The sequence below is a fragment of the Cuculus canorus genome, chromosome 17 (assembly GCF_017976375.1).
Source record: "Cuculus canorus isolate bCucCan1 chromosome 17, bCucCan1.pri, whole genome shotgun sequence".
NCBI classification, from domain to species: Eukaryota; Metazoa; Chordata; class Aves; order Cuculiformes; family Cuculidae; genus Cuculus; species Cuculus canorus.
The window spans coordinates 2,929,579-3,001,667 of NC_071417.1; the positions used below are offsets into that span (position 1 = coordinate 2,929,579).

Genomic DNA, 72,089 nt, shown 5'->3' on the forward strand with positions numbered 1-72,089 from the left:
GCAAGCAGAAACTTCGCACAATCATTCCTCTAATACATCCCCAACCTCCATCTGTTCTCTACATAATAATTTGAGAAACTTAGGACACTGTAACCGAAATGTTATTGATTATAGATCACAATTTTTCAGGGGTTATTAAAAACCCTGAGCCCACTCTTTAAGGAATCGGATAACTGCCAGTAGAGGCACCTTTTGAATATACCAACTAATTACAAACCCCTAATAGCTAAAGCAGGCTTGGGGAAAAATTTACACATGCCTTTTAGTAGTCATTTAAAGAATAATTCAATTAAATAATAAACAAATGTGCAATTAATACTGAAGCCACAAGCTTTCTGAAAAGTAACTGGTATGTCAGAATAACCTAAGTTAGGGAGCATCTTTCTCAACTGTATGAAAGATGTTAAATCAGAAGAATGACGGGTTTCTGTGAAGTCTGTGTGTTGAACGTCCATAAAAATATATTCTCTTCTCTACAGCTAACTAGAGAGAACAAGGTGTGTTAAGCCAGGGGGGCTACTGACCCTTAGTTATTGACTTCAAAAGGTCAAGTCCTCAAATGGAGGTTCAGAGATCTTTCTAAATGACAGACAGAAAATCACGTCCGTTGTCCAAAACCTGTCTACTACTAACATGCAAGCAAAGAAGCATTCTTCTTAGATTTTATCTTCCTTCACGCAGAAAACAAAGTATTTCTCAGTTTTGGTCAGACAGGCTAGACAGCTGCTACTTTTAAGAGCAGAAAGTATTGCAGAAAGAGAAAATTCATTTGTAACAAAAGTCAACCACAAACAATTAAGGACTCCACAAAAACTCTAGCTAATGAAAGATGTTTCCTTCTTTATTATTGTGTAATACTTCTTTCACAGAAACAAGGTATTTACAAATATACATATATGGACTGCTGATCATAAAATGTTACTGAAGAATTAGTCAAAAAATCAATTTACAAAAACCAAAAACTTTCCAAAGATATTCTGGCTGAAAAAGTTTAATGAAAGTTCAAGGAGACACTTCTGTACAGAAAGATAGGTTTTAGCTCCTCGAGTTCTGGTAATATTAGACAAGTTGTGAACCAAGTGAGCTCAGCTGTACATTTGAGATGAGGCAGTTTTTTCATATTGTTCTTTTTCACACAATTTCTTGACGGTCAGTTCAACAGGTCTCAGGAGGCACTAGTTTGGATGTTTTTGGAAGCTGCAAGCATTGCTCTCACTTTGGCCATAAGATCCTGCAGGGAAAAAAAAAGGAAAACAATCAGACATCTGGGCTTTGAACAGAGCTAAAGCAAGCGATTGTGAAAACCTCCACTAAAGGGTTGGCTTCTGCTCCAGCTGCACAGACTACTAAGGCTCACAGTCACCAGATACCAAGAGCCCTTAGGCTACACGAGTGAGATAACTTGGGAGAAAGTTCCTGTAACAGCAACAGAAGGCAATTTTTACTACAATGCTACAAAGTGCTCTGCATAAATCTTTATAGCAATTCCTATACATCAAACCACAGAAATCATCTTAATTGAAATGGGAATAAACTATGACTGTACTTTCACAAAAAATGTAATTAACACACAGCGACTAACCACTGACGGGTTAAAAAAAATAAAGAAAAATGAAAAAAGAGAGAACTAGGAAGAAGAAAGTGCCAATATCTACTCTGTAACATAAAGCTTTTTTGTTTGCTCTGTACACCTGGACCAAAAATTTATAAAAGGAAATGAAATTGCATGCAAATGACTTTGGATAATAGAGGTGCAAAAAATGATCAAAAAATAAGAAGTATCAGTAATGAATTAAACTCACTTAAAACATTTCTTCACAAATGCAACATAAATGAATTAAAATCTTTAGTTCTTTTAAAGCATTTCTCATCTGAAGCTCAAAAAACACTTCAGAAAGGAATTCAGCATTGTTATTCCACTTTACAGAGGGAAGGATCAGAAAAAGAAAAGATATTCAATTGCTCAGGGTCAGCCAGCACATTGGTAGCAAAATCATCTTACTAATAATTAGGTAAATTACATTTCTTTGGGATCTTAAAGAAAAAAAGATGCTAAACTAATCTATGTTGGGAAATATCTTGCAGATTAACAGAAGTTTCATTACTCTTTTTCATGTTTTGGCAAAGAACTGTACTTCAACCTGAGTTGGAAGCCATTCATCAGAGGCCTTTTAAACCGTAATGGAAGTTGGTGGCGGGAGCTGGTAAACTCCTCTTACAGCTGCACTTCGAGCAAGCAGACTAACATTGAACTGGCAAATGCTATGCCACAAGCAATGCTGAACCCAAGGAATCTAGGAACAAACCACCTTTAAACCCCTGTACTTTTCAGACAAAGTGTGGGATGTTTACTCTGCTTTGAAGACCATGATGTAGTTAGTATCTCATTTCTCATGCCAGGTGTTTCCGTGTATTTGTTCGGTAGCCTAAGGAGTGCTATGGTGTTAACACTCCATTTTCTTTGTCTGGTGCTTATACTTGCTATTTCTTTTTCGGGTTTCTCATTGAAAGTGGATCAAAGAAGGTATGTAAGGTACTAGTCTACTAGTATTAATTCCTATCTATCGCTATTTCCCTAGTGGAACTAAACCTTGGAACAATATTCATTTATGGAAAGAATAATCTATCCATTGAAAAATGAGAATATAAAAAGCAACTCTGAATTTATATTGCAAATTTTCCAAAGTATACTTAAGAGCTTTTCTCCTCTAAACTTGGCATATTCAATTGAAAGAAAGTTAAATATGCATGAAGGCTCTAAGAGGATGTGTGAAATTAAAAATTTTGAAGAGTGGTATCATGCAGTAGCTTTTAAAAAAGAAGTGGAATTATTTTGACAGAGGCTGGGTATCTTAAATTGAAGCTGAATGCACTTAGAATATTGCACAGCATATAGAGGCACATACTTGATACGCCATGATTCTCAGTACACCTGAATATATCAATGAAATCGTAACACCAAGAGCTGAGAGACACAAAGAGCAACAAGAGTATGGTAAGCGAGTCAAGATACTGCTTAATGCAAACCCTACACTTACTTCACTTTTCAAGTGGACATTTTTGCTTTAGTGCCAACACTATGAACTCGGCCTTGCCAAGGTATTTCTCCTTCCTTCCTTCTTCCACAAAACTTGTTAAGAGCGCTACATGGTAAGATGGGGTCCCAGTAATACCCACTACTGGTAACAGCGGCATTATAGCATAACGTAGACTTCCACATCTTAACAGTGCATGCACTGCAGCGTAACGAATTGAGCTGGGGCTTTAGAGGCTTGATTAAACTTGAAAGGGGAGTAACTAGAGAAACAACAAAATTGTTTTTCTTGTAGCAAACAAACTAAGAATGACAATGAACAAATCTTTACATCACATGCAAAGCTCTAAATTGTACAAGGTAGTAACAGAAGACGACGGTTAAGATGGACACACTGTCCCTCCCTTAGCTTAATTAGGCGACATACTCTGAATTTCTTTATTTGTACCTGAGTGATTTTACTCTGCACTGAAGACACAATTGCTGAAGAGATTTGGCCATCTTTTTCCTGAGAAACTCCCCTAAAAAAGTAAAATTAGAATTAGAAAGTTATAGTAAACGCTTTAAAAATGCATTTCACCAACTGTGATGATTTGGGGGTTTATTGCACAAGTCTCTCATATGTTAGTAAACAGTTCTCTCATTCAACTAGAAGCCATGATAAGTCACAGTCAGAAGAGTCACTCGTACAACTGACAGAGAAATCTGAACAACAGCCAAGGAATATTTAACAGGACTCTCTTGTATTCTGTAGAAATAATTTAATTATGAATTGCGCACACACATTACAATTCAAACCCAGCACTCTACTAAAATTCTTCAGAGAATTATACTGTTTAGTAAGAGTTTCCACCTCCTAAATCAGAATTAGGCTGCAGAATTTTCTGCACCAATTTTACTGTAAGAGTATCTTGAGATGTTTACTCCAGCAGGCAACAGAGATTCAATGTCTTCAGACTGACACGCGTATTGCTGCCTTCCAAGTGCCTTCTGCTCTTAGTATGCACAACTTACACACAGACAGAGCATCTCACCATACAAGTTTGGTCAAAAGACACACTCGTAGTCCAGACACACCAGCACTGCAGTATTGCAGTAAAAGAGTGTATTACCTGGAGCGTTCCTGGCTGGATTCCCTACTCTCCACAGGAGAGACACTAGTTGAATGTACAGAATTTTTGTGTGTGGATGGTTTGCCTGGTGACGTGGATGGTGAAGGAGACCTGGCTCTGGACTTGGTACGTGATCTAGACCGCCTCTTCTTCTTCTTTTCATGGGGACTTCTGCAAGAAGGAAATATTTTATTGAAGAATATTTAAAGCAGTATTACACTAGATCAGTTGGAGTTACTTTTCACACTTCTAAAAGCTCTCTTCCACAGGATACTTCTCATACGCTCAGCAAGTATCAGAGTCTCACCTCAATACTGCACTCTATGGTTATGCAACATACTTTCTCAGAAACTCGTTTTAACATATTACATTAGGCAACTAATAGAACCTGAGATTCTTGCTTGGAATACCGCTCCATGGGTACACAGGAATTACTGGCCAGTATGAGACAGTCTGAAGGATGACAGTGAAAAGTCTTTCATTGGAGACGTGCAGAATAACTTTGCTAGAAGGAAGTTCCTTCCCAACAATACTGGATGCTTAGAATATGAGGACAAATATAAGTTCAGATCTCTTACAATTTTCCTAGCTCATAAATGAACAAGCCATGGAATCAAACTGATGCAAAAGACCTACAAAGCAAATCCATGATTTGGAAATTAGATACACAAATGTTTGTTTTGTCACTATGACAGCTGGAACAAAGGACTTAGGTGTACCTGATGTGTTCTGTATTGACAGGAAGAAAAAACAGGAGGGAGCCTCCTCATACACAGTATTAAGCTCAAAGAGAATTTGATTAGTAATAAACTAGAGAAGGAACTATCAAAATCTTTATACATGGTTAGGAATTCATGTCTGTATGATTTTTCATTCTGGTATTGGTATTACTGTAATTAAAATTACTAGAGTAATGCCTTAATTAGAGTCAGGCAACAGCACACTGCAGGCATCTCTCTAGCACGCCTTGCTAGAAGTCTATTCAGAAGAGTGGTGTTGAAGCTTCCAGAACATCAAGAAGTTGGTTCTTTATTTTGATTTTCATAGGAATTTGCTACTTTAAAAGAAGTTATACTATAGCATACTGAATTCCCGTATAAATATCACACACCTCTGATGCTTAGAAATTATCATACAGGTATCTGATTTTCATATAGAATTTGACATTTAAGACTTAAAGTTGAAAACCACTTTTCTTGCATAAATAAACATTCCGTGGCAGTACTGGCCTCTAATATTTTCATGACTATACAAAAACACATGTTAGAAAGTTGGCTATTCCTTGAACAGCTAATTATCTACCGTAATTGTGCAGTTTCTTAAAACATCATAATGTAATCAAGCTGTGAACACATTTCCTACTTAACTCTTGAAAGTCTCAGCAAACATTCGTCATGCAAGAGGAATATTCTACTGTAAGCTTTTGTGATGTTTTTCATCTCAGAGTATGAAGAACAAACATCAGAACACCTGAATGAATACACCTATCAATTTCCTGGTTTTAGAATAGTCCATTTGCCAAAAATAGGCTTATCTTAAAATATTTTTCTAGGTACACAAGATAGCATAAAAGAACTATGCTTATTCTCCATAGAAAGTTAATTCACTGCTGTCAGATTAGAACCCTAATTTACATTAGACTTCTTTTTAAAATTACTATGAAGGCAACAGAGGCACAGGATAAACAGAATTAAAAACAGCTGTTACATTTGTTCTGAAGTACACAGAACAAATCTACAAGCAGTGAGCCAGTAACTCCCAAACAAGACAAAGTAAAGCACAGTTCTTACATATTTTCTTCTGGAACTATGCCTAAAAATTTACAAGCAATGCTAGCTATTCAGCATTACAACTGACATCAGATTTATGCCACAATCAAGCTTAAACCATTGCACTAATTCTAATTTTCCATCCTCGGATAGTACTGGATTCTAAAGCTTGCCTACTTCTTAGAGTAACTATGATTAATGAAAACCACTCAGCTGACTGCTGCCATTTAAGACTGAAACCTACTCTCATCTATCTGGCAAAATATACATTACAAAATATACATTTTACATTAGAAAGCCAAAGTAAACTAAATAGCTTTTAACAGACCTTGAACCCGAATCTCGCTTCCCTTACACCACTGCAAAGAATCTACTCCATAACCGAAGAAGACAATTGGTCTATCACAACATCTACATTCTTACTTGAAAATTTAAAATGTCAGTCCTAACAGGGCTGAAACAGCAGGCTTTCTGCAATTAGAGCTGCAAATTATCCTCATCTATGTTTAACTACAACATTCTTTCTTCAGTCTATTTTTTTTGCGCTACAGCAGTCTTTTATTGCATACTGTTCCACTTTCCTGCTTGATGCCTAACCAAAGTTTACAATTTCCACCTATACAGACAATATCGCTTAAAGAAGAATCCAGTTCATTTCACAATTGTCATCATAATTTACCACTTGAAGTGGGATAACTCTAAAAATAATTTATAGCTTAAAGTGGTGAATGGTCAAGCAGCAGACAGATTAACAACCACTGCCTTAAAAATAGCACGGGGCCATCAAAAAATTCTTGTGGGTGTTTATAGGAAGAAAAAAATTATAAGCTTCAGTGTATTTTCTGCTTAACCAAATTTGCATGCTGTATTCCACAGAAGCCTCTATTATCTCGAGCTGATTAATGCGAAAAACTGAAGCAGCTGATGTATACTGATGAAGTTCTCAATTACACACACCACACATCAATTAATTAGAGGCTGTCAAGTGATGGAAAGTTATCTTAAGAAACAGTCGAAATTTTGTAATAATCATAAAGTTGAAAGTGATCTCTCTGCTTATTCCACGAAAGATATGGAGAAACAGTTTAAAGACAATCTTCACTGATGAGAAGAATTCTGCATGCTCAGTTTAGTAACTTCAGTGCGTTGGGTTTTGAGTACACTTTAAATGTACATATATCAGCACAAAAATTTTTACTTCCTTGCATGTTGAAGACACAACATGCCACAAAACATTAGAAACACAAAACATTTCAAAGGCACCTAGGCACACACCTTGCAGGTATTTTTCTTCTGCAACTGGTGAGCTGAAACAATGGTTGTTATGGCGCCATAACAGGTTCAAAGAGACTATATGCAAGATGCTCTCGGAAAATGCCCCCTCCTGATTCACATTTCACTCTGCCAGTAAAATAACTGCACAATGTAAAGTATATTGTCTGCTAAATTGGAGTTTCCCCTTATTTGTGCAGAGATGGTGATATGTCAAGCAATACCAGTAGGAATAACATAATACCAGTATATGGTCTTTGTGCAGAGGTCATACAGGTTGCACAAGCACAGCATGAGAAAATGACCCCAGAAGAAGGAAATACTGAAGTCCAAATAAAAACTCTTACAGCTAGGAGATGGGAGGCTATGAACTTTCACTGATTTGGTTGTATATTTTCTGTTCAAACATATCCAAAAAGAGACGCAAAGAGCAGCACTGCTATTATTTTTTTTCACGCTGCAGTAGTATTTGTCTATTAAAATGAAGCTTCAGAACATAAAATCCTGAAGTTCTACCTGGATAGTATACAACATATCAGACAACATTTAAAGCCTGCCAGGATATTATGATACCAGGACATAGCTTCCTCCAGGACCAGCTATACTTACTTGGAACGCGGGCGTTTCCTACTATTTCCAGGACTATTACTAATGCGATAAGCTGTCGGAACACTTCTTTCATCTCTCCGTCTTTCTGGTGTGTGAGCCCTTCTCCTCGGCGACCTTGATCGTGACCTGAACAGGAAAAAAACATCCAAAAGTTTGCTTCTTGCTACTTATTTCATTACTTTTAGTTCAGTGGAATTGTGCTGACACCAAATGCAAATACAACACCTTTCAAATGACTGTTTCATACCAACATGGGGTATTTAGTCTCCAAGACTTGTCAGCTCCATACAAATTTCTTACCCATCCAAGACATTTAGGATGCAGTTATCCACTGCTTTTCACTCCCAACGGGGAGGGGAGAAATGCAATTATTTTTTCACACTGTGTGATAATGTCAACTTCTATATTAGGAGCCAGCAAGGTTTTACTTTAGTCCAGTCACCTCTTGCGGCAACAGAGTTAACTAACATTGGTATGCAGAAGTCCAATTTGGCTCGAAGCCTGGGATTGTCAGGCCTGACCTTGTCTTCTCAAATTAGTGGTATGTTTTTAGAACTGCTGCATCACAAAGATAAGTGCAAATTTTTGTTTTCAGCGCATCTCCAACACTGACAAGTCCAGGAAATTTTGTCCCTGATGCTGCAGAATAATCCTAGCTCAGCCAATATTTTCACCTGTGCAAGTGACCAACAACCCACGATCGGCATTGTTTGGCACTAGCACTTCAACTTGAGATATTTTTCCTAGAAAAGTGAGAGAGAGAAAGAGACCAAGAGGGAAAAAAGAAAGCATGCCCAGTTAAGATCAGAGATCAACTTAAGAGCTTAAATCTTTTTCTCTATGATTTGAGATAACATGGATGTGCAAGTCAAACCTGAGTATTTCTTAAACAAAATAAACGGAATGAGAAAAGTCCCGAGAGATGGAAGGGAGGGGGAAGATGGAAAAGGGGGCAATTCAGGGGTCTAGCTTAGAAAAAGAAAAAACCAAACTTCCCAAATTTGCCCCAAATTCCTGATAGTAACAATTCAGTTTCTCAGTAAAATATGTAGTTCTAATAATTTTACTTCTATTTGCTTATTTATTTTAAAGCCTAGTTTATTTATTTACTAGAGGTATATCATTCCATGTATACCAAACGTTCATGTTCTTGAAAATACCCAATTTGCAGTGACTGAAAGACAAGTCTTTTGTGAAATCACTCATCTTCTGCAGACTCACACCATATATATAAAATATATACACATACACTCCTGAGCCATTTCTTCTACACCTCCAACAAAAGGGATCAACTGAAAATGAAAAAAAGTAATCACAACGGCAGTTAAGTGCTGCAAATTAACTGCTTTGTCAGTCAGAAATCTGATCTTTACCAGGCCATTCAGAAGGATTAAAAAAGGAAAAAAACCCAACAGATTAAAAAGTTTGAGGTCAGTCAGACACCTTGACGTTTTACCAGGATTTCCCTCAAAAGAGCTCCAGCAGTCAAATCTTTTCGTTGTCGAAGTTGCCTGATAATTTTCCCGCTCTGTTGCTGCTGCCATTGATGAGCTGCTCAGACTCCGCTCCATGCTCAGTGTCCCTGTGGATGCTGTGAGTCTGTGATACGGAGGCACACACTTCACATTCAGAATAAAATCTGCTAGTATTAACTAGAATCCTGAAAAGGCTCAGTCCCTTAACCAAAAGCTGAACTTTAGTCAAACATGCCTATATGGACCAGCCTAAAAAAGTCCAAACAATCAGAAAGAAAAAGGCATTAGCTTCATTTTCATGAACTGATGTTTGTGGTTCTACAACATTCTTCCAATCACCAAATGTTAAGCACTTTGGCCATTAGCTTCAAACTATTAAAAACAGCTTAACAGTTTTACTGCAATACATTAATTATTACTTTCATTAGACTGTCACTTCAAAACACGCTCTATTCCTTTAAAGTGAATACTAGCAGTGTTTGGTAGGGTCCCAGCAGTTCAAAGGGTTACGAAGCTTGGCATGCCTCCTTACTAAACCAGAATTAAAACTATGAGAATACAGACTGCCTCAGCAATAAGAATATCAGTTTGGAAGGAGAAAAAACCCAAAGCAACTTTTTTTTTTTTACAAAGAACAGCTACTTCCAAGTCTCTTTATATTTCTAACATTGAGGTAAAGAGTCTCACGCAAACACACACAGAGGTGTACTCTATCCAGGCTTGTGGATAATAAAAATATGCCACCACTAATTACTGTTAATAACTCATTAACTGGATAAATTATATGACTTAGTAGTACTCTATCACTAGACAGTATAAAGACAACCGATCAGCATCAAAGAGAAGTTGAGGCTTGCTGTCACCACCCTATTTCAAAATGAACATCCAGATTTCATCCACCCAAATCACCAAATATTTGGTACGCAAGTGCTTCTTCTTCCTCTCCTCTCCTCCAATACGCACACAAATCACACTTGCACGTACAAATGCTGCACTATCTTAGGCCATGTACTACAAAGATCGCTCGGTGGAAAACGGATTCAGATGAACATTGCCTTTACTTAGACCTCCTGCCCCCCAACCGCGACACCTAACGCTCGGCTGGAACTGCACAATGAGAACTCCAGTGACCGACAACCAACACCTCGTTAGGGAGCACCACTCGGGTACCTCTAACATCAGCCTTTTTAATGGAGCTTTGCACTGTTACAATAAAGACACTGATGAAGCATTTACTACAGATGACTGAAAGGTATGAAAGGCCGTTTGTTTTCCAAGACAAATTGAACAAACGTGTCCCATCTTTGACATTAGGTACTTACTTGTAATAACTAAATCACCCTTTGGGACCAACAGCTCCACAGCAAGCCATGCTGAAATACCTGACAGCACTTTTGGACGTGGTCTACTGTTTCCATCACTTTTGTTTAACTTTCATCTCTCACGTTGGTCTAGAATTAAAACTCTACGTTGCCAGGAGCTTTATGTGACTCATTTTGGTACAGAAATATTGGTCCAGAAAACAGCATGCTCTTTATACAGAGAACTGCTGTTAGCACACACCACGTGCCACAGTTAAGCCAATTATATCTGGGTTCCTTACACAGCTACAAGATTTAAACTAGTTCCTGGTTAAGCAAGGTTGGTTGTGCTACCCAGAAAAAAGAATATCCAAATCATGCTTTGAATCAACTTGATGTTATTTGAATAGCATTTTTCAATCTTAATATTGCTGAGGATGCATTAGAAAATATAAACAGAAAAGCAACAGTAGAAAAATTGTATCTTGCCACCAAAGACTATTTTTAAATAAAGCAGAGCCTCTAGATCTCTAACAACACAAAAATAAATCATAAACGAGTGACAGAAAATACTATACAGAGAGCTGTATGGTGAAGGTAATTTCTGGGATTTCTAAGCACAATATACATTTTGGGAAAAAAACCCAAACCCAAATAACAAGACACCAAAAACCAGGAGCTTGAAGAGTAGAATGAACAAACAGCAAAGAAAGTTACTGCCAATTCCTATGTTTATCTCCACTTCCCTCACCTTGTTACCTATTAACTTGTAAGTTATATCCTAACAGTGATTTTTTAACTTTACTTTTTGAAACAACTTAGACCATTAAATAGTAACTTCTTAAAGTGTTTTTAAACAGCAGTTCAACTAATGTCTATATGGAAACCTCACACAACCTAAGGTGTTAAGACTGTTCCCAAGTACAGGCCATGTGCTGAGTAGTCATTATTACCATGTAACAAATTGCAATTCACTATCACCTGAACGCAATATAGTCTAATGAAAAATTACAAAGTAAGTACAGCTCCTCTTCTGGCTATCACAAGTCAAACAGAATAGTTGAAATAGCTTCAAATCAAACATAATTATTTTCACTGTGCAGTTACTTCAAAGCTAATGAGCTACTCTCTAAGACAGTCAGGAATGTTTATTTATTAAGAAAAAATATTGTTTGTTATTCTAAAGTATTTGATTAACAGGAACTGGAGTGGTCATTACTACAGAAAAGGAAAATTCCAGCTTTTTTTCAGCGCATTCTTGAAGTAAAATAAAGCATCAATAATCACTATATAGTGAAATTTGTGGGTTAGAAAATACATCTTGATCAGAATGAAATAAAGCAACAAAATCTCAAACATATAACATTAGGCTGAGACATTCTAATAAAGCACAATTACTCAAAATAGAGAACTTCCAGTATAATTTAACATCGATTTCTGTACAACAAAGACTATGTCTAAGCACTATCCACTTAATACAAGATGAACACATTAACCTCTACAAAAAGGTCATGTTTTCCTGGGGGTATGACTCTCTATGTAACCATTCAGCAGTAAGCTGTAACATCCAATGTTTTGGGAATCTAGGGAAAAAATATTGTTCTAGGTAAAGGACTGGGAAAACTGAGGAGCAAAGCAATCTGATGTTTTGAATGGGACAATATAAAAATGGAAATAATTTTCACTGGATCAATGCTCAATAGAGAGATAAATAAATAAAAGAAAGCAAACCAGTCATATCTTCTATCTAGGTAACAACATTTGCCTTGTTTTGGGATTTGTTAAGACAAGACAATATTTTTACCTAAACATCTGAGAGACAAAACACATCGGTATCTGACTGGGTTGTGAATCAGCCTCCCACTCTTGATTTTCTGGTTTTGGGAACAAGAGCTTTAATTTTGGAAATACAGAGAGTATGTTAAGGTGTAGGAAACTTCTTCAATAAAGTAAATGTTTAATCATCACCATTTCTTCTACAGTGAGAGACCGCATGGTCCCTAATCAGAAAAGCAGGGCTAGAAAAGAGTTGAAGAAATAAGACTGTTTAATACTCTCCAAACTACAGTTCTTGAGACAGAAAATTTCCCACAATGGAGCATTCACAAGCTGTATTGACCACCTTTACCACTGAGACACTATGAAAAGCTTTCTAGTCTCTCCGTTATTAATTTAAATCCATTATTTATTGTCCAAACCCAAAGGACTGAAGAATGTTCTATTTCCTCTTTTTGGCATACACAAAGACTCATTTAACCTCCCGTCAGTCTTCCAGGCATTACAACTCATCCTTCTTTTTAAGTTTCTGACCATTTTTGATGATTTCCTCTAAACTTCCTCCCACTGGTCTAATTCTTCCTAAAAGATGCACAAAACCAGACAGCACTCTAGCTGAGGCCAAACACAACAACATCATCTTCCAGCTGAGGAAACACTTGATGCATCCCGCAGAAGACTTGCTTGTCTCTACTGATTACATTAAAGTAAACCTATATAGTCGCTATACTACGTATCAGATGCAGGAGTAAAGTAATCACCATGTTTAATTACACAAGGTCTTTGGAGAGAAGTTTAGATTTAGCCACATCCTTGTGAAATGCTATAGAGAGGAAGGCACATTCAGATTCCTTACAGGTGTCTCACCTGCTTTAGTAATACTACTAAAAGCATTTCATATTGCCTGCAAAAAGCTCAGAACAAATGGGCACCCACTCAGCACTGATGCTGCTGCCTTAAATTCCAAGAAGGATGTGTTTCTGAATGAGAGAGAGGTCCTACAGAGACCTTTGAACTGGCACTTGCAGGACAAAAAGAAGGCCGAATGGAAAGCCCTTTCCCATTCAGCTCTCGCTTCTGTCAAGGTTTATCACGAGCAGAATGATTTCAGTGCAAGAGGTGGTGCAGTTCTGAGGCAATTTTAAAATTCAGCTGGCGAGTATCAAGCTTACAGGACTTCTTGGGTTGTAGAATTTAACAGCTGATCTTGGAAATACGCAACCAGATTTAGTCAGGTGTTGTGTTCATTCAAGATGTTAAAGCTTTTACGTGATTCGTGCCACGAGGCACGCCCAAGACAGGCACAAAGATTAGCTCCAGCAGATCAACTACTCTGAGTGGCTTCTGTGTAATTTGTTTACCAGCTGAACCGTGGCCACCAAAATACCCCCCAACCCAAAGCATGAGACATCTACTATGTATAGGACAGATTTTTCACCAGTGGAAGCAAACATAGACCTGCTGGTGGAAGCCTCTATAAAGGACCAGGTATCTTATCCTCCCTGAAGCCACTGAAGATGTATCTCTGTATATATCAAACTGAACTTGAACATTACACCTTAACCTGGTTACTGCCCGATGTAAGCTCATGCAGCATGCAGGATTATCTTTACTGTATTGAGGAGCATACCCAAATACTGGTAAGGATCTTCTTAGAAGATTGTTTGTCCTTTTCAAGGTATCACAGAAGACAATTTAATTTTTTTTTAGCATTACTATGATGTTTCTCCTCGTTTTTACCATATATCACTAAGATCACAGATAACTATATGCAACATAGCTTGGATGAAATGACATTGGAGGTTGAAGTGAAGATATGGATTGGCAGGGAGTTGAAAGGAGGAGACTTGAGGACTTTTCCAAGATAGCCTCAACTCTCAAAAGACTTGCATTCACTTCTTAAGCAAGGAAAACTTCATTCAGCATCATTCCCTTTGCACTCTGGTAAACATGTAAAAGGAATGACACACAGTATTTTGGAATGTGCCATGTAACACACGAGTGCCTGCTGTCAAAGGCAGTCAAATAAGCAGCATGTCAGACTGATCATCTCAGGCCAACTTATATTCATTTAACTCCTTGCATCCCTGAATAGCAGAGATGGCTTTGGCAAAGTACTGTGTTTAAGGTTAGAGATCTAGTACAAGATATCAAGTTATAACATGTTAATGCTTACTCATATTAGTGTAGTTAGACATGGTTAAACAAAAAATGCACAAGGAAAATAAGATGAGAAGTTTTGTCACACCGCCATAGAGGGCTAGAAGCTGTTTTTCAGGAAGAAACATATGTCATAGGCATGGCCACACGGATGAAGGAATGTTTTTGCATGCATCCCATACATACGTAGCTGTGGTAGTATTTATATGACCGCTTCATACGAACTACAAGTGCCTTAAACAATGTTCTGCACCCAAAATTCTGGATCACTGTTCTGTGATCCAAAGAATGCAACCTCAAGAATAAGCCCTTCCTATTGACCACAATACATGCTATGCGGCAGAGCATTCTGATACGATAAACTTTACAGACAGGAAATGTTAAAGGTGCCTCATCCCAAATGTCTTCCACGTAATTAACAGTATTAATATAACACAATACATATCATCTTATAGTTGGATAATTGATACCGTGAATTTAATCTCAATAATGATTAAACATACCGGTAACTGTACTGGGCTACATTCTATGATCTCCCTTCCCCATAAACTCTGTTTTCATTCTTCTTGGATTCCTGCCACATCTTTTCTGCCATTCATCCGTATTTTTGCAACTGCTACTCAACTGCTTGCTTTCCTTCTGAGCTTTGCTGTTCAACCACAGTTGAGGGTGAGGGTGGGTAAATAGAGGTTCTCTACCCTCTATTTCCTATCTTAGTACTGTCTGGTTACTTTACTCCAGCAACAGCAACAGACTTATTAGCAAGTTCACTTCCTGCTGTAATCACATTTCTACATATTTTTGGCAGGTATTTCACAGACCTGAATGAAAAAGCATTTACTGGTACAAATTTTGCAGTATCTGGTTAGAAATTAATTAATCATGACTTCATTACAACTATTTTCAAAGACCTTCCACATTTGATGATATTTATTTACTGTTTTCAAGGTGACTACAGTCTCTGTAATGGGTACAAAGATGTTTATATACGGGAAGAATTGCATAAATGTTTTAAGTGTTAGCCCACACAGAACTCTAAAGAACATGTTTTGTTTCCAAACCCACCTTGAATGCCTGACAGTTCTATAGGCAGTGGGAAGTGAGTGCTTTGCTTTTGAATGTGATCTAGATCTGGACTTAGATGATGAATGATACTTGAATGGTGATCGAGATCTCGACCGAGATCTTTTCTTGTGTTTTTTTCTTTTCTTTTCCTTTTCTTCATCCCTAGGAGGATCTCTGCTTTTGCTTGAAGGTCTTTCTGCTTGTTTACCTTCTAAGACTGGTAAAGTTCTGACTGCAGTCACAGGACATGGTATACTACTGACACTCTGAAATCAAAAGTAAAGAAAGAACAGTGTTCAGTTTTCCATGTTACACGCAAATTTTTAATCTGAGAAAAACCTGTAAGTGTAAACAACGCATAAGCATCCCTAGTCCTTTATCCTAAACAGAAGGCTACATCTACTCCTGTGCATGCCACACACACGCATATTTTGGCAAGGAAACTTAAAACATCCTGCTTGATAGTCCTGCCAATACAAAATACAGTTGTTTTGTTTTCTCAGAAATGCTGGAAAAAGAATACAGCAACCAGGAAAATGGTAACTAACAATTACCTTACATTTTTTGACTCATGCAAGTGTGTGAGAACTACATCCATCTCAATAAAGTCATTGCTAAATCAATAACAATCTAACCTGCCACAAATGCTCTAAAACCTCACAGTGCTGCATCAGGATTATGTAAAGTGTGTGTAAGTAGGTCTGACATCTTCAAAAACACACATCTAGTAGTATTTAATGGAGGCTTATATGGTTCCTCAAAGACACATACACAAGTAGGGACACACATGCTAAGATTGTCAGCTTAACTAGGACATAGTTATGAAGTTTTCATCTTCAGTTTTTAGAAGAATGTGTTCTAAAAATGGATACAATCAGAAATCTTTTCATCTATTTATCCCTTTATTTAAAAAGGAATAAACCTGAAAATACAATCAGGAACTACTGACATTCAAAGTTTTAGCATCACTTTAATCCCTGAACTTGTACTTTTTAGATTACAACCGCCAGGAAAACAGCAAAAGTAATTATCACCAATATAAATTATTTCCGTACTTTGTGAAATAAATGTTTTGAATCTAAAGGGCTGGGAAGAACACAAGTTATTAATCTCAAAGATAAAGCAGGTCCATGCACAATTCATGCTCAGTGAGTAATTCTGACGGCAGTCAGTTAAGTAAAACACACCATACTCAAAAATTTTTTCAAATTATCAGCTGGTACCTGAGAGAATTCTGCTCAATTCCTTGTTTAGAAAAATTCAAGTCAGACACTACAGATATGCTCCTCATTTCAAAGCCTGTCATTTCCCCAGCTGCCATTTCAAGGCAACTGAAGAAATCAGTTTCCTTCTGTCATAATTTCTGATCCACCTGGCCTGACACTGTCACCGTTTGATACAAGGATGCTTACCATGATCGGAATAAAAAGTAATGCATTAAAACCTAAAATAACCAAATTAGAGGTGATCTTTGCCTTTTTTTACCCTTCTCCTACTGTGCATATGTCAAGGCAATAATTGACCCCATTTGAATAATTGGAAATTCAGTTTTGCTTCAAGTTTAGAGAGCCATGATACTTTTCTGAGCTTTAACTGATAACTGCCATCACAATAATTACAAATATAGCAATAGTGTAGTATGCAAATAGTTTGCTTCAAGGATTATAAACATTTTATAGCATGACTGTTTGAGTGACTGGTTTACCAGAGGTCCATTTCCAATGTCACTAAGATCACACTCCATGTGTAACTGTGGACAACTAATCCTTCAGATTCCTAAGAGATGATCGCAGCTGGCTCTTGTTCCTTGACAAGGTAATTCATCTCTTTATACAGTATCTTATTCTTTGCTTTGAACACTACTGAATATGTAATAGACCAGTTTGCCTTGAAGTGACACTTCTAATAGCCTCTACGGAATAGCTGTAGGCAAAGTAAAGGGGAAAACAGACGGAAAAAAAACCCAACGGTCTTCAGTGTCTAAGTTCATTAGGCCCCATAAACCACAAGCTATCATACCACTGCCAAAAAGGATGTTAATAAATGAAGGACACGTTTACATTTAGCTCACATGGAGAGGCAATCGGAATGAAGAACCCCACAATACCAGGCACCCCTATGTATCCACCAAAAGCACGGATGCTCAAACACTGGTCTCTCCTTGACTTTCAGGATGCTCACATTAAAGAGCACCAGCACCGCCCAGGTATCTCTTAACAAAGCACAGCTGCGGGCTGGCTGGCTGTGGATCCAGACACCACTGGCTCACCTTACCGATAAACCACGTTTGGGAAGCCATACAGGAGTAACTCTAGCTACCCGCCTTGTGAGTACGTAGGTTCTAGAGTGCAAGACAACAGCTAACACAGGCAGAAGTCACCTACCCATCCAAACCTACACAATGCACCGCTGTGACCAAGAGACGACACTTGTCAGCTCACAGCATCACGATCAACTGTGAACAAATGTGCTCATTCCCTCAATGGCAACTCTGGTTGCCTTCAAGAAAAGTCACCACCAGGGAAGAACACAGAGCTCAGTGAAAGAACTTAATACCAAGGCGCTGCAGGCCACAAAGAAAATTTCTAAATGTATAAATAAAGCAGCTGAATAAAAACATTTGGAAAAAAATAAACTTAGTGTCTGGCAAATGGAAGAAACTGTCAGTGGTTTGTGTTTTACTACTGAAAGCTGAACTGGGCAAAGTAAAGTAACAAGAACTTGGAAGCATGAATGCAGGGGGAGAAAAAAAATATCAAAGCAAGCACTGGGATGATACTGCGAGATTATTAAGCATTTAAAAAAGGCAGGAATACTATTTTACTGAGCAGGCTCTGCAAATCTGCAGGCTGGTATAACAGTTTTGGAAAGCATTGTGACAAACTGGTTACCTGATGCATTTTATTATGCATCTCAAGAGACGAGCGATTTAAATTTTTTGAGAGCTCTTGTAAGAAATTACACTGCAAACACCGAGATAGCATTCATTGAATCTGACTTCTTTGCCCATTTTGGGTAACAGCACATTTTTTTGGCCCTTATTAAATGCTACAGTGTCAGACAATTTCACTGGCAGAGTTGTTCTTCAGCATTTTATTCGCATGACTGAAGCAAATCCTACTACAATAACGGTTTCTACAGTAAACGCTTAGTATAAAAAAATGTTTCAGAGATACCTTTTTGGAAAACAAAGATGATTCAACAACTCGTTTAACAAGAAGAGTTTAGGAAAAAGCTCTGTATCAGTAAGAATTTATAGCTATATGAGAACAGAAACGAGCGCTGCAGTTCATTACAAGACATTTGCATATTTGCAGTATTCACAAGGCCAGAATGCTCATTAGTTATTCTGGGTTACGCTACTTAATCAATAAACAAAGCCAACATCAGAAATGAACCAAAGGGTGCTTACTGCAACAGAACAACACAGTAGCACTGATCCTGGTACAAATAAAATCAACTGGTAAAGAACGTTATCAATAATGTTACTAACGCTTTTACAACTAGTCAATATATCTTCTGAACAGCTGAATTTTGCAGTAATTTGAATGCTATGTTAGATCAAAATTGGAAAGAGTGAAGAAAGGTAAGGCTACGAAGAGTTCTGTGACCAATTCTTTTATTTCATTTCATTAAATTCTGAAAAAAAGCCAAAGGCCTTTCTATTACTGCACCTTTTTTACCGCAGGTTCCTCCAAAGCTTAAAGTGAAGTATTCCCTGACCCCAAATTACTGACCAACAGTCTACCAGCAATGGAAGTGTATGACTGCTCTGAACATGAAAGCGAGCAGTTACTGCTTTAAGGAGAGTTCGTCAGTGATAAAAACATTTTCTTTAGGAAAAAAATACGCAATGCTCAACATTCATCACGGTTTAGCTGCTGCACTGAAACACAGCTATTAACAGCACAGTAACCATGATAAATGCTTCAAAACCAGACGGAATTTTGCATTCTTAATGTTGAAGGGCCAATTGTAAAGAAATTTGTGGCCGTGAATCTCTTTGCTTTATGGATCAATATGCCTTTTTAGCTTGAGTACTTTGAAGACTAAAGATCAAGGCATAGAATATTCTTTGCTCCCTCACCTATCTTAATTAAGATGATAGTTCCTGATATTTACCTCCCGCATCATCTAAATATTAACTGAAGTATTATAGCATGAGGAATTACAACTCTCAAGGTTTTTGATAGCAGAGTTTTTGCAATTAAAAGGGTTCCAAATGCCAGCAAGCTATCCACCCCCAAAATGCCACATCAGTATGTGGCTTTTTTTTTTTTTTTTTAACACTTTTACCTGTCTTTGGAGAAGCAAGATGAGGAAAACTTATAGGCCCTGAAATAATCTAAAGTATTTTTTTCATTATATATGTACCAGATGGCTTTCATTACACAATTACAGTTTGCTCACAAATTAACATTAAGATAACATGCATACAGGCACACAGTAAGATCTACTAATATCTGCTGCATCCAAAGCAGCGTGGCCAGCAGGGCGAGGGAGGGGATTCTGGCCCTCTATTCCCCTCTTGTGAGGCCTCATCTGGAGTACTGTATCCAGTTCTGGAATCCTCAACATAAGAAGGATATAGAGCTGTTGGAACAGATCCAGAGGAGGCTACAAAGATGACGAGAGGGCTGGAGAACCTTTCCTACAAGGACAGGCTGAGAGAGTTGGGGTTGTTCAGCCTGGAGAAGAGAAGGCTCCAAGGAGACCTTCAGCGACTTTCCAGTACCTGAAGGGGCTACAGGAAAGCTGGAGAGGGGCTGTTCACAAAGGCTTGTGGGGACAGGACGAGGGGCAATGGGTATAAACTGGAGAGGAACAGATTTAGAATGGACACAGGGAGGAATTTCTTCCCTATGAGAGTGGTGAAACTTAAATAGGGTCTTATATTTAAACATGGCACACTTTATTTCACTTGTAAACAGACTACCTTTCACAGAAAAAATAATAGTTGTTACATACAGGACAAAAGTAAGGACAAGCCATCTAAAGAAACAAACGATAAAAGAAGGCTTCAAAATAGGGAAGATGAAAGAGCCAAAAGAAGTTAAATTTTGCTTTGTGCTATACAATCTTTATACTCAGAGGCATAACAGCAGATGATGTTTGGGACGAGTCATTAAAATAGAGTTACTTTCAAATCATGTGCTTGTCTGGTTTTGTGGCACTGTAACTGGATTTCTCTCCTTGTTTAGATTGGATGCTGTGGTTCACAGAGGTAACAGTTTGGGTATAACAGACTGTCTTTTACATGGATATTAAAGTACCATCATCCCCTAAGGCATATCTGACATATGATAAAATATGAGAGATTAGCAGAATAATCTGTATTACAAACCCTTCAGATACAGCATTAGTTAAATCATGTCCTGTAAATAAAAATCAGGCAGTACCACACCTGCAGAGCACTTGTCACTACATCAAGTGACTACTTGGAAGAAGTCAAACACATCATGCCTACTTGGTGTGAGCAGCCACCACTGCTGGCCCCTTTTTTTGTTGCCAGGTATCATCAGCACCAGTAGATTCTGGGAGACACGTTATCAATTAAATGATGATAATGAGATACCTTTCCTTATTTGATTTAAAATAAAAAGACACTTCCATGCAGCACTCCAGATAACCTGGCGTACTCCAACTAGATGCTGTTTGCTACTGTAGGCCAAAGAACCTACATTCGTTGAAGAACGGTTGCAACTTCTCTTAACTGAAATACCACCTGGCAGATGTGCCAGTTGGCTCATTTTCTTGTTACTAAGCTGCCTGCGTGAATTATATACGTTAGCACTAGCAGTGAGACGGCACCCAGTTACCGTTTACCCCTGTCCTTAAAAACAGCAAAGAGTTCACTAGGTCCAACAATCCTGGTAGCTGATCAGTTTTGGAAACAGCCAAGCTACATGTTTTCCAAGCACTGGCTGGAGGAAATAAGATGCATAACTGTACTGTTGTAATGTGTGCAAGAATGGTGAGGAGCCATTCGCAAAAAGCTGTGCTGCTTCATTGTTCAGGCCCATTTCTCAGACTTTTGTTCCTCTTGCTTGATTTAACTTGAGGGGAAAAAAAAGGGAACGATAGGAAAAAAAGAATAACTCGGCTATGGAAAGTGTACATCTGACTATTTTTAAGATTCAGCTGAAGCCAAAATAAGCTTAAAAAGCACTATGTTCTGTGGTAGCAACTGTCCTTTACAGGCAGTTAGTGGAATCAATTTTGTTCAAAGGTATATGTATTCAGTGCCAGCATCTCTTTCACAAAATACTAGATATCAGGAAAAGCTGACAGAGGTCAAAAAAGCTTTGCTCACTTAATGCATTTCTACACAGTCTGATAAGCAGGTTTTCAGCCAAATGTACACTGTACACACATAAATAGCATTGCTAGTTCTACACAGTTTTTAGGTGGAGGCATTCTCATGGGAATTATGCATGTCCCATGGACATTCTCAACTGCTTTTCATGCTTCATTATACATTATTCTGTATTTTTACTCACATTCGAAGCTACAAAAATAATTCCAATCAATATATTAACTTGTCTATCAACCTTTGTTTTCTGGATCCTTACTGGCTGCTCCTTCCCCCAAACAAGGGACAAAATACTTCAAGTGATGTTTTTGCTGGACTTCAGTTACTTTCTTCACTTTCTGAAATTTCACCAATTATTTCCATTGGCCAAACTACAAAACTAATTTTCTGTATCTCTTTTGACTTTTTTTATACACATTTTTGTTAAGTTACAGCCACTATAGTTACTACTTGTTTCTTCTGCAATCAGTGTTTTTAAATGCATTTTTTTTGTTTCTGAAACACAACTGAAAAACTCAAGAAAACCCCTTGTGCCATGTATTTATTTATATACTGATTTAGACATTATGATGCAGCTTACTGAATACTCAGAGGTTAGCAAATCCACAATATAATTTCACTTATCTCTTTCCAACAAAATATCTTGAATCAATGGGCTGTTATGAATAGGTAAACCAGGCAAGCAGAGCAAAAGGCAGATTACAGACTGGAACAAATGTAGATGGAAGCTTATTCAAATATAGCAAATAGAAAGACAACAGCTTGAAAAACTTCTGTGTTTCAAAATAAACTTTTATATGCAAAAATGTACATGCATATATTTACATAAACATATATAAGCATGTCAATAAGCAAACTTTAGTTAGGAGGAAAATTGCTTCCAGAGACATAATGCTATTTTAGACTATTTGTTACACAGTGCTAGCATTCCCAATACAAGAGTCAACCTTATTTTAAAAAGCAAGGTCACAATAGTAACATTTAAATCACAATCACAGAATCACCAGGCTGGAAAAGACCTCTTGGATCATAGAGTGCAACCATTCCTATCTGCCACTAAACCATGTCCCTGAGCAGAATGTAGTTTTGAAATTCTAAAACCCCTCTTTTTATGAACAAAAGACCTCCAAACCATTTCTATCGCTAAGAAGCAGTGAAACTGGTTCTTTAGAATCATTAAATACACTGGATTTTTTTGTACAAGAAAGACAGATACCTTCTCTGAAATTGCATATATAAGAAAAAAAAAAGTTTTTAGCAGATCAATTTACTGGATAGTGGGATCAGGGTGTGGTTTTTGTTGATAAGTTCACTTGTGTTTTATTAAGTTACTTCAGTACATTCAGATGTCAGTGATGACAGATCTGCTCTTCTGAAAGACTCAGCTGTTCCTCAAGTTACTGGTTATGTGTCTTAGAGGAAAATACCTGAAGAACCTTAGCTTATGTGCCTGACAAACTGCCTTAAGGAGACTAGAACTGCAAATTTAGGAAATTCTGCACTGTCATTGTCTCTTTGCGTTCACTGCTCAGTATACAACTGGAAAAAAGTACTGAACACTTGTGCCAGTCAGGGAAAATCTGTTAGTGGTAGCAGTGAGAATCCCAAATAGGATCTCTTTTGGGATGAGACCACACCCAATTCACACATCTGCTACTCTGTGCAGATACACATCACCTGAAATGCAGGTATGCACCTTTCAATTGTCTGATCTCTTGTGAACATTTTGAGGTGTAATTTTTCCAGATAAATCACGAATTAAGAACTGCACAATGATTTACTTGTTATACAATGAAATTCTTCCCATGGGAAAGCAAACAATGGAAAGCCATACCATTCGTTCTCATAACCAGCTTGTCACAGACAATATCTGAAATTTTCTATTAGCATCTGGAGATCAAGTTCTGCTTGATTAGCACAACCAAGAGCGAGTTATGGCTTCTGGAAGCAATATAATTCTAAAACCAGGAAACAGAGATTCTGCTTCCCAACAACATTTGTGTTTACAATGTGTACTGAAGGTCTGACTACAGCATCTGTAGACAAACACAGGCTTGTGTAAGACCCCACAACAACATCCTATGCTGCATAAATTTCTGACCCTATTCAGATTAAATTTTAGGAAGACAGTCTACACCAAATCCCATTCCTATATTTTCTCTACAGCTGTTTATAGCTATTGCAGTGAAGATACATTATAAGGTGACTTTGTTGAAAATGCATTTTGGCAGTTTTTCTTCCATTATGAAAAGTGATCGTCTGAACTTGTTGGAGGTGCTGGAAACAAACTCTTCTGTCTTTTAGCAAGCACGCATCAGATCACACTGGATTGGGATGTGCTCATGGTAAAATGATGCTTAGGCTGAATAAAAATGAGTGACATTCCCCGAAGTAAAATTATCAGTACTTAAGCTAGGGACAAGCACTGTACTGGCAAAAAGAGAGAATGGCTCAGTGAAATGTTTCCCCTAGAAGAAGAGGAAAACAAGAACGAAAGAACAGAAACAAAGCAGAAAAATAGCCTATTCTCCTCTGTGGATGAAGTTAAGCAATTAACAACTTAAATGGAAAATACACAATGTAAATGGGAAAATGACTCTTCGATAGAGATCATAGCTCTGCTGTCAAAACCTGCAGACTGAGAGAGAAGCTTCAGGACAGTGCTATGATGCACGAACAAATCAATACTTGAAGGATTTTCCTACCTAATTAATTCAAATCCCTCATTTAGGCTTTTAAAATTGTAGGTATTTTATTGAAATCAGAAAGGGTTTATGTGAAACACATTATTTCTTAGCTATTTTAAACAGCATTCTCTGTTTATTAGTAGTGAAAAAAAGCAAGCGCGTGACTGACCAATACAGGCTTTTACAGTTTAGTTTTGCATTTCATTACTGAAGTCTTTTGGCCCAAGATTCTTAACCTTGTCTATTCCAAAATTCTAAGTCTTACAAACCTGATTCCTACCATTTCTACCCAAAATGAGATCTTTATTATAACTACTCATCAACAGACTTGACTGGTTTTGTTTGCAACAGAAGATAACACCAACTAACTGATTAGCAATTACTTCCGCATGATAAATCCTCTTTTTCCTCTTTGTGAGAAATTCTAGTAATCCAACGTAAGGCTATGAGAAAACAGCTTTTCACTTCCTTTGGAAGCAACAGTCCAATCAGCCAAATCACAAGGCAACTTATTAGTAACTTTACTGTGTTCCTAAAATCTAATATTAAGTCATCATCAATATTCAGGTTACTCTTTGGCCTGGGAGTGAAGTATCATGATAACCTACCCTAAAGAGAGCTTCTGAAAGCCCTCAAACTGACACTATTTAAGTATTATCTATTGTGGCTGATGATCCAAACTACGAGAATAGGCACAAACGGACAAGAAAATTGCAAGGCAGAAGAAAGCAAGCAAGCAATCTGCCTCTGCCATATGACTATTTCCTAGTATTCTAGAGAGAAGCAGAGGGTTCGAATTTCTAACACAACTACTAAAAACTGTCCTTTCAAAGTGCAGGAACACCAACACTCAAATTACAGAAAGATATTTGCTTCTATTCTCCAAAATAAGAGATTTCACTGAACAAACCCAATGCATTATGTCATTTCCTATTCAAGGAGGCCCAGGCAGTTGCTGACTTCCAGTTCCCTCTTCAATTATTTCATACTGAGTTTTCTGTCATTGACTACATCCCATGAATAACACGCATGAGTACATTTGTTTTAATTTTGTATTACTATCTGTAAATGTAGATTTTCAAAATCATATCCTTATATGCAAACAAAAATCTTTGTAACTCCCATACTAAATTTGGGCCTAAAGAGAAAGAAAAACACCCTTAGAATCCTAAGCTTTTAAAAAGTTCACATTAAATACTCAACTAACATGAACATGATAAAAGGCAGTCAGTATATAGCCTAGACTTGTCCCTCATACGTATGTTTTCTCAGTCAAGGATATCCCAGCTAGAAATTTTAGATCACACAGATCAGTTCATTAACTAAATGCCTTGGTTTCATGCCAGTTAAACCAATAAAAATCAAACAAAACCCAGCAGAACAGGTACAAAATGAGTCTTAAAGTAAGCTCAGTTGCCTGTGAAACATTTCAGAACTTGAAGATGTTAACTCATATCAGTATATACATTCAATAAGTAAACATCACAACAGAAAACCAAATACACTTGAAAGGTAAACATTCTAATTCACTGACCTCTAGTAGAGTTAAAACTTGTAACATCATTTTCTTTTAAGTGGCTAACTGACCTCTGAATTATGCGTTGTATTACTCTACCAGCTCTTAAATGACAGATGAGAGACATACCTAAGATAACTGAAGAAGATTATCAGCGTTTAAAATTCAAATTTCGCTCCACTTAGAAAAGCTTCCATCTCTCCAGTCAACTTCATGACATATTTCATGACATACTGTCAGACTCGCACCCTATAGGCAAGTTTTCTGCTAGCTCTAAGGTAAAGAGAAATTTATTTCCTGCTTACCTCATTATTGAAGGAATTCTCTTCAATCTTCTCAGCTTCTGCCTCTGCCAGAGGGTTTTTCAGGGTCTGCAAGAACAGTGCAGCTTTCCTTTTGCGCTCTGCTTGTAGCTGCTTTTCTTTTGATTCTTTGGAGGCCTGTGCCAGCTTCTCTCTTGCCGCAGCTGCTAATCTATCCTCTAGTTTCTGCTTTGCTATGAAACACAATTAAGCATTACGTTTAGAATGAGTCATGCTTGAGAAACTGAGGTTTCCTTGAAAAAAACACATACGCCCAACACAAACAACAAAAGTGCCCCCTCTAACCATTCTCAAACCCTTCCAATACATCCATTCATAATGACATATCACCTTGAAATGATGAAATTTTAAGCATCTGAATTTGTAGATACATCATTTGCTTGGTGAAAAGCAGTCAGTACAAGTGAAGTAAAAATTCTGAAGCTTAAAGAAAACAACATAAAAATCCAATCCAGAAAATTCAGGACACTTGTCTTTTTATCTTTACAAAAATTACCTAAAAAAGCAGTAAATTCAGAAGCTTTTTCTTGTACTCGTTAAAGCAATGGAAACTCTCCATTTTGCTCTTTCCACAAATCTGCTCTTTACCTTCTATTTCCAGCCTTATTGACACACATCTTAAAATGCTTACATAAAGGGCTGCTCCACAAATTTTCAGAAATTCTTTCACCATTGTTACAATCAACAGTTATTGTTATGTGATTACAGAAAGTGAATAAGCCACTTTATTTAACTATGCACTTAATGTATATTCTGGCTAAATTTTTCCATCTTCCACTGTTGTGTTCTGTGCATGGGTGAGACTAGTTTTTTTTGTTCAACTGCACAGTTCTTCCAACATACAACTTTTTCTAAATGTTTTGCACTTCACTTTTATTATCATACAAAATATTTCATATCCGCTTTAGATATGTACCACCACAGCATACTCTACATTACTAAAGTTTAGAAAGGAACTGCAACTTAAAAAAAAAGGAAACATTTTGAAAATGAAAAACTAAATTCCTGTGGCACACTCATAGTTGTAAGAGAAATATTAAGTTTTTAAGCTTGTAAATACTGACAGCATCCCCACTTCGTTAAACAATCTCTGCTGTGAAGCGGTCTTGGGGAGGAATGGGGGAAATTTGATCCCTTTAAGAGATCGTTTCATTCAAACCCTCACAGCATATCCTTCTGCCATAACATACGTGAACACAGTAACAGGAGAAACCCACACAAAGAGTTAATGACATTGCATTATAAGAGCAACAAAATATCAAAAAGGTGGTATTAGTCTATATGGGAGTGCTACAACTGAAAACCAGCTTGAAGTATTTTATTACTCTCTAAAGAAAATGAGAAATAGACATGCCTTTTACTGGGCTTTGTAAATGCAATCTGGAAATTAGAAGTTCAGTGTTCTACATAGAGGTTGTAATGGAAAAATAAAACATAATTCAGAAAAATTATGAATTGGGCAAAGCACTCAACTGCCAAGTATGTTTGATTCTGGCTGAGCATCCAATGAAGACTGCATTCTTAGCAATAAGCAGGAAATCGTGGGAAAAGAGAAGAATTCTGACTGTTAACACGACACAGTGAAGCTTTGAATACTTAAAAACGCCATACTTATTCACATGACAGTTTTTTAGTTTGCCTGAAGGACTCAATATGTCATTTGGTTTTCAGTGTAACATGGGATACCTTGCTTAGCTTCCAACTCCTCCTGTGTCAGTTGAGGTTTTTTCTCTTCAGCAGCAGTACAAGGAGCAGTAACCGCTGGAGTATGATTTGAAGCACTATTAGCATTTTCTTGGCCCTCCTTGCCCTCTTCTCCCTCCTCGTCACTGTCATCATCTAATTTAACACGGTTTTTCTCCAAAGGAAGAAGGTCATTTTCTTTGGCCTTGATTGCAAAGCTTATTGGAGCAAAGGATGCTGTGAATGAATGGGTAAGATTTTACACATCATTAGATGACTGTAGAAAGCAGGTCGAATGTCTTGACTTTACCAATTACTCATGCACACTCCACCACAAGGAGACTTGTATCACCCTTACATTATGCTAATTACTTTGGGGGAAAGGACACCACCATTTTTTTTTTTTTTTTTTTTGTTTTAAAACACCAAATGTTGGAAACCTCATTTGCCATGTAAAGATCTATCTCAAAGTCTTTTCTAATACTTCAGGAGCAGCAGGGAAAAAGAAAGGTACTCTAAACCAATTCAGGAATTACATTTCTTGAGGCAAGATAAATAATTTCACACTCTGTCCTACATAAACCTTAGTTTCAGTATTACTTCTTTCCCCAGATGAACAATCTACTCTTCCAAGGCTTAAAATGAAAACACTGTGCTCAAGCTCCTATCTGACACACTACAGTATGATATGGTCCCTTACGTTTCCTTCACACCGTATCAACGGTTTGCACAACAATAGCATCTGGCAGGCTCACAGAACAGTATCTAAAGACTTATTTCCATCCATACGAAAATTAATTGCTTTGGGGAATTAACAACATTTCATTACAGGAGACACAAATGCCAAAGCTAAATACTTTTCCCCAAATGTCTCAGCTAGTCTTGCTGTAGCAAGATTGGTGGTCAACTATTCCTTTCACGCAACCCCTAGTACTGCAACACGGAAGAACGGCACAACACACTCATGCCAGCACGCTCCAAGGAAAAAGGATGCCTGTAGAAAACATGGAATACTACAATAAAAAGAAAATTGGGGATCATTTCAAGCTAGGTTGTACTAATGGATCTTCAAAAAATATTAAGCACAGCTAATATATCACTATGTTAAAGCCTGAACGAATCCTTTAGCCTCATAGCATTCTCCTTGAAAGCCTTATAACAACCATTTACGGAAAAAAAACCCCACAGAATTAATCTCTGAAACATTTATCCAAAGTGCAACTTCTAAGAATAAAGAATGGACTTTCTCACATATCTCAAGCACATCAACCTACTATCATATGTTCTGCTGAAACATTTGTCTTTCTCAGCATGTCTTTTGCATATATATCCTGTAAGATTTCAGTTATGGAAATTTAAATACAATAATTAAATTACATACCAAGGTTTATAAAATGTAAGTTTTGCATCTTGTAATTTTGGGGTAAGGAAACTGGATCAGAAGTAAAGAACTCAAGAATTCCAAGAGAAGAGCTATTACAACAGTGATTTTCCAACCTTTTCAATGACAAAACAAATCCTAAAATGCGTTTTACTCCCTCATATGCAGAAGAAAAATGCAGTGTGGTTGTTATGCCTGTCTTGTAGCCAACTACTGTATTTATGTTACAAGAAAGTGGAATTTGTACCATATTAGAGGAAATGAAAATGAGTTTATAGGAATGGGATTGTCATAAAATGACTCACTGATTACATTCCATCATCTAAATTTGAGCAGATTATTATTAAAGCACTGGCTCCAGGATGCCATTTATTAACTGCACAAGAAGAAATGATATAAATTTCTGTTGTATATTATATTATGTTAGTAAAGCATCTTTAAAGACAGAGAAGAAACTGCAGAATATGGACAGCCAAACAACCATGGCAAAGGCTTGGAGCTTGCAGCCCAAGGAGGGAAAGAAACTGCAGTAAGGAGCCAGAAAAGAGAAGAATTCCAAGAGACCACAGGGAGCAGATGAAGTTATGAGCAACTCAGAAAGCCACTGAAAGGGCAGGAAAGCAGCACCTATCCATGGGAACACAGGTCAAGACTGGTTTTTCCATTTTCTCCCTCTTTTTTTTTCCGCCAGTGGCTTTCAACTCTAGTTATGAGATTTAAGTGTCTACTTTTTATTAAAACCAAGAAATTTTAAGGTATCTTTTCCTGATAGAGGAGGAAATCTGTTCTTGAGTACAAAAAAAAAAATCACTTCCCCAACTCAGGACATTAATAGTATGTTAGCTGACTTTGTTTGACTGGCTTCCAAGAGATCCTCATATTTTGTCCCTCTGCTGTTGTGACTGCAAGAAGAAAAACATTCTGCTTCAACACAAAAAGCATCTTTTTTTCCAAGATGACTAACGTCTAACATAGGAAAGCTGAGCAACTGAGTAATAAGTCTTGCGCACTTCCTCCTTATCTTTCAAACAAGTTTCAAACAAGACTACTGCTTTTATTCAGAAGGAACAACTTCTTTCTTGCACAGAGCTTGAACTGTCAAATTTAAAATGACAAAAATAAGATTCTACCGGGGTCACCAATGAAAGCCTTCAACTTCACAGGAAAATGAAATAAAACAATTTAATCTGTCGGACCATAAATACCTGACAGTGTGATAAGAAAGAAATATGAAAGCAATGAAATTACTTATTTCAGTCCTTTTTTGATGCTTCCAGTGAAAATACTTTGTGTGATGTAATTCTTTCCCTTACTTTCCCCCTGCCTCTCCTCTCACTTTTTTTTTCCCTGCTTAAGTAGATGCCAACACTTATTCTCACACCCAACAAATCATGCGAACGTACCTTTGACCAATTTACCATCACTGACAACTTTAGGAGGAACATCCTTTTTAGTTCCTGCACCTCCCTTAGCACTTGGCTCAGACGCATCTTCAGGTGCATGTTCATCTGCAAATTGTGTCTCACTTGGTGTATCACCAGCAGTTTCTGCTGGAACATCTTCAGATGAAGATACTCCCTTTTCAAAAGAAACATGCAAGCTTAGGGACTGGGTGGTTCATGAAGGAATTAATGCAGTGTCTGTGGAGCTGCAATTTTGACAGCCATTTCAAAAATCATTATCAACAGCTGATTTTACATCAATAAGTGCTCATGACCAAAAGTCTACTACTTATAAATAATGCATTGCTTCATGTAAACATACAGGCTGGAAAAACTAGAGACCTACAATAAGAATATGTTGTTTTGCAGTGAAGAAAATGTTCTTTCTCTGTACGCTTTTGCCAATAATGGCTCTAAAAGTTGTAATTTTAAAATGAGGCCCTAAAAGCATAGGCTTTTTCTGAAGTACATTCTTTTAGGCCTTGATCTCCAGGGTCCAGGACAGAATCCATTAAAGCTAGTTCACACCAACAAATTAACAGTTTTTCTAATGTGAAATTGCATGATACCTTCTTTACAAACTCAAGTTTTACAGGGATTAACACAGGTTAAAGTGCTCGATTTCATCCAGCACTTTGCTGAAGAACATTGGGCCCATCAATGTTTTCTGTGTCATTAAATTGATAAAGTACATATGTGCTGAAATTTTCAAAAGAGTAAAGAATTACTGGTTCTACTATTGCATGACTGAACCGTCGAAGACGACCTCGAAACTCACAGTATAAAAATTCTAAGATGGATAATGTAGAACATTAAAAATATTTACATGGTGAGTCAGGGGATGACATTAAGTAATTTAACATTTAAATGAGCTTCTCAATAAATAGGTTGGTTGATTTCCACTGGCTGCTGTTCAGTACACTTAATGCTGAAACATCAGGTATTGAAAAGATCCTTTCATTGCTCCCTGCAGCCATTCCCCAAATAACAGAACTAATTTCTGAAAGTCCTTGGAGGGGAAAAACATAAGGAAATCAAGGACTTCATCCTGTATTTACTGAAGCCAGTACTACAATCTCTTATTAACTTTAATGGCCAAAAGGAGAACAATCAATTGCATTAGTTGCCTATATGTACGTTACTAAAGCATAAAGATAATATTGAAATAATTATTCTAAAAAATTAAAGAGAATAGCATTATCTATGAAACCATGCAGTAGAAAATATGCATTTTGACCCCAAGGGACTTAAACCAGTTTCTGCTTGCTTCTTAGCTGTACTCATCTGAACACATAAAATGCATACTTTATTATTACACTTCAGTTAGCGTACAATTTCCCCCTAAAAGAAATGCTAACAAATCCTCACCAATTAAGTATTATGACTTCAACCCACTGGTCTGCAAATAGGAAATTCTAGAATAACAATCAGCATTATGGTACAGACAATCTTGCACATAATGTATCAACTATATAAAATCATAGTTACCAGAGCTTATCTTTAAAAACAACGCTTTCCAAACATTTTTCACTATTAAAACAAAATACTAGACACAAGTGTTTCAAACAGCAAGTAGTACTGAATGTCTTCATTTTCCACAAAGCGATTTTGAGGAGTTTACCCAAAGGCCTACCTTCTTCAGTTAAAGGCTCCCCAATCTAAGCCTTGAGATGACAAATGACATAGGGCCTAAAAAAAAAATAGCTCTTTCCCATGAAAAGTTAACATCAGATCACGTATTCTGATACTATTCGCAATTTTCTTTTCAGTAAGAGAACAATCTAATGAGATTAGCTAACATGAGAATAAACACAAGGATGCCAAATCTGTGTATCATCTTGTAATAACATGGATTAGAAGCAGCAAAGCAAGTAGGAAATTGATGTGAGACTTTGAAGTTCCAATATTGTTTCGGTCTATCATGACAGGACAACTCTTTAACAAAGCCTCTCTCGGAAAAAAGCACATCAGAAAAGTAGTTTAGCTACTGTTCTACAAATAACCACAAGGCATTCAAGAAGCTATGGTTGTTTAAAAGCTATACCTAACCTTTCTGACAACAGAACACTAATCCAAATCCCACAAAGCTCTAAACTTCCACAAAGCACGTATTTCCTTGTACAGAAAGCAGAAAGATTGAGGTTTGCCATTTTGTATTACAACCACAGTAAGTGGCTGCTTATACTAAAAAGCAAGAAATAACTATCGCACACCTCACATATCCTTTTTTAAATCCTACAAAATACTAAAAAGCAACAACAACAACGGAAAAAGCATTCACATCTTTTGCTGAACAGTATATCTCCAATATTCACAGTTCCATTTTTAAAACATCTCATGGCAACAGTAGATAAACAAGTCCTTTTCTCACAGAGCATTTTTAATATATGTACATACAAACACACATACCTGACGGTTGTCACTGCTCTCTTTTTGAAGGAAGAACTGTTTTTTAAATTCATAATAAGCATTATACTGGTGCCATGGCTGCAGGAACTCAAATCTGTGAAAAGAAAACCGAATATGTGAAAATGCACATGAAGATAGTAAATACCTACAATCCTTTGCCATCCAATTTTCTCTAGCAGTTGGAATGCTATTTGACATTTGGAAGCACTGTAACTTAATGCTTAAACCTCCAGAGGATATACATTCAGAGCATGCTTTCTAGAGATTTTTTTTTTTTTTTTAGGTTGGTTGTTTCGAGGATTTGGGCAATAATGCTTTGGCATTACCTTGAATTTCAATTAAAAAAAAAAAAAAAGATACTACATGATCTGCACATCCCGATAATACATTTAAAAATTAAAATTTCAACTTATAAAACCAGAAGTTAAAATAACATTTTCTCTTACCTGAGGTCATTCTTGGCACGAACACTGGATTCAAATTTTATTCCATTCCTAGCAACATACTCAGCTAGCTTATCAATAACAGGTTGGATATCTGGGGGTGGAGGTATAATGGCAACCACTGGAGCAATCGTGCTGAAAACAGAAAAATGCATCATTTTAAAAAATATAACAAATATATTTCAGTCATTAATTTTTAACGAAAAACATTTACATAGAGGTTTGCTCTCTGAGCTCATTATGCAGTTAAAACATAAACACTGGCAAATACTGCTGAGGAATCGCCAATAACAGAATCATTGAACACTTCATATTGAGGTGCAGGAAAGAGATCCCCCAAGCAACAAGCAAACCTGTTTGTCGTACCTCGTGGATGTTGTGGTTGAGGTCAACCCACTGCTGCTATCAGTGGTTGTGTCTGGGGGAGGTGGAGGTGTAGTACCAGGTGGGGGAGATACTGTCGCCACTCCGGTAGAGCTCGATACCGTCACCCCTGCAGGCAATGCGCTGTAGTAAGTGGCAACATCTATTCCCGGAGGCGGAGGCGCGAGGCAATAGGTTCCATCAGGTAGCATATAGTAACTATAATACATGGCTGCCACAGTTGCTATAAAAAGACATATTAAAGAACAATGTTCTAATCAGAAGAAAGACACATAATAAAAAAAAAAGATGACTCCAACGTTATCACATCAGTACAAACACACTGAGAATTCAGATCTACACAACACACTCTAAGAAACAGTATCCAAGAAAAAACGAATGCTCATACTAATGCACTTAGGATGAATAAGAACTATGTAGATTAAGAGACAGAAACAAAATGTACTGAAGGTCAGCTGGAAGCCAAATAGGTATGGAAAAAGAAGTAAACCAGTGAAAGACTATTAAAAAATGACCTAACATGAAATCATTCTTCCTACTCTAATTCACCTCTGGCAGTTTAACTCAGTTAAAACTACGTGTGCTCTAAGAAATGCACATATATCCAAAACTAACATCAAGAGATTAAACCACTGATATTGAGTTACATACATATTAAACCACTATATTGCTATATACACATACTCAATGAAGCTTCAAAAAACAGAGGGATTTTGCCATGTAACACCAATAAAATAAACAACCAATTTCAGCAAATTTTCCACACTAGAGGCTTCTCCAACTTGAAATATTTCTTGACATTGCAAAGGCTTATGGCTTGCTTTCTTTAAGGACAATATTTTATAAATCTTTAATCAGGTTAACACTTTCAAATGGCAGTTACTTTATGTAAATCTACACATTTTCTGCAGGTAGACGTATAAACGGAGAGCATTCAGGTAAAACGTTTTGAAGGATGTATAGTAAGAGTTTATACTTCTGGAGGCAAACTTTAATCAAGATATTAAATCACAGTGAATTACCCTCTTAAAAGTGTCATAAACATTCCTGTGTAGCAGTACGTACTTCCATCAAAGAATAAGTTAAGGATAGCAGAATCTGTTACGTTTTAAAGTCAGGAGAGGAACTGTGAGCTTACTCTTGTATTGCTACTAAATTCTAACCTCCCAGTTTGCATCATATACATTCAGATCGAAGCCTGACATAATAATCAGAAAACTGACAAGCATTATTCTTAGAGATAGTTATTCTCATTTTAGCTTTTCTCGAAATAACCAGTAATTTTCCATTTGTTCACAGAAATCTTATTTCCATTTTATTAAGCTTCTCTTAAGATGCAGTTTTAAATATTGCTTCCATACATATTCCTCTCCATATAACACACTCTGACAACACCTGTAATCATTGGAATGGTTCTGAACCTATAATGCATCAAAATCTACTTAGACTATTATGGTGATGCTGCTTTGCAACATTACTAGGAAACCAAGAACTTTGAAGTAACACAACACGTTACCTACAAGTTTATAGCACCATGAAACCCTACTGCAGTGAAAGCTGCAACGTATATTTTCTTCTATCTCAGTAGTATCGAATGGTTAAATCCCAAAAGTGGAAGGGTAAGTTACACTACTACATTTAAGGTCTGAAAGGATTTCAGAATTCTGAAGAGAATTAGAGGCACATAAATCCAATTAAGTTTGACTTCACCTTCTTGAGTATCAGAGTTTACAAAATTAGCAGGCTTTATCTACGAACTGCATTAAGCAGCCTCAAAGATAATGGACATGAGACACATCCAGAGAAGTTAAGATAACGTTGCTAAAAAATCCATAGCAAAGTTGATTTTTGAAAGAGGTTATACACAGGACAGTGCTCCCATTTATCTGAAATGGTTCAAGAAAAATCTGAGATTAAAGATTTAACAATTTTGAGATCGGAGAAAGTCTTGGTATTTTAATAATCAGGCACAGGAAAAGTATCCGAGCAGATAACTTTACACATTGCTTGCTTATTATTTAAATACATCATTGCTTTTGTTGTTCTTTTGAGAAAAATTTAAAATAGAATAAAAAATGGCCTCTTGTAGCTCCCCCTTAGATAGTGTAATGAGAAATATAATTTAAAAAGTCAATTTTAAACTCTGAACCCTGCATATTCCCAAATTTCATTTTCTACATAGAACACTGCACCAGTGCACAGAATAAAAGGTAAAATAATGAAAGACTACAGAACTTGACTGTCTAATAGAAGACTTATTTATCTACTGTAAAACTAGTTACAACTTCAGAACAGAATACCATACTAAGACCTAGTTTTATCACTTCAATGGGATCCTTCAATTTACACGGTTTTACCCTTGCAGATTTTTCTTAAGTGTTAGACACTTTAGCTAAACTGTTCAAAGCAGATTTATCGTTTGTATTTTCCAAGTTTTGTTTAAAGGAGGTGTCATGAACTCCTTCATAGGACAATTTTATATTCAATAGTGAAGGCATTAATTAGGCTTCGTTAGTAGAAACTAAAGGCAGTTATCAAAACCCATTAAAGGTGCAGTGCTAACCATAATCACAGACTGATGATTTGGCCTCCCGCGTGCCCACCCCCCCCTCTGCATTTCTGTTTTTCCTAAGCAGCTAATAATTCAACAGATACCCAGTGGAAGGATGCACCTTCAAAGATTGAGGAGACTGATAAAGAGTAAGTATTAGTTACAAATGATCAAGTATGAAGCTAACTTATTTTCTTGCCACCAGAATCCACACAGAATTCATCAAGACATGCCACCAGCTGCTTAATCATAATGCACTTACAATCAGAAGAATATTCTGCTTGTGATGTCTGTACATTTGCCCCATCTGTTGACTGTGGTGTAGACGAATTGTTATCCGATTGCGCTTTGCGCACCAGTGCTGCAAGGGGATGATCAGGGTCTACTACCTTCAAAGGCTGCAAAAATTTTGATAACAGAGGTTAAAATCTGAAGTAAGCATTTAAAGCATAAAGTATGCATTTAAAACCTAATCTGGAAAACAAATTTAAGTTAATAGACATTGATACTATTGTGCAAATAGTGAAGTCATTTTTGCAGCTCTCACATCAGAATCAATTTATTTTTTTAGAATTTGTGGGGAAAAAAAAACCCCCGAAAATGCTTCAAAGTGATCAAAAATCCATGACATGGCAGGGGGAGGGGTGGGAAGTGGGTTTCACTCTTGGTCACTTACTGCCAAGGCTGGGATAAGACACAGAACTTGACTTGTCTGAATATCAGACAGCACCACCGCCATTCCTCTGAAAGTCTCACACATGCACAACTATCTGTCATTCCCAACAGTTCATCACTGATCAAACTCAGAAAATAAAAATACCTAACACATCCAGCAAAATTTACATTTAATGAGTAGTATTAGTTCTGCTGAAATATTTTTCACTGAAACTATTGTTCCCTGTCAACATTTTATCTACTAAAACTAAAAAGAAAACATTCCCCCCCCCAGTTTGCATACAGAAGGCATTAAACATCTTAATCACTTCAGCTTCAGTTCAGGTTCTGTAGGATAAATCCTTGAGCAATGCCCTCAATATCAGAGGGCACCAAAAAGAGATATATAATTCTTTACAAATGGAGAAAAAACAATTTAGGTACTGCAGAAAAGGTAACTTGAAAGTTTACCAGAGGAGACTTAAATTACTAAGATACAGTGTGGGGGGAAAAAAAAATAAAATTTTTTATTAACAAAAGATCTCCACATCTGCGTATTACAATATTTTTGCCTGGGAATCAGACGTTTTACAAGGCACAAAGTAATTTTAGTAGGGTCAGTTACCTTCATGAGCTCTTCCAGCCTACTGCATTTTTTTGATGCAAAGAGACTTGGATGCAGATAATTTCCATCATCGTCGTCGTCGTCATCATCATCTTCTTCAGATTTGACTCTCGAGTCTAAATAAAAGAAATGTCTGAATTTTATTTGTGTTTGCTATGAATTTGTACTGGGAGAAAAAGAAGGTACAGGACAAGCATGCATTCTTAAGAAACTACCATTTTCATAAATCTACTTATTCACAAAAAGATAGGACATGAGAAGATACTGCTAGCCATAAATAAAACTAAAACCTAAGTGCACAGACCAAGTTTCCATTAGACTAGAGTTTCTAAAAGCTCCAAGATAGTAGCACCTCTTATATCGGAATGTTTCCCCAAACCTTCTTTTCTTTTAAGAACATCCTCCGATTTAAGCAAAATTTTGAATCATCACATCAATCTCAGTATGAAGAGAACAATATTGCCACTGCAGCACACCAAAAACATGTTGCTAATTTACAAAAAAAGACAGTGGATGTTTCAGTGATTCACACCCCGAAAGCATGCATTTGACAAGCAACAACTTACGTTTTTTCTCGTCCGCTTTATTTTCAGAAGGAGCAGCGTATCGTCCCTCTTTCATAGCCTTCTGAATGAATTTGTAGTAGGGATTGAGGTAGTGATCAAATCGCAAGAAGTCAAACTGGGAGTTGCGTGCTTGCTTGGCTTTTAGCATAATCTCAAACTGTGCTCCCTGCTTGCAGACAAAATTTGCAGTCCGTTCTATAATCGCATGCATTTTTGCTGTTGGTGGCTGTGGGAGTAAAATAACACATATTTGTGTTTCCATAAGCAGCTTGTAAAGTGTGTTAGAACTCCAGGGGGAATTTGAAAGAGCAGTAGTTCCCTGCCCCTTTTCTCAGCTTTCTCTAGCAACTGGGTTTCATGATCACTTTCAGCTAGTGAAATCAGATCAACACTGAAAACTACCAGTCTAAATACTCCCTAGCTGCTCATTCATTTCCTTTTGCAAGACCGTCCCCTCCTATCAGCCCAACCGTTTTTGCCATTGCATACCAAATTGAAGAGGGGAACAAATCCTGGTTGAGTTTCATGCAGCAAAAAGATAAATTCTTTTAAGCCAGGTACCTTCCATAGCCATACAGACACTTCTGCTGGCACAAGACAGGAGACAGATGGATTTCTTGACATAGCAGTGCCAACTTGAAGTGGTCCTGCTTTACAATACCTCAAGGAGCTCTTAAGACAACACATGTGGTCTTCCCATCAGCTGTGCTTAATTCTGTTATCACTGAATGTGCAAATATTGTTCCCTAACTAGAAAAGCTTTCACTGTGCATTTGCTTGGAAAGCACACGTTGCATTGAAAAAAGAACTGTAATTCCTGTGCACTGTCAGTTTCCCATAAAAAGTCATTGAACACTTCAGCCATAGCAGAAAAAAGAAAATCAAGTTGGGCAGCATCTATGTGATGTTCCTGCCCATGGCAGGGGTGTTGGAACTAGATGATCTTTACGGTCCCTTCCAACCCTAACTATTCTATGATTCTATGCATTTCCACTCCTGAAATCCCATGTAAGGGGCTCTGTCATATTAAACCCAAGAACTGAGAAGAACAAGACTATACTTAAAGAATGAATGAACTTCATCATTCACTGTCTTTAATTTCATACTCTGATAGCTCTGTTTTGTCTTGTGTCCAATAAACTGTAGAAAGGCATACTCTTTGTGCCTATAAAGACAGAAGTGTCACATTACTGACTCATTTTAGCTTTGCATTTTCATTGGTCCAGATACAGAACCACATTATGAACCTCAGAAAACCTTTTTCAGAAGACTGGAAGCACATGAGATGGTGGTGCTCTGTTTAGGGAAAAAGTCCAAACGCGATCGCACACCATGTTTGCAGAAGTTATAGTCAGTCAATTGGATCCTTTACTACAACAAGTTCAACACAGACAATAATTATTTGTTTCAAGTTTTACTTGTCCCTCTAAAATGCTACCAAAGATTATTTTCATTACAATGAAGTTCTCAACAAAATGATAACAGTTTGTGCACAGCCAGTTTCACTATTCATTCATCCATCAAGTTCCTCCATTTCTGCAGTTCTTATGCAGAAATAAAAAATGCTTAAAGCCCAGAGATTCATAAACAAAGCTGAAAATCAGCAAGGAAGTTCAGAACCAATTGTACGTAATTACTACCTGGTTTTGAATTTGAAGCCGATACCAATACATGCTATGGAAAACAGGCACTGTGGATATTGATGTTAATATGTTTTTAATTGACATTGGAGAGCACTAACACCGCTTAGCTACAAAAGTTTAGAAATTTTGAAGTGAAAAATGTTAAACGGTAAACAGAGATGCAGAGATCATAGGACACATTCTAGTTTACTATTACATTTAATAAAAACGCTAAAACATTTAAACTGAGAACTTTAAATTCCTGAAAGTAGGAGTGCTTGCCAAAGAAAAAAAAAAGCATGAAAAAACACGGACGATGTAAGTGCTGTTGTCTATTATCTAGTCAGATACTCTGTTCCAATCTTAAATCTAAGTTTTTCATGAGTGAGTCTCCCTTACTACAAGTTAACTAACTATCTTTCCAATCTCTGGCAAGCCTGGAAAATAAAAATTTTGAGTCTTGTATTGCCTCTCAATATTCTCATCTGGAGAAGACAAAGCAGTTTTCAATCTCTCCTTGTAGGTATAACTGACAATATCCTCTTACAGACCAATTCCATAGCATCCACACAGTTCTTAAAATGCAAGGGTCAGGAACAGTCCTCTTTGCTCGTAACCCTGACATCAATAGCCTTCAGTAGCAGAAGACCTCCTGCATCCTCAACACAATGCCTCTATTCCAGACTAACAATACTGCTGCAGTTGGAGTTGCCATACACTCAACATCCAAGAGTTTGCTAAAGCCTCTGGATCTTTTTTGCAGCACTACTGCCTAACTACTTATTCTTCATTTAACACCTGCGCTCAGGACTGCTCTGTACTACAGGACTTATTTTATACCTGTCTTTACTGAACTTCACCTTGAAGACTGTGAACGAACTCTTCAAGTTAGCAAGCTGACTCTCAATTATTCCCATCTGCAAGTACTACAGTTTCCTCTCGAAAATGATTCAAAGTTTACAAAAGTTCTCCCCTGTAAAGACCATCAACAAATGCTGTAACTATGCACCACATGACTCTTCATGAATATTAATTAGCAGCGAACTCAGGAGAGACCTAGAATACCACTCTGCCATTTCCATAAGGCGGCAATGTATCTGTACAACTTTTCCAGTCACTTGTGGACTGACATAATGGCAATGTATTTTATGATATATCTCTCCTATTTTTTTAAATAAGAACAAGTGGAGAGTGAGAGTACTTTATAAACATGCCTGTGAAACCACATCAATAACTTACCAGGATTTTGTCCTTCACAGCAAATGAATTATAAAAGCAAGGAATAAATACATACAATGGTAAAATGGAATGACTTGACTAGAACAACGACAAATCAAGGCTTCCAAAACAAAAAACCAACTCTCAACTCAAGGTCAAGTATAAATTTTTTCAAGAGTTGCTCTCTAGTCATTTAGGTTTGATTTTTTTTAAAATAAAAACCAAATACGACCACATTTGCTTTCTGTTCATCTGAATATAGTAGAGTTCAATACCTGACTGAGAAACTACTTCAGCAAGCTCCACACTGCATTCTGCAACTTACACGTAAAATATACCTTAAGATTCAGAACAAAATTCAAGCAAAGCATCTATCTAAATCAGCAAAACCACTTTCACTAGCAGTTATTTTCTGTAAACAGCATCCAAAGAGCTGCTAAATAAGCAGTTCTCACTGAGAACTCAACATTCTTATCCTAAGACTAAAGCATAACTCATAATTTAAAGGCAATAATGTCTAAAAACCCTAAAAGTAGGTTTGCAAGCACTTCACTAATGAAATGTACCATGACATTGTAAAGAAAAGTAGAGAAAGTAAAATTAGAATAAGTAACGTTGCACAGTAGATTTCTTAAACAGCTCGTATTTCATATAAAAACCAGAACAGGATAAAAACTTCCAATTAAAAGCTAATGAAGTAGAAAAACACTCTTAAACAAATATCCTGCATTCACTATTAGCTAATCTCAAAGAGTGAATCTTTACTGGCTAACCTTATAAAGTTGAGACAGCAACCCAAATATAAATCAACACCTTCATGACCACAGTAGAGGAGAAATAATATTATCTGACTTCCTATTATCTTTCACGAAACTTGAAATAAATTCCAAGTCCTCATGGTAACAACTGTACTCAAGCAGGCAACCTTCAGGTCTCTTAAGACAAATCCACAAGTTTCAATTAAGCTTAAAGTTTACTACGTGACAACTTCTGGTAACACCACATGAAGGAAAGAGCTTCTACAGGCTAATATTTTCAAGTTACTTCAGAATTTGCTAGGAATAAACTATTGCTTGTCTTCTTCAACAGATTAGTTTTAAACACAACCATTATATCTGATCACTTCCTACCCTCTTCAGATTGGGATTTAATTAAAAGAAATCCAGAAAAAATCACCTTGAAAAGAAGCAATCTTTTCGTTTAAAAGTCATTTACATTCAGAATGTCAACCATCTCACCAAGTACTCATCCCAAGAAAACTTGCCTTTTTTCTACATTATCTAAAATAACATCACAAGTGATATTAAATGCACTTAGAATAGGCACTACAATAATTTCTGCATGAAAAGAAGATCCAAGAGAGCTGCTGGAACTCAAAAATTCAAGAAAGAACAGCTGAAATGAAGCTACTATTTCAGAACAATCCAAAACGTACCACAATCAAGTTAATGGGGGGGCAAGAAATCAGTAAGGCACCATAAACTGCTTGGAAATTGACAGAAATGTAGGCTGCATTAAATGTATACACATACCAGTTCCACATCAGAAGGTACGTTCAGTCCCGGAGGGGCAACAAAAGGTTCTTCATTTTCTTCTACATTTTCTGTCTGAGCTGTTTCTATGAGAAATGACAGAATAAAATACTATAGGACATACAAAACGTGTCAAAATACTCAAATGTTTACAAAACATTAAAATAAAGTCTATCTAAGGGCTGTGCAATTCAGGAATTTCTCAAATTAATCTGTAACTACCATTTGCGGGTTAAATTTAGTTACATTACATTTAGATACAGTTCCTCTCCCTGGTGTTGTGTGTAGTTTATTTAAGATTGCATACATTATGTCTTAGCAGAGGCATCTGGAAGAATGAAATCCTACAAACTTTAGCCATGACTACACAGCCGAAGACAGACATGTCAAACAAGCATTCTACAATTCATTTTTATGAATGTTACTTTTTGGTTTTACAAGAAAACCATACAAAAATAAGGGGAATAATTTTCAATGCACCAGGTGAACCCTTTCCCAATAGTGATTAAAATACCACAGATATCAAATAACTCTAAAGCTGCTAAAACCCATTCACCTAGTCTACTTGAATTCAGTTTCCTGTTTATATAAACAATTCCAGCCTACACAAACAGGCCTACGTACCTTCATCAGCTTCCTAGCCCTAATGAAAGTTGTACGGGAACACAATATGAGGCCTATAACCCACTTTCCTCACCTGCAGAGCTAAATCAGTAGTTGTCTTAATAATTGATTAAAATAAACATTGCTGTTCAGATGGGAGTCCACCCTAAAGCTGGTATGGTACCTTTTAAATCAAGTTTAACATATCCAAACATTTAACAAATTTACCACATGAATTACTCATCTGAAATAGTCATTGCTTTACAAAGGACAATTTGCATGACAACCTGTTACTTCGTATACCGAAACGTTCCTCTGAAAATATTTTTGCTTTATAGATTTTCATAATAATCCAAGTGGAAATTTTACTTTTTTAAAGTAACTTTTAATAGTATCTATTCTATTAGCTCTAAGAGAAAATGTATTCCAGTTTTACCCTAACAAATCAGATGGCACCAACTACATGAAAACCCAGCTATGGAAACTATGGATACAGGCAGCAGAACAGCCTAATCATGCATGAGATTCCACAGCAATTATTGTATACAAGCTCTAACCACACAAGAAAGAGAGTTAACTTCTTTGTTGCTGTTTGGCATGTTGGGTTTCTCCTAAATGAATACAAATAGTTTAACTCCACAAAGGCACGTGGAAATATTAGTACCAAGGAATGGAGGAAGCAGGAGCAGACAAAGTAGAACAGGACTATTTCTTCTGGCAGCAGCTCCAGCTAACACTTGAAGTGTTCACAGTACTACAGCCTGTAATTCACATTACTGTTATCTGCATCTTCCCATATTGGATTTTATTCTATTATGATTTATAAAAAAATAATTTTAAGTATTTATAGTCCTGTATTATTCAACATTTTTGCCATACAGCAATCTATTAAAAGTCTGTACAGTTCAACTACAGTAAAACATAACACTGATGTTTATAACTCACATTGCTCCAAGTACTTTTCCACACCCAAGTACTCTGTTACTGGAAAATGTCCCTTTCTTACCCATCATTACTAAGAATTTTCTAGAACATAGAGTTTAGTAAGAAAGTTCACAATTGAGATAATGTTCTAATCATCTGCTATGATAATCTCCTACTTCTTGTCAGTTGCACTGACAATTCCCACATTACATCGCAAGATTTTGTAATAGCTTAGAGATTTTCTATGCTGCACCAAAAATCAACTAACTAAATATTAACTTGTTCAAAGACTGGGTAGTTAAACCTCTCTTTGCCAATGACTAAGTTGTGACATTTTAATATTATTCGTAAAAGTATTACTTCATTAAGACTGAAATCCATTATTATAGATATCTCATCATTCTAGGGAAGAAAAATAATGTACAGCAATCCAGACACAACCTGAACTCACAACAGCTCTCTTACCAAACGACACTGGAATTTTTATTTATTCCTTATACACTTGATCAAAGGTAGATTCTGCAACATTATGGCACATTTTCACACCGTTTTGCACAGACCTTCTAAAATACAGGCAGCCTGTAAGGTTCCACAGATTCCTTTTTTGTGATCAACAGAGAGGGCAATCAATTTTTCAACTGCTATGCAGTAGAGAAAAATGGGGCAGTCAAATACAAACATGTTCCTCTCTATCACCCCTGATTTTTCTGTACGCTTATCCCTATCTAATCACAGATTCACAGAACATGAAAAACAATCCTACAAAAGAAACACTTCAAAACCCCACATAAAGAGAACATGGAAACTATTTCCTTATACAGTCTAGTGACAAATGGGAACAAAACAAATGAAATAAACCCCAGAAACAGACAACTTAATTTGGCATCAGTACTTAGTACAGGAGAAACCCTTGGTAGAATGCAAGCAACACGGACACTGCTCCGACACAACCCCCCACACACAGCACCAAAATCCACCAAAACCCCTTTTTGTCCAAAATGATCCTGCACTGTAGCACACACCTAGGTAAAAAAGGCAGATCTCAGAGCACAGTAACCCACCAATAAGTAGTAAGACAAGCCGATCACTAATTAAACAGTCCTCCCTTTAACAAGACATAGCTCAATGCCACTTGAAAGCTTTCCTAAGACTTCATGTTAAAAATGCAAGGTTATTGTAATTAGAGATGGGAACACCAGAACTTGAACTCTGCATCTTTTAGAATCATGGAGACGGGCACACCGTGTTGAAAAGACTGATTTATAATTAAGATGATAAAACCTAAACCTAAAAAACCCAGATATTCTGGCCAATTATTATTTTGTTTGTAATAATATTTTCCTTCTTGACCAAGAATTATATTGGCAACAGACAGGATGTGATGAATTACTAGATTTTTTTCTGAATAATAATCTCCAAGAGCAATATTAAATTTCCTATCCCAAATACTGTAGTATTGACTGTGCCACAGGAGGAAACATTTAGATACATCAACAGCAAAGTCCCTACAAACTGAATAGCACATTTCCTTAAAGACCTTGCTGAAATGTTTTGAGATTTTTCACAGGCATTTTAATGAAACACACGTTTTCAACTGTCAGCTGCAAAGGAACAACACAAAGGTGGTCTGTTCTTCCCATCAATTAACCATTCCTGCTTTAATCCCTTACCTCTTTGTTTTGCAGGCTGATGCTCCTCCTCTTCAGTGGGTTCTGAAGGGTCATAGTAATCACTGCCATAACTGAACCCCACTGCATTGTAGGTACCATCCTCTGCCAAAGCTTCACTCAGTCTTTTATATTCCTCCTCTTGAAGAAAAATGCAATTACCAATCATTAGAATGTATTTAAAAGCTTATTTCTTGAAAAGAAAAACTTAATATTTCTTACTTTACTTTTTAAATGAGAAGGTTTCACCGAATCATTTTAACTTTCATTAAAAATTGAATAGAAAATGCAGCATATACATATGCTGACCATTTATTTCTTCCTGAAGAGATAAAGGCTGTGGGTTGAAACATTCTAATAGAATTATGCATACAAAAGCACAGAATTTAATTTATTCAACAGTAAGAAAGACGCAGAATTTGTTTATTTAGTTTTTTGGGGGGTCTGAAATCCCAGTCTGCCCTCAGAATCTGGGCAGTTTCTGTGTGGCTCTATATTTAAACTATCCTGAGGTCCTCTCACATACGCAAAGACTCCCGTTTTTCGAATCCACTGGGTACTGTCAAGATAACATCAGAAAAAGAGAGTATAAAATTAGGAGTAAAGTTAATTTCATAATTATTTATTTAAACATGTGCTAAACTCAGGAAGTTTCCTTGAGCAATACCTTGCCTCGCCTCCTCCTCAAGCAAGTCCGTATGCAAGGCTAAATACCTCTCTTCATCACAGAGGGCTTCTATTCTAGCTTCCTCTTCAGACAATTGATAATCTCTGTTCCAGGTGGAATATTCAGCATCGTATTCAGAAAGGTCATGTAGGTGACCACGCCCATCGTACCTGCAAGATGAAACCGCTGGTCAATGCAAAAAACTTAGGGCTTGGGTTTATGTGTCTACTTAAATACTTACCCATTAAAAATGAAAAAAAAAATACTTATACGTTAAAGCATATTTCCTTTTAGAAGTTACGTTTAATTTTGCTAATCATTTGTCACCAACTATTGAAAATTTGATTAATAGTCTAAAATCCTCTCAGAGAAACTAATAAATTATTACAATTACAGGCAAAGGTATCATTTAATAGTTTAAGTGGGATCCATTTCCTTAACAGCTCTTACCGTACGTGCTTCAACCAACCAATCAATGTCACTTGCAAAATACGTTTTTTCTGGAAAGTCAAATAGCTTACATTCACACAAACCCGAATACATAAATACCTATCCGTAAGAACCAAACGGTCGAAATTTCCTCGCTTCTTTCTGCTAGTCCCGAACTCTCAGGAGATATCTTCACCATAGAAACTTGCGTCCATTGGAGGTAAAATCATGGCTAGGCTCGGCCCCTAGCCATTTGGCTGAGGAAATAAGTTCTGGGTTATGTGATAGAGAGACACACATACATAGGAACAGTAACATATACATGCAATTTAAGGAGGTTCACCGTAAAAACGGCAAAGATCAATGATGTAAAGTTCCTTTCTACTAAGCAGAAACAATTTTTTGGAGGAAAAGCTCTGCATTGGGATAATGTTTATGCATCAGTAAGAGAAACTGATTGAAAAGTAAAGTGACAGTAAACTCGACTCCGCTGAGGTGTCTTCCCACACACAACTCTTGACTTGTGCCAACTTGCTAGACCAAAAACAAAGAAAGTAAATATTCTTATAGAAAAAAGTTAATGAAACACGTAGGTCTGGTTAATCAAGCTCTGTCCACAGGCAAACTTCAGCCCATGTCTTCTCATAGCAATGTGCTTTTCTCAAAATGGTGAAAATGAAGACTTCCTGCTGCTGCTGGAGATAAAATGAATCTAAGCTTCCAAAGGAGTTGATGAGATTAGTAACCGTAAGCTAACTCAACTTACAAATCAACGTTATTTTAATTTTTTGGTACTAAATGTACATACATGCACATACTTAGTTTTTGCTCCCAACAACTTCTATAACAACAGTAAATTGGGTTACTGTTGCACAGGACCACAAAAATGGCCTCAATCTCTAATGAAATCTGCCACAGAAGTGATCTGGATTAGAAGTGTTCATCATAACACTTCTCTTCTCAAGTAAGTCAGAAATTAAACATTACCATAAACATTTATGGTTGTTTTCTCATATCTTTTGTGTTTATTTAAATTTAACAAATTCATTTCAAACATAATTGATGGTGTTATTCCCAAAAATGTGCAAGGGCATTTCTTTTTTCACCATTCTTATTGGAAGGAAATTAAAACACCTTCCTTTACTGATCTTTTCCCTAAGCCAAATACAGTTGCAAAATCAGAACAAGAAAAAACATACACAGCACCAAAATAATGATGAAATTGAGGGAACAAATATCTATAGTATGTCATGTGATCCTTGTCAAACCAAAATCCTTCCATCTTTCCCACTGAGCTTCTCAAGGTCAGCCACAAATCACACTGCAATTTCACTGCTCCACTCAAAAATACCCAACTTGACCTCCCATCTTCCATCTCTCCAAGAAAATACTCAGAAAACTAATTCTGAATAAGTGCCTTCCTAAATCCCACCGTGCACTGCTGAAACAACTTAGAGACACCCTCACCTCCCCAAATCAAAATTAAAACAAATTTTGCTCTCTCCAAGATATTATTCTCTCTGGCCATGAATCTGTACCTACTGAAAACAACAACAACAACAAAAAGCCACTTTTGACATAAAATTTGAAAGGCAAGCAGCCTAAATAAAAGCCATTCTGCCTAATATAGTGAATTATGGCACTAGAAAAATGCAAGTAGGTCAAGAATTGCTTTTAAGGTATCCCAGCAACAGCCTGCAGTCAGATTATGTAGGAGAACTAAGAAATTCCCATCTCCCTCAAGGCAGGCAAGTACCTTCATACACTCTACACTACACCTTTCTTACTTCGAGAAAGTGCCTAGTAGATCTTCCTATGCAATAATGTTCCCTTGGTTTCCAGGTGCAAAAAGATTATGTTTGTAGTTTGCACTGAAAAGGAACAGCTGAGACTCACCCTCCACTCCACCCTGCAAACCCTGCACCCTAGCAAGCAGGGCATAAAGACCCAACACACAGCAATTGTCAGAGAAAGGGGAAGCTCCCAATGCTGCTGGCACAGAGAACCCCGAGTTCCTACTGCCGGGAAGTCTTATGAAGGCAACACTCGAAACATTCTGCTAGGAGCTGCCCTCCAGCCCTGCCACGGAAGATGCCCACACGTCTGCTGGAGCGAACCCTTCGCTCATCCCCCGCCCTCGCTTGCCCACAGCATAAGGGGAGGAACAGACAGAGGCTATAACAGGAGATCTCGCAGCAGTCTGGGGGTTGTGTTACACCGACCTATCGATCATGATCTTGGGGTCTCCCATCCAAGGAATAAGGTGTCGCCCCTGCTCCTGGTACTGAGCCTTCTCATCATCTCGGAACAGCTTGCAGGCATAGCCGAACACCAGCAGCTCCACACGGCTATTCCCACCTCCACCTCCTCCTCCTCCACCTCCTCCGGGGGGCCCGGGGACCGCTGCCCCGCCTGACAACAACATTAGGGGCGGCGGGCCTGTTTCTTCTGCGGTCCGTCGAGAACCTCCGGCCCCTCCGTACATCACCAGGGGATGCAGCGAGGAGGAGGAAACTCGCAGTAACAACGACTGTCCGAGGAGCGAGTTCCCCAGAAGGCCGAGCCCGCACTAAACCCCCCACCTCCAGAGCACCACAGTCGCCATCACCCGAAACAAAATGGCGACGTTTCCGCTTCCTGTGGCGGCGCGGAGGCTGCTGGCGAGACGCAGATTCGCCGCCGGCACGCTCTGGGCAGCCCGAACGTGAAAGCGGAGGAAAGTGCGAAGCGGCAGGGCTTGTGGAACCCACAGGGCAGCGCGGAGTTCGGCGGCACCAGCTGGGGGTTGTGACGCCACAGATATGGCGAAAGTGCGGAAACGGACAGGGAGGAACCGCAGTGCCGGGGCTGCTCCTGAGAGAGAGTGTGGGCGGTGCCGGGATTGTCCCAGGAAGGGGCGCGGCCTGGGTGGAAGGGGCGGGGTCCCGGTGGCCTGGGAGGAGTCGGGACGGTCCCGTGAAGGGGCGTGGCCTGTGGTGAGCAGAGGTGTGGATAGGCTAGGGAAAGGGGCGGGGCTTAAGCTGAGAGGGGGCGTGGCCTATGGGGCAGTGACTCCTGTGAATGAGCGTGGTTGAGTGACTCTTGTCGTGGGGCAGTGACTCCTGTGGTTGAGCGGGGAAGGGGCGGGGCTGCTCGAAGGAGGGGGCGTGGGCTGGATGGGGAAGGGGCGGGGCTTATCCTATAAGGCGCGTCGACTCGGCCGGGAAAGGAGAGTGGGTTATCATATAGGGAGCGGCCTGGGCGGGGAAATGGGCGTGGCTTCTCTAACGAGGGGCGTGACCTGGGTTGCCTGGACGGGGAAAGGGGCGGGGCTTAGCCTTGGACTTTTCTGGGAATGGGCGTGGCTTAACATATAGGGCGCGGCCTCAGTGTACTGGGCGGGGAAGGGCGCTGCTTCTATGAGGGGGCGTAGCCTAGAAGGACTAGAAGGGAAGGGGCGGGGCTTGTCAATGAGGCGCGTGAGCTTCGTGAGGAAGGGGGCGTGGCTTAGCTCACGAGGGGTGTGGCCTGCGGGTTCTTCCGTGAAAGGGGCGTGCTTTCTTTCGTGGGGGCGTGGCCTGTGCGGAGGGGGCGTGGCTGGGCTGCCCCCGTGGGAGCGGCTGCATAGCGGGGCCGTGATCCACCCGGGGCACAGCGGGGTGTGGTGGCTTGTCAGAAAAAAAACCCAGATAAATTCGACTATTTTTGCAAAAAATCTATAATCTGGGCTAAAACTTCCCATATTGTTTACCTCAAGGTTGTTGTTTTCGTTGCGCTTCCAGAAGTACGAAGAAGGATGTCACTTCGGATGTGTTTTATTAAAATAAGGTTGCGCAGTGCGTTTTGCGGCCTTTGGTGAAGGGATTCTGAACACCCAGAGAGGCAGAGCCGCTGGGGTTTTCCTGGGCGAGCAGCTGACGGGCGTCGTTGTACAGAAGGGAATGAAATGTGTTCGATATTGTGAGAAAAGCACTGCACCAGTGCTGGGAAAGAGGTGAATGGGTTGGGTGGGTGTTTAGAAATAGCTGCCACCACGTCAACTTCATAAAGCAGGAATCTAGAAACGCCCTTGGATGCTTCTTTGCGCCTCTTGAGTCATGAAACTGGAAAGAGCGATACATGGGGTTTCCATGATAGCTTTCAAAGTGAACTACATGATCTGAGTAAATGATATGATGCCGATACGATACTGCTTTTAGGTAGATGTGATGCATGTGCAGTTCCATGTGCTATTCCAGGTCCTGGAAATATACTCAACATTTGTATCCTTTGTAATGAATATGTGGAAATTGCCAGTAATTATCTGATACTTAAAATCATAGAATTATAGAATCGTTTGAGTTGGAAGGGACCTCAAAGCCCATCCAGTTCCACCCCCTGCCATGGGCAGGGACACCTCCCACTGGCTCAGGCTGCCCAAGGCCCATCCAACCTGGCCTGGAACACCTCCAGGGATGGGGCAGCCACAGCTTCCCTGGGCAACCTGGGCCAGGGCCTCACCACCCTCATGGCGAAGAAATTCCTCCTTACGTCCAGTCTAAATCTGCCCCTCTCCAGTTTATACCCATTCCCCTCATCCTGTCACTCCAAGCCTTCATAAACAGCCCCTCTCCAGCTTTTCTTGTAGCCCCTTCAAGTACTGGAAGGTCGCTATAAGGTCTCCTTGGAGCCTTCTCTTCTCCAGGCTGAACAACCCCAACTCTCTCAGCCTGTCCTCGTGTGGGAGGTGATGTTCAAAGCTATCAATGAAGAAATCTGCTAAAGGTGCGGGCATCACACCTATCTTACTGTTTTACAAAAAGTGACTGTGTTGTTTTAATGAAGAGAGAAGTTCTACGTGTAAACTCACCTTGGAGAAACAAAATACAGACCTGAACACAAAGGAGATAGGTGGGAACATGTGTGGATGTTGTGCAACAATTTTATACCAGCTGGGAAACATTTAGAGTAAGGAAAAAAGCAGGTGAAACTGATAGAAAGAACTCCAAGAAAAAAGCCAAAAGAAATCCCAAACAGTTTTTGATGGAGTATAATAAAGCAATTGAACATCGGTATGTGGCAAGGATTTTTTTGTGATTTCTGTAACTCTATTCGTAGTGTGAATTCTTTAGCAAAAAGGCAGTATGGCATAAAAATGTCTCTGTGCAGCTGGAGTGACGGTGTAATAAGAAAACGTCAGACCATTTTACTGGGATATCAGCACTGGAGGCGATGCGAAGGGTGCATGAGCCAGATAAAGGACAAAAATGGAAACCTTAGTCACAAAGAATGCAATTATAGAAAGATGGAGGGAGTATTTTAATGATCTCTTTAGTGGTGAAATGGAAGAGGCAAACAAACAGCAATTTCCCAGCCAGCTGAGCCGTTTGAAGGAACACCAAGAGGCGATCAGAATGCCCAGGGATAATAAAGCACCAGGTGTTGATAATGTTCCCACTGATTTATTAACAACAGGAAGGGAGAAGGCTTTAAAAACTAGTTTGTGGTAGATTGGTGGTTTGACAATGATGTAAAGAAACAGAACAATACAGAAAAAAAAATGTGTCTGTTTTTGAGAAAGGGGACAAAATGAAACCTGAGGCCTTGGGCAGCGTCTTGCTGTTTATTATAGCGTGTGAAATTCTAGGGTATGTGTTTACTTCATTTGTAAATAGGGGAGAGGTTGAGAGGGGCATCTGAAAGAAGAGGACTACAGTATGACAGTTACTTTTGCACTATTGAGTAACTGAGGAAAAGAAGGCACACGACCATGTTACTTATAGGTATCTTTAAGTTATTTAGTAAATCATGCTATAGTGCGTTATGAATTTGCATTGCAATGGAAAACCACCCATGTCTTCCCTTGGTTCCCAGTATGTGCAGAAAAGTAAACCTTTTTTCCTATTTTTGGTGTTTTTTACAGTACATCATCACTTGGAAGGAAACTTGGTGCTAATCATAATATAGGGTATGGGTTTTTTACCCCTTTTAAAGGCACATCCTATTTTTATATCGCTAATATGAAAAAATACTCTGGAGTTACTATAGGCTTCTGGTTTGAACTATTTATGTGGTAGGATGACCATGTTATGTCGTTCAGACCCTTGATTAGTCTCTGCTCTCCTGGTTGTGATGAAGCGAGGCTGCCTGTAACAGGAAAAAAAAACTTAAAAATTAATCTCTCTCCCTCAAACATTTTCTGTTTCCATTTTGCTATAGTTGCAAAAACAAGAACAACGCAAGTAAAACTAAGTTTTTCTTTCCTAGGTTGATACCAGTCTTTTTTTTTTTTTTGTTCTCTCTACCTTAATGGAACTATAGTCATATAGTACTGTTTTGGAGTTTATCTCTAACTAACAGCGTGTAATAATGTTACTTTTTAGTTCTGAAGTAGGTTTGAAAAAGAGGTGTGTTGTGCTGATGTTCAAGAAAAATACCATTTATATCCCGTTGCAGCAATATCAAGGAATTTTCAGTGTATTGAAAGAATGCATCAAATGTTATTCTAAGCACATGGGGGATACAAAATCTGAAGCTCTGGAGTAAGAGACTGCAGAAAACAAAGCTCAGGATGGATCAGCAGTTCTGTACAGAAACCCATACGATATTTCAGTCCTTAAGAAGTTAAAATTTGAGAATGGTGTTTGGTATAAATTCAAAGAACAGACTTATTATCTTCTATATTGGTTATAGGGGGACAGGACCGTATATGGGAGAGATACCATAAAGTATTTTCTTTATCAACACAAGCATGGGGGTTTTTTTTAATAGTAAAAATAGAAAGCATATTTATCACTGCATTAATCTGGACATTGGCACACTCAAACTATTGAAATAAATTTGTTATTTTTTTAGAAAATGCTCTGCTTAGTCAGGCTGGAGCCAAGATGTAAGTTGTTTTTCCTGGTCATCATTTGTTCATTATGGAACTTAGCATGAACCCACGCTGCTGTCACTCAGCTTTACTCTCTCTCAGTGGTATCTTGTAACAAAAGAGCTGCTGTGTTCTGTAGGGAAGGATGCACAGAACCTGTAAGGTTTCCTTGAGCACTAAAATCGTACACAATTATTCTCTTAAAGAAGACATTCTCTAAATTATCATGACTTTTTGAGCGGATTTTATTGTTACTTCTACCATTACTGTAGCATCCATATATAAAATATACAGTAATTCCAATCCAATTGAATTGGAATCACATTTTAAATACAGAATTGCTGTATACCAGTAGCTAGGTAAACAACTTATGGGTATGATAATGACTGTAGTGTGTAACTGGCTGCATTAATGACTGGGTGCAGAGTAGTGGTTAAGGAGTTCCAGCTCTTTTTAATTATAAGCTTGCTGTAATTCAAAGCTTAGTTGCTCGTTTTATATCCAAAGAGTGAGTTACCTGTTGTATGAATTCTATAAAAATTCCATTTACCCTTCTCTCTTAAAAGAAATGATGCAACTCCCCCTCTTTTTTTTTACTACACTGTTTTTATCTATTGACCACCTTTCTTATTCTGGCAAGTTACGCAGCCACGTGTCTCCTTTATTAGGACTTTTTCCTTCCATTTTGGGGTTTTGTGCATGTGTGTATTTCCCAGCCTGCCAATTGCTATGACTAATGTATTTGGTTACTGTCTTTAGGCCAGAGAACCTCTTTCTTGATGGTGGTTGTAAGAAGCAAAGATGCACTTAAATGTAAACAGAAAACAAAACACAAAACTTCCCCTCTTTCTCTTCGCTTTGCTTTCTCTTTTCTTCATTCAAAACCATCTTCACTGCTTTATTTTAGAAGACATTTTATTGCTTGGTTCTTGAAAAGGGGGAATTAAAGCTTGTGGCACTAACAATCAATGTTGAGTTTGCTCTTGAATTCTCTTGTAGCAGTACATTTATTTTCTTTTAAGTGGTTGTGTGTGAAACATTTCAGTTAAAGTGTGCAATGAGAAATTTCTGTTACTCTACAAAAGATTCATAGAGAAAATGAAATAATCATGAAGTATAATTGGTTTATAATTAAGCAATTCATTACACTCAGTTTTTATCATAGATTTACTTTTATTGTTACTGTGGAAACCCGCGATACAAGTTCCATAAGGAGTGTGCTGTGCTTTTGTTTGCAAAGCACAACATCACTGCATAGTAGCTTACGTTGTTTTGGTTTTGCTTTTTAAGTATGTTTTGTCTTGCAGATAAAGTAATCAAAGTGAACTGCTACTTTGTAGACAGCAATGAAGTGTTTTAAGAGCAACTATCAGAGCTGATAGCCGAGCTCTCTCATGGCAGGGAGGTTTTATACCAAATTCTTTGTTCAACAAAGCAGCCAACCCTGTATTGCAGTCTGGCCAATTTTGTTTAATCTCCTCTTCATTAAGGAGAATCCTCCCTGCAAAAGAAGAAGAGGTCATAGCTGAACAGGTTTATTGCACACAGGAAATAAATTTATTTTTCCTACGAGTGGTACCATTTGTCTAACAGTATGATAGCATTCCAAACTAAACCTTGATGATCGTTGATCTGCTGCTTGAAGAGACCCCAGTTCGACACACAAAAAATCAAATGCTTTCTGGTTGTCTTTTTGTACAATACTTCATTGGGAATATGCAGATATCAAAAGGTCGAAGTCTGTCCTTGTGTAATGTTTTAAATGTATTGTTTAATGTATTAAAGCCACTGTTATTTATTTATGATAGTAGCATGCTTAAAGAAACCAAGACAGATTCATTAGCTTTAATGGATTGTGATGCCATATTTACTACTAATAACAACAAGGAAATAAGAGTTATGAATGTCATTTTAGATGATAACATGAAGGTAAAAGCTAAGGAAAGGCTCACGGTCTTCATGGCTCTGACAACTGGAGTTATTTTGCAAATTAAGTAAATGTTGTTCAGCAGGCACTGGTTTCTTTTTGAGGCTTTTCTCAAATGATGCTAAAGCACTCCTGGCCTTCTGTGTGCTTCAGAGAAATCAATACTCCACTCCTGTGTGGAAATGGTTTCTAAAGGTCTGGGCTGGGTAGACTGGTACTCATGCCTAAAGGAAAAAAGGTGGAGCAGCAGCAATCTGTATTGTTTATTAGCTTTAATGTTCTGTGATCTTCTGTTCTACAGAGTGTTGTTTGAAGATTTTCATCTTATTTGCAATTAATTTTTTAAATTTTTATCAAAGGTTAGGCATTCAAGAGAACATGTTGAAAAGTTTCCTAGGGAGGAGACATCAGAGGAGCTCTTAAGCCTCCCATGGTGGGAGTTATACTGGCTGGTGATCTTGTTTTGTATTTAATCCTTGTAGTTGAATGTCAATAAACTTAGTTCATTGGTTCTTTTAATCTGTAAGAAAAGATGTGAGAATGCGTAAAAAGGTAAAATAAAGCACCAAAATGTTTTCACCCCTTTTGTTGGCATACTGTTTGTGAACAGATGGAGTATGCTTTACTATCTTCTAGTTTTGATTTTTTTTTTTTTTTAGTTTTTGTTTGCCTCACAATTACTTTCCAATTCCTGTGAATGTTCACAAATAGCAGTTTCTTAGTTCTATTAATCCATCTGTGCAGTGAGTCATCTGCTTGCTAGACTGCCATTCACATCACTGGGGCTTTTGTTGATCCACAATGGAAAGTAGAATGTTCAGTCCCATTGTAGGACGTGAGCTGTGAATACAATTGTGATTTTCTCAGGTTTGATGGAAAACTAACTTTAAATTTGACTAGGTTGAGCTGTAATGTTGATTGTTGTGAAATAGAAAACAACATGTGAAATAGAAAACAACTACAGTTCACCTATTGGTTAGGTTGCTGAGTGATAGCTTGTCAGGAGTGTGAAAGCAGTCACTGATAGCCACATTGGCCCAGTGGCAGATGGCACAGGGGGGCAGTAGGCTGCACGCTGTTGCTTATGGCTCTGTGCACCTTGAAGTTGACTATTATGCAAAGACTTCCAGCAACATTGTCTTTTTTAGGGCTGCGTGATTCAGAGAAATGCCAGGTAAGAAGACTGAAGTGCCTTTGTATTGATATTGCCACTTGGAGTACTCAAATCCAGTTAATTCTTGACACTAAGGCTTCATATTTTCTTGGATGAGAGGTGCTTAAGTTTCTCTTTCAGTGTTTGATGTTTGACTTCCAAATGTCTCAGCAGTGTTAAGTGTTTCATACTCAACAGCTGGTACTTTTGGAGTGTGCTACACACTGTGTCTTCCAATCAGTCAGTGTAGAGTCATGTGTAATTTGCCGCTTCCTTCATGTGTTTTTTCTCTAGTGCAACTCCTTGCAAAACTATTGTCTTTCTCATTCACACTTTGGTTGGGATCAAGTGAGGGATATGGGAAGACAGTGGAGCTGTTTTACCTTCACGATTGACCTGCTAGGTATAAATTGTTAGTGTTCCCACAGTGGCAGTATCTAAGGCTTGAATCTGAAATGAAAACAGCCCCTCAGTGCCGCTGTTCATTGAAGTGTGCTTGAATACCTTTGCCTCTGTTATACGTGATTGAGATAACATCCGTTTCTGAAGGTGGATGGGGTTGGAAAAATACCTCTAAAGGCCTCTACTTGTATCTGATGCTTTATTTCAAATACTTCAATCTGAAACATGTCTGAGTACAGAGCACTAATTAAGTCATGAAAGAGACATCCTATATAATAATTTATTATTCTAAAATTCATTGAGATTTTTTTTTTTTGTTGTGCTGCCTTCTTCTATTGATGTCAATTCCCACAGCTGCTTTGTTTTTGATGCTGCTTTTTGTAGTACATAGTTCTATGTGCCCAGAACTTTATTGCTCTGGGGGGGGAAAACCTGAGTCACTAAGTCTGGAAAAAAAACTCCTCCAAGATCTCTTGATCCTTCATAATGATGCCTCTCTGCCGAATGCAATGGTTATGGTTTTCTTAGCTTGAAAGTCTGAACTGCACAAGACATTTCAGTTAACATGACTTGCCTGTGCAGGAGAAGCCAAAACAAATGCTTCACAGTGCTGAGTAAGTTAATGAGATCTGCTGTGATTAGTAAAGACACATAGACAAGATTTATTTGCCATTTCTGTACTGTGTGCAGTTTTGACAGAAGAGGAAAACACACGCAGTAAGGAGACAATATTGATCAGCACGAGAAGAAATCTCAGCATGCAAGCAATCCAAGACCTGTGATATTTTTTTCCTATTATTGTAGACTTTATAATATGGGAGAATTTCAAAAGCAAAGATCTTAACCTAGTATCCATCTCTACCCAGCTAGAATGAGCTGTGTATCAGTACAGCTACTCAGGTGTGTTTGTGTGCCTGTCCTGATCCAGTTGTAGGATGAGACTTAGAATAACAATTCCTTCCTGTCTGGCTACTGTTTGCAATCCTAAATCTTTATTCATTCATGTGTAATAGTACACTCATGCTGAAGACCTTAAATTATGTCTCAGAATAACGCGATTGTACTGGGATTGTGGTTCTTGAATAGTCTGATGGGTCAAAGCAAAACTTTGGAAGCAATAGGTGTGTTAAAAATCATTTTGTGTTAACTTCTTCAGTAAGTGCAAGGGTTTCTGCTGCTGTGAACCTGAGGTAGAAAACCAGGTAATTATTGTTGTATTGATTCTGTGCTGATCTGCACAATCTTAGTTGTATCTTGTGTTAAATAGGTCTCAGACTGAAGGAGAGCACACCAAAACATATTAACATGGAAAGGAAATAACTACTGCTCAACAGTCAGTCATTCCTGAAGTTCCTTCCAGTAAAAGCAATTTATGCTCAATACCTTGGTGGCTTCTGTTTAAGAACTTAAGGATTTGAAATATTAGATCAGACAGCTGGTTCACATTTCAAAGGAAAATAAAGCAATAACATCAAATAGATGGTTGATATGTCTTGGGAAACAGAATTAATGTCTTAGAGATCTAATTTATGGCGTAAGTAGCAATATTTTGGTACAGGAATGGACAACAATAATGTGAACATAAGTGAGAATGTTAATTATGCACATAACACGCTATATTGTGAAACTACTTTATGCCTTTGTCACAATGATAACAGCAAGGAAAAATAGAATCAGGCATACACGACTATGCCTAAAATCTGGAGTTATAATCTCCCCTCTGAAGCTCAGGGTTGGTATTTCATAGCAAACTTCTTATTTTCCAGGGCACTTTACAGACAAGTTGATTTCTTCAATCTGTGCTTCATGGAGTTTTCACAAATTCAGTTTTCAAGGAAGTATCTTCAGTTAAAAAAAAATGAAAGACATACAATACGCAGCCCAAGGATTTGGCGAAGCTTTTAACAACGTGGTCAGACTTCATAGCAACCCTGCTTCAACCAGGACATTTGATTGATGACCTCCTGAGGTCCCTTCCAATTTGAATGATCCTGTGAATCCACATATATCTTCCAGTGACACGTACTCTGTGTGAGGATTACATGATCCCAATAATTACAGGAGGGTCTGCCTGTCCTTTAGGGATGCAGGCAGTAATGGATAGATTGTGGGGACTATGCTGCTGGGAAACTAAAATGGGGATTTTGTTCATTTTTAAGATTCTCTGTAGCCACTGTTCCATTTGTTTTCCAGTATTTTGGCTTGGGTTGCTCTGCTCTTTAGTATCAGAACTTCTTAAATTGCTGTTGTGCAGGAAGCTGCCATTGCTGAAGGGTCCTCATGTTTCCCCCCTCTTCAGTGTAGTTTGTTACTCTTTCCCTGTTGTGTTCCCTGTGAACTCACGCTTGTCAGTAGATGAAATGACAATCTTCAGAGGACTAGTAGTATTTCATTAAGCAAGACAGACAATAATACAGCTATGTGAATCACATTTTTACTCTTCTGCCAACAAGTAGATCAGTTAAAAGCTTCTAGTTGTAAATTGCTGGTATGGATGTGCGCCTGCAGGTATGTGAGGGTGTGACTGCCTCGCTAGCAACAGGAGAGTGAAAAGCACATTTACCTCCTTGAATTTCTGGTCTTGCCTCATAATCTGAGAGCAGATTTAAAGGGCCTTGACAAGGAGTGCTAGAGAGAGGCCGTCAGGGATTACACTGTGTTAATAATCACCCACGCTTGACTTGTGTAAATTTATTACCCACAACTACTAGATGCAAACTTCAAGCAAGATGCAAGCATTGAGCTGCAGACTTAGAAAATATTTTCTTCTAAAACATAGAGACTGACTAAAAGTTTTGAAAGCCTTTGTGGAAGAACTTTGACAGCAGAACAAATGTCTCAGATGTAAGTTGATATCAAATTGTGTACAGAGGACATCAGGATTAGAGAGAAATCCTAGAATTCCTTCAAAGGTAAAATCTGCATTTTGTGCTCAGGCATCAGTGAACTCACCCTGGAAAAAGACCTTAATCGTGTTAGACCTAGCATCTTCCTAGCAAAGCTGAAGGAACCCAAATGGACTGTGCTCAGAAAAGCTGCATGATTTAACAGAAGCGGAATGGGATCATCTTTGTACTACAGCAGGGCACAGACACTTCTTGGTTTTCGGTTGTTTATCTGGGACACTCCTGACAACTTGATATCTTTATAATATTTGGGTTTGGATCATGCTACATAATTAATTACTGGCCTAGCTGTATATGCAAAATGTCAGTGTGGTGTTAGAATGTGTTCTAGGAACTACAGAAAATCTACAGGTGACTCTCTTGTTCCTGCCTCGTTAATGCTGATTTCTTTGGCAAAAGAAACAATGCTTATTAAAAGACACTCAGACTTTCAGCCATGTCAGAAATACTTGGAGCAGGTCAGTGTTGTTTTTCTTGTTTTCCATGGGCACTGTTACTGCAATAAGAAGCTTGAGAAGCTCTAATGCAGTGTTTCAGAGCTGCAAGAAGCATATACCGTTGTGCTCTCAAGTGGATAGTTATCTGTGAATATACTTTATGGGAGAGACCACTGCACAGAGTTTTGCCATTAGACAGGATCCGAGAACATGAAACTTTCCCAAATGTGTACTCTGAGCAAGATTATTTAATGCTGACTTTCTCCTGGGATGCTTCTGTCGTGGCAGGCTAGCAAAGAAGCACTTTCCTTTCTCCCCACAGAAACCTGTTCTTTATGTAACTTCCTCATAGTTCACTTCTTTGTTGTTTTTATTGGTAATTTTATTAGTGTTTTTCAAAGGTTTATGCTCAGCAAAACAATAGGTTTTGTCATCCCAAAGGAAGACTTTTTTCTGTTATGAGTCTTAAAATTCAGGCTGCCAGAAATGACTCCACTCTGTGCCTTTCTCCCATGTCATAATCAGCTCTAATCACCTTTATGAAGACTGGTAAATTCATTCTTTTTTTGAGACCTCATCATTTCATAAGGCATAGAAAATTATAATCTTGTGATGTCCTCTCTAACGTCCATTCTATGTTACATATGATCTTACGCTTTCTTTATAAGCAGTTTATTGAAAGCAAACCAAACAAACACAAGTCTTTAAATGCACCTTTTCATCGCTGGTATTTGTGTTTTACTATAAATCCAGTACAACCCACTTACTCCCATAAGAGCGTATCTTCCTGAGATGTAATGAATCTCGCTCACAATAAAGAAAAATAAAATTCCCAAATGCTTTGGTGTATTGAACCAGCAAAGTGTGAGACTGTAGTGTGGAGTTTAATTATTTTTGATGCAATTAATCTGGCATTTTTACCTACTTCCTTCCTTAGGCAAAAGTCTCTGATGGCACTGAGGTATTGCTGAGAGGAGCCTGAGTACAGAATGAGTATAAATAATTTCAGATTTAGAACATTCAGCCAAAATTCCAGAACAATACAAAAGTGTTAAATTGGTGTTGGTAGCTCTCCTTTTAAAGCTAACTAAAAAAATATCTTGAAAAATAATTTCCAGCTTCAAAAACTGTTACACTGTCTCTAAGTGTTGTGCTTGGAATTTTCTGCTCCTGCATAAATTTTCAGCCTGAATCTTTTTTTACCAGAAAAGTGGTTTAGATCAGGCTATGGGACATGTTCTGGCAACTTTTTTTATATTAAAGTTCTTAAGTGAGTAATACCTCTAGGTTTTGGAGGAGGCACAGCTTAGCATTTGGCAGTGGTGTTTGAAAACGGTAAGATGTTTTGCTGTCAGTATGATACATTCTTGCTGTTGGAAGCTTTTGAAAAGCACTTATTGGCAAAATCTCCTGAATTTCCTGTGAGCCTTTACTGTATGCCAAAGCCCCGCTCCTGGCTAAAAGGAAGATAAACTCCATGATACTCCTTTCGACTGACTTTAGGAAAAGGGCAGTGGAGTTCAGTGATTTCAGATGAACAGAAGAGCTCAAAGCAGTGCTGTGATTGGGATATATTGCACATTTAGATCTCCTACAGTATCACAGAATCACAGAATAGTTTGGGTTGGAAGGGAACATAAAGATCATCCAGTTCCACCCCCCATGCCGTGGGCAGGGACACCTCCCACTGGCTCAGGCTGCCCAAGGCCCATCCAACCTGGCCTGGAACCCCTCCAGGGATGGGGCAGCCACAGCTTCCCTGGGCAGCCTGGGCCAGGGCCTCACCACCCTCATGGGGAAGAAATTCCTCCTTATGTCCAGTCTAAATCTGCCCCTCTCCAGTTTATACCCATTCCCCCTCATCCTATCCCTCCAACCCTTTGTAAATGGCCCCTCTCCAGCTTTCTTGTAGCCCCTTCAGGTGCTGGAAGGTCGCTCTAAGGTCTCCTTGGAGCCTTCTCTTCTCCAGGCTGAACAACCCCAACTCTCTCAGCCTGTCCTCAGATGGGAGGTGCTCCAGCCCTCGGATCATCTGAATAAGTTGATGCTGGGTGATATTTGTGTCTAACAGCACGAACTACTGAGAATATTGATGGCACTGATGTTTTCACATTCCATGTAGTGATGGCGGAAGGAAGAATCTGTCTTCTTAGACTATGGAAAAGAGATTATCCTCTATCATAGTTTCCTATCTGTTAAAAGACATAATTTAGTTCTGCTACACTGTTTTTCACATGCTATGTGCAAAGAAAGTTCTGCTGCTCCAGAGAGCAGGCTGCAATATTCCTGAGACTTTATTTATGCCTTCTTGGCAAACGACCTCTTAGCAGCCAAACTCAGTTAATACTCATACATACGTTGCAGTATTGCACATACATTGGTCTGTGGGATTTTCGCTCCCCTTTCCCAAGAAGGACAGAATTTAGGTACTTGGGAAGAGGAAAATGCGTAGGGAGTCTGAAACTTTGAATCTTTCTCCAAATTTCACTGTATTTAGTGCAATGCAGTGCCTGTTCCTTTTCAGAGTCCACTGGGAAACTGCTCAGTAATTAACTAAATAAGAAAAATAAGTTTTAAACTTTTATGTTGTCTATCTATATGCCCCATGTGAAACAAATACTCAGTAGATATTCTGTTTAGCATAGAAATCCTAAGAATGCTTGTTTCTTCTGAAGTATTTGGCAATACAAGCTTTCTAGCATGATGGCTTTAATCCCCTGTGTGGGGATGAGGAAAACTTGGCTGAATTTCCAGAAAAATGGGAAGCCTTGTACAGTAGCTGCCAGCTGTTAATAGATATTGTTTTTTCCCCTTGAAGAGAAATGCTGCTTTAATTTAGTGGTACTTTATATGGGATTATTTACCGAAGAAGGCAGTATTTCTTCATTTTAACCTTTGTCAAAAAGGCGATTGAAAAGATGTTCTTTGTTTTTCAACTTAAAATTAGAGTGTCAAAAAGAGAGGCCAAAATTGTTTATTCAACTTTACTATTAAACAGAAATATTGTCCTTTTTTTGATAACTTTCCATGTTACATCTGATTGCCAAAGTCCTTCTCTTCAGCTGCCTTTGCTGAAAGCCTGGTCTGAAAAGTATTTGGCCACCTTCAACTTGAAAAGACTCCAGATGTGTTGTTTTTGTCAAACACTCAAAGAAACACAACAGCCCTAGACTAAATTAAAGATTAAAGAAAGTCCCCCTCCCCCTGCTTCATTTGTTTCCCACGTGAAAGTTATTCAGTTTTTATAGGAGCTGCAGTTTCTGTGTAACAAAGGGTAACATTATTCTAGTCTACGCTATGAAGAAAATGCAGCTAGTAGAGTGTTTTCTCTGTATCAAGGAATCAGTTACTATTTAGATTTTTTTTTAACTGTTAAAAAAACCCTTTTAATTTATTATTAAATGTTTTTAATTGACTTATTAAATTATTTAAATAATAAATTATTAGCAATTAAACTATTATTTAAATGATTTATTTAAAAAAAGCTCTTAAGTAGCACCTATTCACTTTTCTAGAATGTGTACCTTTTACTGAAGGAGGAAAGCTATTAAAGAAACACTTTCTCTGTGTCACAAGGCTAAGTAAATAAGAGTTTGCCATCCTTTTCCTTCTTGATTTCTGGGCTACGGAGGCACTTTACAGCCTCTTTTCCAGTCCTTAAATATCTAGAACTGTCTGAAACCTTATTCTTCTGAAATCACCAACTCCTTTTCCAGATGTGGAGAAAGCTGCTAACTTAGATGGTTAAATTAGTTTGCCTTTACTGTTGGCTAATCATTGATACTGGAGGGGGCTGGAAAAGCAACAGTTTGATCCAACTTCTCTGGACCGTGCATTGGTTTTAAAAACATTGCATTTTGTGCAGTCAGCTTTGTAAGGTAATGGACAAAATTGGTCAGGATTGCACCAAAAGGTTTGTTTAAAGGCCACAAAACCCCCAAACCAGACAAACCCCCACCCCCAAAATAAAAAAAAAAAAACCACAAACAAAAAACCACCTCCAAAACCAGCCCAAGAAATGCACAAAAAGTACCAGAAATAACTTGATTTCCAGCATTTTACTATTCACTTAAAGAATCCCATGTTTCTCTGCCCAGATCTGTTAGCTATTTGGGTACGTCCCAAACAAACATGTGTCCATCTAATTAGTCGCTTCATTCTTTTATGACTTTTCTGTTAAATGTAAATCAACTGTGTTTGCAAATAAATTTACATTTTTATAGCAAATATTTTTGTGATTATACTTCCATATTGCAGATGCACTTTTCTGCTCAGGGGGTCTTAAAATACTAGGTACAAGTTCTCAACTAAGTACTTTACTAGCTGGTCATCACCTTTACTGATTTTGGATGAATAGAACTGAATTTCGTCTAAGTTTCTTCTCTGCGTGTTATTATAGAACTGTCTTGTAATTAAATGCTTGTTCATATTTGAGCAATATAAAAGCCTTAACTAAGAAGGCAGAATCTCTTGACAATGTGATGTAAAAAGCTTCTAGTTTTGAGGAGTACTCCCTTTAAATGCAGTATGTGAAAATTATTCTCTCTTGGCTTTCTAAACGCCTCCCTTTTAGTGTCAGTTTGCTACAAGAGAGATTGGTCATTATGCAAAGATTCAACACAATCCCACAATAACGAGCTTGGAGACAGAAATGGGTTTATGTGTGCTGACACTGGGAACTGCCGCTTGTGACTTGAGACCTGACTTCACATGGCCTTGTGTTCTGCACCTCCCAGATTGCTGAAAGGGGCCCTGCCTGGCAGGTGATCGGTATTGTTCTGTCCTTCTCTCTACATGGGAATTTGTAGGACAAAAAAATCCCTCTTCAAAATAGATGTAACCAGCTCTTATTCACCCCAGATGTTTGTCAATGAAAACGAGTGAACTAATCAGTAGCTATTTTGACACCACACTGTCTTTGTCTCCAGGCGGTCTTAAATGTACAAAAAGAACTGGAAGTTTCCCTGAAATTTCTGTCCATGCCTGCCAGAGAGGTAAATGCTACCCAACAGCACCATCCCTGTCATGATCTGTAAAGATAAGTGTCGCTCTAGGCAGGTCAATGTGGTCAATGAGACAACTCCTCAGTTAGTGCCCTTTTATCTCCTATCACAAGAGTAAATGTAGGAAGATTGCAGCGAAAGCTTCTGAGCACCAGCTGAAACCTTGTTGTTTGACAAAATTAAAGCAAAATGTATTTGTATGATCCAAATTTGGGGCAGGAGGATGGTTTGTAAATGTGCATAGCAAAGATTATGAGTGTAACTGGAAATGGGCTGAGCTTTTTGATTTTTAGTGCATGTAGTTATTAAAGAGATTGAGAGAGGTTTCAATTACAATGAAGTAGTATTTTTGTAGGAAAAGACATGTTGGGTCCTAAATAATGTTTTTGTAAGACTCAGCACATGGAAACTGAAGCCAGACATATGCCAATTAAAAAAGATTAGACATGCCTCACAAATACTGCAATAAATCCATAGTTCTCTGCCCTGAAATGCCTTTGAACTAAGTTTAAATATCTTTTTGGAAGATTAACTCTAGCAAAATATGCATTAAGCTTTAGTTGAATGTAAATAATTGCACTAGGTCTAAGAGCGATACTTTTCCATAAAGCCATTTGATTAGAGCTTCTGGGTAACTGGCTCAGGACAGAGTGTGACTGCCTCCAAAAGGGGCTGGGAGTGGAGTTAAGGAGTCGTGGTGATAGGCAGACACATGATTCTGAATGAAGAATCACGTAAGACTTGAGTAAAATGTGAATGGAAAGTTACAATGGGCCCCAGGATGGTATTGTGTGTGTGGAAACAGCTAATTGAAGAGCATTTTGGGGAGGCTGAGCAATGTACATATTGCACACCATGCAGAAATGGTGTTAGTACAGCTACCAGGCTAATAACCTGCTGTGAAAACATCTTGAACATGATGGGAGATGGGAACATTGCAGCTTCACACTTGTGTAAGCTAATGCAGTCTCCAAAACAGGATGTTTCCCCATCAGCCGTTAATGATGAAGAGGGATCGTACTGTTCTAGAGACTCCTTTTCCCTTTACGAGTGGTAGTAATTGAACGGCAGGCATTCGGAGGATGCGTAAGGAATTTTTACAGATTTATCTGTGAACCAGAGCATTTGCTCAACTCTTAACTCCTGCTGATTCTGTGTTCAGGCTGATTCAGAGTATACATGCGACTCACCTCTGCAATAGGGCTTAACCTCCGCTACCTCTTCACAGCCTTTGATTACATGTGCATAGATCCAAATGTGTCAAATATATCACCACACTATTCCCTGACAATTCATTGGTCTTCATTCTCAAAGCTGTGCTCAAGAAACAATAACATAAATATAATAAAGGGTCTTGGTGTGTCCACTGGGGCAGTTCAACTGTGTGTATGTTCCCATACAGCAGAGAAGGTGCTGAGCCAACACCCATTGTTTTGTTTTGATAAAAATGCATTCTTGTGCACTGAGCTACTTGTTATCGTCTTCAGTGCTGATAGCACAGGGAAAGGATGGCGCATTTACTATAAATCAGCACATGGTGCTGGCTTTCTGTTGAGAGAAATATCATTTATTAGAGCAGCAGTTGGCAGTGCTTACTGGCAACTTTTCTCATCTGTTTAAGTGATAGATAGTGGCAGCCTGACTGCATGGCCAGATGTATCTTTGGTTGCGTGCTGTTTTGTTCTTCATATAGGAAAAACGAATTGTTTGAACCACATATGAATGTGTTGCAGACTGCTATATAATCCTAATTTCCCAACAGCTGAAGCATAGAATCATAGTTTGGGTTGGAATGGACCTTAAAGCCCATCCAGTTCCACCCCCTGCCATGGGCAGGGACACCTCCCACTGGCTCAGGCTGCCCAAGGCCCATCCAACCTGGCCTGGAACCCCTCCAGGGATGGGGCAGCCACAGCTTCCCTGGGCAACAAAATATGTGCTGGTGCTTTGTACAGAGAATTCTGATTGTACCCTGGAAATACAAAAATGCAAATATATTGTCTTGGGTCCGTCCCCTTCCTATTAGTGACGCAGCAAGTGAGGAGAGTTCTTTTTCTGCAGAAACAGAACTGCTAAGGAGCCGTATAGATGCTTGCATGTTGCAACTAAAAAGGTAGCATAATCTGTGACTAAATCACAGGACTGGAGGTCTGAAGTCTGATCACTTCAGCTACTTGTGCCATCGCTGCTCTTTGGGACTGTGTCTTGCTTTACGTTTACCAATTGGTGCAGCACAGTGGCTTCTAAAGGTACACGTGGCTGAAGGAGACTGGCTTTATAGGCTTTCTTGAGGAATATCTCTGGCTTTCTGAGGCTTTGGCAGAGGCTTTTTTTTGCAGTGCACTCACATCTGTAGTTTTATTTATCTATTATCTGAAACATTTTCCAGTTCAGCACATCACTAGTGAAGTCCTTTCTCCTCCCGAGCTTCTCCTTTCAGTTCAGTTCTAATATCTGAACAGCCCTGAGTTCATAGGCAGTCTGAGACCTCTCCCAGTAATAGTATGGATTTCTGTTCTGTTCTGCTGAATAGATTATGGTGAAAAATAAGCCATTGATTTTCTGTAATTGTACTGCTTTAATTGCCAGTAGATGCTTGTGAAGGGGCAGAGACCAAAGACCAAAAACTCTGCCCCAGAGACTTTACGTGCCAAGAAAAGACCTGTCAGGGGAAGCTGGGAAACACAGGGAGGGGGAAAAAAGGAGCGAACAATTGCTGCTGACATTTTCGACAGTGATCTGTTCAAACTGCTTAGAGAACTCACAGTACAGTCGGTTTCGTTTCAATAAGAGCACAGTAGGACCACTGCCCTCATTATTCAGCTATTACTGTAAGGTGCGAGTTACAAAAATACTGGGCATCTGCTGGAAAAAACTTTGTTGTTGTCACTGATGTGTGTTGTTTTCCTCTCCCAGCCCCCAATCACTGTGTGTGTAATCCCTAATGAGGCTTCGTAACTAGAGAGGAGGAGAGGGGACGTGCCACTAGTCTGGTTTTGGCAGAGACAGGTTCTAATTGCTTGGGTAGCTGAGGAGGGAATTGGGAGGGTGGTTAGTTTTTGAAGACAAGGTGAGAAGTCATTAGCGGACTTTTTTGTAAGTGTTAATTATCATTAAAACAGAGAATCAGCTGCATCTATTCACATCAAAGTGACAACGGCTGGCTGACAAAGACTTTGCGTTGGTTGTCTTGCAGTTGGTTCAGAAATTTTGCTTTTAGATGAACTAAAGGTTTGAACAGAACCAATTCTTGATGTCATTATATATATTCTGATGACTCTATGCCATAGGTAACTTTTCTTTTTTTTTTTTTTAAAAGCATCTGTGCAAACTGGAGATTGTAAATTGGGCTGATTACAAGATAAATAAAATAATGAAAGTTACTGAGCACTGTGTGTACTGTGCAAAGCTCTTTGGTCAAATCTGTATCTGCACTGACCCACTTGGACAAGGCAGAGGAGGGGCTCCCTGGAAGTGCTTGTAATTCCTTGATATTTCGGTGTACTCCAATAGATTATAATCCCTTACAACCATTGCTATGGCTTTACTTATTAGTGCTGTGGCCTTTATTGCTCCCACTGTTATTGTATGACAGAATTGGCTGGTGGTAGAGACAACTTTGATGTCCCTGTGCCACGTAACAGCAGTCCTTTTATAGGAAGTGGAGAGAGATGCAAACAGCAGAAGTTCAGAAAAGGTCATTGTAGAAATCAGTATCTTCCCATTTTTGGCTCCCTAAAAAGAAAGTCCATTGAAGCCTGAGTTTTGCATCCGTTATCACCTCTTCTCCTCAGTAAACCAAGATGGAAAATGAAACGCAAGCCTTCAAGCCAACAGGACTGGAAGAGACTGGAAGCAGATGCTTCTTTAGAATTATTAACAGCTGGACAGTAAAAAACACATTAATGTTAGCATAGAGTTTCCTCAGTTGAGGAGAGTCTTGCTTTCATTAGACACTTGTATGAAGAAATTCTCATGGTGACACTAAAAATTTTCAGAGGAATGAGGCCAATCCTGTCTACAGATGTGACCTGGGGGGTGGAATTCACAGCACGTGACTGCAGCATGCTCTCCTGCTTAAGCCAACAACATCTATTAAGTTTGCTTAAATAAAGTTTGTTAGAGATAGATGATAAATACTTGTTTGGTCAATATTCCATGCCTGTAAGAGGAGGAGCTGAAAGAAACTAGCTAGCAAGTAAGCTATTGAAATGCTTGAGTTATGTGAAGCAGAATGAAATGAGAAAGTCAGTCTGGGTCTGCATCAGCTACACACAACTGCTTGGAAACGAAAGCATGAGGTTCTCTGCCGGCGGGTGGGAGTCCTTTTGGAGGAGGCAGCTATTCATGAACGTTGTGTTGCTTACTAGCTATGGATTTTTTCTTTGGCACGATGCTTTGTTTGCACCTCTTTTACAGTCTCCCAGTCAGCCAAATTATGATCATGTCGAACTCTCAATCATAAGCATTACAGAAACAGAAGACTGGTAGAAATCTGCATAATTGTTTTATGCGGTGGATACGGAAAAGATTTTGTTACTTGAAGTACAGTTGAGGTATAGAATTTTGTTATTTTAAAGAAAAGCTTTTGCGATAGAAGTAATCTGTTTCTCTAGAGGCATTATACATTCGTATAACAGTGACATTTCTTATGTATGAATTGCCTGAAAATATGCTGATTATAGAAACATGTTTAGCTGCAACAAAACATTATTCTATGCCTGTGGGTTACATATTAAATGGTTTAAATTAGAGAAGACACATTAGTCTGGAAACACATGCACACTAACACCATTACATGGGTATCACGGTATTTACATGGTGCTTCTCTTAACCCTCTTTCACAACTGAAGTCTTTGTTGCTGCTTTTACACTTCCAGTCTGATGATCATGTTAGCAATTCTCCAACAGGGCCAGAAGTCGGTGACAATTCATGCCAGTGTTTTGGAGTAGTTTAAAGCAGAGTTATACATAGTAAGAACCACATCCTGATTTCATTAAAGATGATGGCAAAATTCCTATTGAATTAAGTGGGACCTGAGTTCTGATTCCAAATAGGAAATGAGTTTTCCTAAGTGTGTGTAGTATAAATGCACAAAGCATCTCTGAATATCTCAAATGGCATAGGACTGCAAATAAAATGCCTCTTTAATATCTCACAAAAATTATTTGAGTAATATGCTTTATAAATAACATCAGCTTATGACCTCCCTTTTGGAAGAGCTGAGGGTATTTTTTTCTAGTGTATATTAGGTTAGATAACCTTGGTGTGATGACAATCCAATTGCAATTCCTTCCAAATAAATGGCTTGAAAACACAAAGTATATTTAATCTCATTAAGGGTGACTACATGGAAAAAATCAGCATCCCATGTAATGAAGCTGTCAGTGGTGTCATATGGAAGGTGAACACTGCAAATCAATACAAGTTGTTTTGCTTGTCAGCATTCAGGAAACACGCATGTTAAGAAATCTTAAAATATATACAGAAATTAAGTGAATTTTAAAAATATTAATTTCCCTGCCTTATAGTAATTTCATTTAGCTCGATTGGTACCAAGGCTAATGCTAGCTGCAGAGGGGAGAGCTGTTCAGCAGACACAGGCGAACACGAATGTAAACAAAAATGAAATTTCATTAAGGTACTTAAACTTCTCAGTGGTAGACCTGTTCTGCTTTTAGGTGCCTGTATTATGTACCGAGCAATTAACTTCTGAGGCGTTCCCATCTGTACAGTCCTCAAATGAAAAAGACAGTCATGAAAAAAAATTGTGCAAGTTTTGTAGCATTAGCTTTTGTAGCTTTGTTTCTGTGAATGTCCTATTTTGCCACCCTTTGGCTTCATAGCTTATTCTTGGGCAAAGTACAGAGGATTTTCAACAGCAAAAAGGGAGGATGTAATATTTGAGTGCAGCATAAATGAATTTCTCTGAGTTGAATAAAAAAACAAACCCAACCCTCTTGAATAACATCCCTTGAATAACTGAACGGAAATAGCGAGATCAACGAATAAATATTAGGATCTGTATAGCTGGAATCCTTATTCCCCCAAACCTCTGTTTTTTTCTTGCATCTTGGCTATATGGAAGAGATTGGAGCCTTCATCTGCTCTTGATTAGGCTGTATCTGTAATCTCCTTCTCACTTGCCTGTTTGGTACTGTAAGGAACTGGTGACGTTACTGTGCTGTAGCCGGGCAGCGTTGCCTTCCCTCCTAT

The 72,089-nt window shown here is 38.2% G+C and overlaps 1 protein-coding gene across 6 annotated transcripts; it reads right to left on the reverse strand.

The window, feature by feature from the left end:
- Nucleotides 1-820: 820 nt before the first annotated feature.
- On the reverse strand, nt 821-50,056 carry SFSWAP (splicing factor SWAP). Of its 6 annotated transcripts, none has more exons than XM_054082136.1 (19): nt 49,435-50,054; nt 46,784-46,953; nt 46,120-46,257; nt 42,923-43,008; nt 38,551-38,776; nt 37,985-38,100; nt 36,968-37,103; nt 34,137-34,377; nt 33,774-33,905; nt 33,328-33,421; nt 30,880-31,054; nt 28,099-28,332; nt 26,395-26,585; nt 15,574-15,839; nt 9,253-9,395; nt 7,797-7,922; nt 4,147-4,317; nt 3,483-3,555; nt 821-1,231 (listed from the first exon to the last, which is right to left on the reverse strand). In XM_054082136.1, the coding sequence occupies exons 1-19, from the start codon at nt 49,695-49,697 to the stop codon at nt 1,213-1,215; spliced, it is 3,000 nt and encodes a 999-aa protein (XP_053938111.1). In that variant the 5' UTR covers nt 49,698-50,054; the 3' UTR covers nt 821-1,212. The 6 variants fall into 6 exon arrangements, with proteins under 6 accessions (XP_053938111.1, XP_053938110.1, XP_053938114.1 ...); XM_054082135.1 differs by having other exon boundaries at nt 9,240-9,395; nt 49,435-50,053; XM_054082139.1 differs by having other exon boundaries at nt 9,240-9,395; nt 46,831-46,953; nt 47,333-49,571.
- Between the last annotated feature and the right edge of the window lie 22,033 nt (nt 50,057-72,089).

Coding starts and splice junctions, on each gene's coding strand:
- SFSWAP (XM_054082135.1), bottom strand. CDS start 49,697: ATGTACGGAGGGGCCGGAGGTTCTCGACGGACCGCAGAAGAAACAGGC. Junction 15,840..26,394: donor AGAATTCCTTCAATAATGAG/GTAAGCAGGAAA, acceptor TTTTGATTTCAG/AGTGTCAGTAGTATACCATG. Junction 7,923..9,239: donor AATCCTGGTAAAACGTCAAG/GTGTCTGACTGA, acceptor TTTCCTGTTCAG/GTCACGATCAAGGTCGCCGA.